The following is a 72,089-nucleotide window of genomic DNA, read 5'->3' as shown; positions in this document are numbered from 1 at the left end:
ATTAAAGCAGTTCAACAAAACTAAACAACCCATCAATGAAGTCTGGCAGTGTATGCAATGTTTCATACCCATAGGCCCCCACCTCTGTGAAAAAGAGAGGAGGGTAACATTTTCTTGCCCCTTTCTGCGGCCAATATCTAAGATTATAATTACACAGCATTGTTTCAGTTTCTCTGTTCTTTCCATTTATATGGGTATAATGTTTTCCTGGATCTGGTCATCTGATATTGCATATAACTCTTCCCAGTTCCCTCAATTATTTTTAAATTAAATTTTCCTTCTTTATTGTGAAATTAACAATTGACAACAAACATGTACATTTTAATTTACCAAAAATAAGAAGGCTTATGTAGGAAACAGAATTTCTGGTATATATGGTTTGGTTTTCAAGAAGTATATGGAAAGCATTCATTCATTAAGTTCTTCCACCACATGCCAAGCGGTGGGCATATCTGGGGATAAGAACATAAGAACAAAGACTGTCAGTTCCTGTCCTGAAAGAGTTGACTTCCTATATGGGGAGACAACCCATAAAGGGGAATATTTCCCAGGAGGGACAATTATAGTAGTCTCAAAGTCATCGGGATGGGGAGTGGGACCTTAGGAGTATAGCTTGACATCACATTCAAGAGTGAGGGCCGAAGATTTGATTTAATTGTGGTTCATGGTTCCAGAACTGGAGAGGATCAGGAAGGGCTTCATGAGTACGATGGTTGTGGAGGAGGATGCTACGGGGAGAAGACTGGAGGGAGTAAAGTGAAGCTAATATGATATGATATAATAATGTAATGTAATATAGTACTGTATGCATATGTCCATATGTATACTTACACATGCACACACATGTGTGTATATATGTATGTGTGTGTGTGTGTGTGTATACTCCTAGAAGCAGCTAGGTAGGAATAGAGAGCTGGGCCTGGAATCAGGAAGATCTGAGTTCAAATCCAGTCTCAGACACTTACTAGCTGCATGACCCTTGGCAAGTTACTTAACCTCTGTTTGCCTTAATCCACTGGAGAAGGAAATGACAAATCACTCCAGTATCTTTGCCAAGAAAACCCCATGGACAATATTGGTGTACTGTGGTCTATGGGGTCATGAAAAATTGGATATGACTGAACAACAACTATATACACATATACACATGTGGAGATACATACATATCGTGTTTCCCCAATAATAAGACCTATCCCGAAAATAAGCCCTCCCCTTACTGTGTAAGATTCCTGTAAAATAAGCCCTCCCCCAAAAATAAGCCCTATTGAGATTGCTACTGTAGTGAAGGTGATCCCCAGCGCTACACACTACATTACGGTACCCTCTGTATGCACCGTCCCCGTGCCCTCCCCCCCCCTGTGAAATGCATGCAGCGCTCTGAGCTGCATCCAATCAGAGCTGCAGCAGTGAGCTGTTCTTCCCCAGTGATTTGCTTGCTGGTGCCATTGAGAGCAGTGCTGCGGAGGAGAGCTGAGGCAGGACAACATAAAAACCCAGTGGGAGTGAGGGGGCATGATGGAGGATAAAAAGGGCATGATGAAGGAAAAAAGAAGAACTCAGGGGGCATGATGGAGTGAAAAGAAGGACTGATGGTCATAATTTTATTATTCTGTCTGTTTTGACCCCCAGACATGAGTACAAAAAGGAAGAGCTATACTGTTGAGTATAAGAAAGCAATTGTAGAGGAGTCACATGGCAAGAATCTTGCAGTTTTCTGTAAAGAAAAACTTTTGGATCTTCGAATGGTCAGAAAATGGAGAGCAGATTATAATAACCTCAGTCAACAGGTAGATGAGGGAAAAAGCGCAGGTCTGGATCAGGTCGGCAGCCCTTATATCCTGTTTATTAAAATTGCCGTCAATGTTCATTAAAATAAGCCTTCCCCTGAAAATAAGCCCTCTGGTGTTTTTCTGTCCAAAAAAATAATAAGACAGTGTCTTATTATCAGGGAAACACAGTATATGTGTATGTATACATATATATGCAAAGTAATATCAAAACTTTTATTTTTGGGGTGGCCAGGTAGCACAGCGAGTAAGAGCACCGGCTCCAGTGTTGAGAAGACCTGGAGATCGAATCCCGGGCTCAGACACTTAGCACCCACCCAGAAACACCTGGCCGTGTAACTTTGAGCAAGTTACTTAATCCCAATTGCTTAGGGGCGGCCAGGTGGCTTAGTGAGTAAGAGCACTGGCTCCAGTGTTGGGATGACCTGGATCAAATCCGGCCTCAGATACTCAACACCACACCCAGAAATAACTGGCCCTGTAAACTTGAGCAAGTTACTTAGCCCCGATTGCTTTATAAAAAAAAAAAAACTTTTATTTTGGGGTCCCCTTTTGCACTATTGTTTTCTTCTATTTAAAATGTTTTATTGATGTTCTTTTGGGGCATATTTATCACTTTCCTGAATTCTTCCTATTCCTCATTTTTTTGAACTCAGTGACATTCCATTACATTCATGCACCACAATTTTTTTAGTCGGTTCCCAGTGGATGGGTATCTACTTTGTTCCAAGTTCTCAGCTACAACAAAAATGCATAGCCATGAATATTTTGACACACATGGGACCTTTCTCTCTGTCTTCAATTTCTTTGGGGTATTTGACTAGCTGTGGGAACTCTAAGTCAAAGGGGCAAAAGATTCTTAATTGAAGCTCCAAGCTGGGTTGGTGATGATTGGGAGTAGGCTGAGGCTTGTGTTCTAGTCCTGGCTCTATCTAGGTAAGTGAGACTTGATAAGTCACTTTTGCTTGGTGTGCCTCAGTTTCCCCATAAGTAAACTGGGTGATTAGACTAGATGACCTCTAATGTCTTTTATAGCTTTGAATCTGTAAACTCTAAACCCCCCACATTTTGTGATCCAGTGGAACAACTCTGTTTTTATTTTTTTAATATTGCTTGTGCCCATAGGCACTGTCCTGTTGACTAATATCTAGGGCAGGGGTGGCTACCCCAGTGGTTTAGAGTGGGGTGGGGCTGGTATTTCCTTTCAGCTGTTATTCCCTATTTGGGTGGAAGTTTATTTATCACCCAGCTGTCACTTTCATCACCTCCTCCATACATCCTTCATGCTCCTGTCCTCTGTTCAGGGATTCATTTTCTGGGCAGTTCCCTAGTCAGAATCCCAGTATGACCTCCCACAGTATCAAGGAGCAGAGAGAATGTTCTTCCTCTCCCATCATGGTCTGGGCCATCTCCTTTCCTACATGAGAGGTACCATGATGCAGTGGAAAAAGGCCTGATAGGCAGCTAGGTAGTGGTAGTATATTGGATAGAGCATCAGCCCAGGAGTCAGGAAGACCTGAGTTCAAATCTACCTCAGGCACTTGACACTTACTGGTTATGTGACCTTGGGCACATCACTTAATCTCAATTACCTCTAAAGTAGAAAAACAAAAAGAGGCCTTGGTGTCTTGGACTTGGTGTCAGAAGATCAGACTTTGAATCCTGGCCTTGACCCTTAGTATCTGAGGGATCTTGGGCAATTCATTACAATTTTCTGAGTCTCAGTTTCCTCATCTAGAAAGAGAAGAGGTTGGTTTAAATCATAGATTTTGATTCAGAAGTGACTTTGGAGATCATCTAATCTACTAGGGTATCTTAACTGTTTTTGTATTGTGATCCTCCTTCATAATCTGATAAAACCTATGGACCCCTTCTCAGAAGAATGCACAAAATAAAATACATAGAATTACAAAGGAAACAAATTATATTGAGATAAGTTATTAAAATTTTAAAAATTAGTTCATGGACCCCAGTTTAAGAATCCTGGATTCTAGATGAGAAACCTAAGCCACAGCGAACAGTGACTTACCCAAAGTCACACCAGTAGTGGGGAGGAGAGCTAGGGTTTGGTCCCAGGTCTTCTGATTCTAACATCTGCCACTTTTCCCAATGCACTCTGAGGTCTCCTTCCCAGTTCTAAATCTGCCATCCTGTGATCTCCTCTACTTGTCAAATGGTTTGGTCACTCCATGCCCCATTTCCTTACTACCCAGTCTGCAATGACCCCTGCTGGCTTACAATGGGCTGGGTCAGCCTGGAAGTAACTGCTGGTTCGATCCTTTTGGGTGTAAATGTGACCTTTCTGCTGCCCCTGCACGTGGCTAGGGACATGGGGCAGGGCTCTGGAGGGAGGAGATGGGGGGCAGGGAAAGGGTCTGGACCTGTATGAAATTCAAACATGGAAATCAAGGACTGGAGCCCTCTCCATATAAACAGGAAGGAGCAGGGGTTGCTGTCCCCTAGTACCCATCAATCTCAGCCTCAGTAGACCTGGTCTGCCACTTGCTGCCATACATATTATTTATATGTGTTCAATTTTAAACTGTTCAGAAATGCCCCATGCCTTGCCTGTCTTTCCACCCCAGAACACAACACCCAACCCCACTCCATTTCCTGCTCTGTTGGATCGGGCTGAATTGGCCCAGCCTGGAAAAACTCCTGACCAGACCCCACCCTTGGCTTCAACTAGAGGGGAGTGGAAAGTGAAGGTGATGTTAGGGGTGGTGGTGGTGAGTGACGCTGAAGGTATGACTATATAAATGTTTTTGTTATTTTAAAAATAGTTTAATTTTATATTTTTAATTTATAAAACTTATACAATAATTTAGAATGTATTACAAATAATATAATAAATTTATAGAAATTATTTATAATTTATATAATATATCAAGTATAAAGTTTATATAATTTCAATAAAATTTTATTTTACATTTTTAAAGTTATTTTCAATTAACAAGCATTTATTTTCTCTCCTTTCTCTCCCTAATTCCCTGAAAGAAATATATATAGTCAAGCAAAACAAATTCCCAATTTGGCTATATCCAAAAATGTGTGCTTCATTCTGTATCTTGAGTGTATCACCCCTCTCTCAGGAGGTGGGTAGCATTCTCCATTGTATGCAACTTTATGTGAGAATGCTGTCTCCCTCCTCATGCCTCCATACTACCTTTCTCTGTCCTCCATAATCTCTCTTGTGCAGAAGCATCTCTAGGGCAGGAGATACTACAATCTTCAGGCAGGAGAGAAGCTGGGGCACCCCCAGTATCCCAGATTAGCTCAGACCTATAGAGTGGGGAAGTGTTGCTGACACTGACCAGAAGCAGATTGGAGGTGGGGAGGACTAGCCCAGTGTCTCATCTGGCAAGTACATGGACTTGGTTGAGAAGTCCCCAATCTGTCTTGGCCCTCTTCCAGCCCCCAACCCCAGACACCCTCCCCCATTACCTCCTCTCACAGGCTAAGGAAACTTTCCCCCTGACATGTTCGTGGACACATTTGTACAGATTTAAATATACTTAGTCACAACGCTGTCACTAACATTGAATCTAGGTCATTCCCATGCCACAGTGAGACTCTACTCAAGTAATATTATTTCATGCACATTATGGGATGTTACGTTCTCTAGAGAATCAAAATTCTGGGTGATCCAAAGGACAATAAAGAGGTGGGTGATAGGTATAAATGGGCTCTTGCCATATTATGGCATGTAAGCAGTGAAATAAAAGATTGTCATTTATTAAACATATGATTGGAAGAGAAGGTGGTCCAGCCCATGTGCCAAACTGTAGTTTGGGTACCTATATCATGGTACCTATAGCATACTAAGAGATTTCCTGGGGTAAGGCTCCCAGGGCCTTGGGCATATTCCTGTGGAGAGGATTGATGGGGATACATGGACAAAAGTTACACAGGTTAAAGGAGCACAGATGAGTTGTGATCTGCACTGCTGGACTGGACCCAGAAGAATGAGATTAGGGAGCTATTAAAACATTAATATTGATGGCTTTATACTTGGATTCAGTTTTATTTTTTTCCTCAAAGTCCTTTACACACATTATTCCATTTTATTCTTTAGGCAACTAGGCATGGCAGTGTCTAGAGTGCTGGGTCTGGAGTCAGAACGACTTGAATAAAAATCTGGGAAAGTCGCATAATCTCAGTCTGCCTCAGTTTCTGCATCTGTAAAATGAGCATAAAAATAGGGTTGTTATGAGAATAAAATGAGATAATATTTGTAAAATGCTTTACAAACCTCAAAGTGCCACATAAATGCTATTATTATTATTAATTATATAACTTATTCCATAATCAACTGTTATGATCCCCATTGCATAGATGCAAGAAAAGAGAACCCCAAGGGAAGAGGTGACCTGACTGAGGAAATACTGTAAAGAAGGGATTGGGGCTAACTGCCTTGTGAGGTTGTTGTAGTACTTGGTAAACCTTAAAGCCAGAGGAATGGGAGGTAGAATTAGAATGGTTTTTGTTAGATAAGAGGGAGGCCCTAGATGATATTATGGGGAATCAGAGTTGTAGAGATAACTGTGAACCAAAGGGTCCAGGAAAAGCTTTGGAAGGAAAATGGAACTGAAGATTATGGAATCAGAGAATTTAGAGTCAGAAAGGACCTTGGGGATTATCCAACTCCCTCATTTTACAGATGGGAAAACTGAGACCCAGAGATTCAATGTAACACTGGTAGTATAAGTGCTGAATTTGAACTCCCAATTACTAAGTATCCCACCATATTTGACAGATGACTAGGATTTGAATATAGTTTTAATTTCATCATAACATCATTGGGCTAAACCCCACTTTGATTTTAAGTACTTCCAACACTTAGCACAGTGCCTGGTACTTAGTAGACACCTAATAAATGCTTATTGATTTGACTTGACTTTTGATGGAATGGTAGAATTTACTAATAATGCTAGAACCTCTAGCTGGGCAAAGACTTCATTTTAAGTTCACAAAAGATTGAGTTCTTGGAAGGAGGAGATGGGGAAGGTGAGGAGTTACGATATCTCCGTGTCCATCTAAATACTGGACATGATTTTGTGGTTCCAGTGCTCAGGTCCCTGTTAGGGAAGGTTGCCCTGGACACAAAAATCCAACTCCAAAGCATAGAAACAAGGAATTTTAGTATCACATAATCTCAGAACTGAAGGGAATTCAGAAGCTGTCTAGTCCAAGAGTGGAGCCACATGTGGCCTCAAGGTCTTCAAACATGGCCCTTTGACTGAAGTTTGGATTCAACTCTGTTAAATGAAATTGAGGAAGGCCCTTAGCAAATTGGATTAATTCCCTTTGACAAACTCATGGGAGGATATGGGTAAGAGTCACCCAGGATAAGTAGGTGTGGTTGGGTTATGATCAACATTATTAGAAAGAATACTGAAATTTTTGAGGTTATAGATCCATTTGAGTATTTTGAGTTTCTAGCCCAGTCTCTTAGCATGAGGAAAAACTGCATTTGGTTGGTCTTAGGAGTTCATCATTAAACTAGACCATGTGGTGAAGTAAGAAAAGTGATTTACTAGTAGATGCAAGTTAGATAATTGAAACTACCTCTCTGGGAACTGGGGTGCTGTATTATTCTCTTTTTCACTAAGGGACCATTCTGGCTGGACCCAAGCATGTAAGATTTGGACCAGGTTCAGTCCTGGGGGAGCCTGGCCTCTAATGAGAGATGTTAGGTCCTTAACTCCCAGACATTGGTGCCGTGAAGTGACTCACCTATGCTTATGTCATGGATCACATCTGAGATTTCCCCAAAAGAAGGTAGTAGAAAGATACATAGTGTACCTTATGTCACTTACGGGACAGACATTTATTTCATTCATGCAAAAGAAATGCTAAACATAAAATCCTGACAATGCACATTAGCAGAACAATTTAAAACAATATTCTGTGAATTAATTGTTGTTATAATATGTTGGGAGATTGATACTGAGACCTTGTTAGAACATAAAGCTGTCTTTAAGATTGTTTTTCCTCTTCCTGTTGTGTCTGTTCTTTCCTGATCTTAGATGAATGCATATCAGAAAGAGAGTGGACCAAACTATGACCTTGTAAGTTTCAAAAGCAGAGGACTGACCCAGCAGCCAAATCACCTTGTCCTACAAGCAAGGGAATGCCTCAACTCTGGGCTAATGCCACACTCAGAAATTTACTTGGTGGAGGGAGTTTCATTTTGAGTCTACTCTCCTCAGGGACCAACGTGGTAAAACAGTGTACTTCTGGTCTGGAATGCTTTTGTACAGTGAGTCTTGTTATATTTTCTCAGTAAATATTTCTTTGTAAAAGCTAATCAATGTTAATTGGTTACTTGATATTGGGAAGAAATCAATTATTCTGTTGATTATGATGTTGAAGTGATATTACCTGGGGAGAACAGGCTAGATGGGGGATTATGAATAATAGGACTAGAAAGGAATCTCTAAGTCTTCAGGGTTACCCCTAGAACTCTAAGGAGAGGGTAGGAATATTTCTCTGATAGCCTACCAGGTGAAGTGTGTATTGAGTGAGCCCAGAGCTTATATGTACTACATAGGTAAAAAATTTAATGTGAAGTCTTTAAAAGTGTCCTATTTATCTTTGATTCTTTCTGGCCTTCTATCTTTGTATTTTATTTTGTTATCCAGAAATTCAAGCATTTAAAAATCTAAATGGCAATCTGAGGAAAGCCCATGCCATGGGGGCAGGGAACTGGAGTTTTTGCTTTTTTTTTTCCTTTTTGCCAGAGTGTACCTTACAGAGGCGGCTTCCTCAAAGAGTAACCTTTGCCCAAGGAGGAGGTGAGCAACTTCGTACATGTGCTGTGGTTTGGATTTAGAGAGACACTTGCTTATGCATTCATCAAATTTAGTTGGTTAGTTGTCATTGTGTTAGGAGTTAGAGAGCTCATCGTTATTCACTCAACTCCTAATTATTCAGAATCATGCAACACCACATTAACCTTAATATGAGAAATTAAATCAGACTAAACTGGTTAAATGTGTGCCTGCAAACTGCTACATGTCTATACTGTGTACCCTTGGGATTTTCCCACTCTGAACTAAAGTAGCTTTTTTGACACTAAATGGTCAAGGGAAAGTATGTTACATGAATGATCCACTATCCAAGAGAGGTGCTGGAAAAAAGCATAGCACGGTTTAGCGTTGATTACCCCAGTTTATAAGTTTTAGCCGACATATATTGATCCCCACTTTCTCAGTGCTACTGATTTATTCTCTTATTATTGTTCATCTCAGATTCAAATGCAAAGGCTATGTTCTGATACATCCTCACAAATTACTAAATAGAAACATCTCTCATTAATTAATCAATTAGTTCTTAACTTCCTGCCACTTTAGTTTGTTGTATATTGTTGTTGAATTGTTTCAGTCATGTCCAACTCTTTGTGACCCCATTTTGGGGTCTTCTTGGAAAAGGTTCTGGAGTGGTTTGCCATTTCCTTCTCTAGCTGATTTTACAGATGAGGAAACTGAGGCAAACAGGGTGAAATGATATGTCCACAGTCACACAGCTAGTAAGTATCTGAAGATGAATTTGAACTCCTGAAGATGAGTCTTCCTCATTCCAAGTCTGTGCCACCTAGCTGCCACTTCTTATATATTACTTATTAAATAAACCAGAAAAAGATCTTTTGGGGGGCAGCTAGGTGGCTCAGTGAATTGAGCACTGGCCCTGGAGTCAGGAGGGTTCAAATCGGACCTCAGACACAACACAAAAAACTGGTTGTGTGACCTTGGGAAAGTCACTTAACCCCAATTGCCCTACCCTCCCCCCTCCAAAAAAAAAAGCAGAAAAAGATCTTTTCCCATAAGATTTTCCCCTCCCTCTCTCCTCCCTTATTTCCCCTCCTTTTTCTCACCCATCCCTCAATCTCATAGGTTTAAATAAACATGAAAGTTATTGGCTATGCAATTTATTAATGATGTAATAAGCAATAAAATAAAGACATAGATTATTATTTACAATGTGTCAGCTATAAGAAAGATCACAGCTACAGTCACCTCTAACCATCATCTGGAAACACAGACCTATCATTTAGCTTTCTTAGGATGGTAGCTGAAGTCTTTTCTCAAGAACTTTCTTCCTAATGTTTCTTGACAAAAGGGTTAAATTCAGTCCCTCTTTTATAGTTAAACCACTCAGTCTCTCTGGAAATAAGTTCTCTTGGTCCTTTCTCTATATCCTCAGTCTTTCTCCAACAATTACAAGTTAAAAGAGACTTCAAAATGACGTTTAGTTGCTGTGTCCTAAGATTCCATTCCCTCTTAAAGTAACAGTATCCAGTAAAGTAACAGTAGGAGATGCTATTGAATCTGGTGTTACAAAAGTGAAAAATGTTAAACCCTGAAATTCTAAGACCATAATATTTGAAGAGGAAACAATGAATCTCTTCGGTTATGACAGTAGAAAGTTACCAGGAAGCCTACTCTTTGGTAGGCAGGGAAGGGGACTTTTTTTTTTCTTATAGTTGAATAAAATGCTGGAACCATTCGTGCTAAAATCTTTAAATACTTCACTTGAAACAGTTTACAGTGGTCTTGGGCTTCAAGAAATAGGGCGTTAAGTTGGGGGAATAGGATAGCAAAGGGATAAAGGAGAAGGGCTAAAAATTCCTTCCCGAGAGCTCCATCCCAGAGGGAAGGAAGAAAGGATTGTGTATCTTCTTCCCTAACAATATTTTATGAAAGTTTTATTGATTCCTTTTTTAAAAAATCATAGTCAGGGGCGGCTAGGTGGCACAGTGAATAGAGCACCAGCCCTGGAGTCAGGAGGACCTGAATTCAAATCCGGCCTCAGACACTTAACACAAAAACTAGCCGTGTGACTTTGGGCAAGTCACTTAACCCCAATTGCCCTCCAAAAAGCCAAAAAAAAATCATAGCCATTTTAGGATGTAAGTCTTCCTGCTAACACACACACACACACACACACACATACAATCTGTCTTATACACACAGAATTAGACCCTACTTAATAACCAAGAAAACCAGTCAAGTAAAAATGATGGATAATAATTGCATTTGCATGCAATATTTTGCATCCAAATCCCCTACCTTTCTGATGAGGAAGACATGAATGCTTCATTATCATCTCATCCCTTAGTGTCTTTCAAAGCTTAGTTTAAGCCCCATCTACTCTTGGGTCTTTTCTGATCTGATCAACTGCTGGTGTCCCTTGCAATCGCAGCCCCATCTCACTCCCCTGGTGTACTTTTCATATATTTTGTATTTATTTAATGAGTATATGTTTTGCTGGTCAAAATGAAAATTCCCTGAGGGCAGAGATTCCTTAACATTTGTCTTTGTATTCCAAGTATCTCATGCAGTGTTTGGCACATAGGTGTTTTAATAAATGCTTGTTGACTGATAATATTATTGTCAACCTGAGACTTCAAGGAAAGAAGGGGTAGTTTAGAGAAGAGGTGTCAAAACATGTGCCTCTGTGACCAGCAACTGTCCTTGTGTGGTAGGACTAGATTAAAATGTAATTGGGAAATATTTAATAAAATAGATAAAAATACAACAGAATGTAGATAATGTTAATATGTGGTTTTCTAAATCAACATATGGCCCATTTGTTATTATTGTTCAGTTGTGTCCGAGGTGATCTTGTATTGGGTTTTCTTGGTAAAGATACTAGAGTGGTTTGCCATTTCCCTCTCCAGATGATTTTACAAGTGAAGAGACAGAGGCAAACAGGGTAAAGTAACTTGCCCAAGGTCACACAGGTAGTAAGTGTCTGGGGTTGGATTTGAACTCAGGTCTTCCTGACTTCAGGCCCAACCCTCTAGCCACTGTACCACCTAGATGCCCACATGTGACCCATAGGGATCTTTAGGAATGGTAGTGCCCCTGTTTTAATTTGAGTTTAATACCATAAGCTTAGAGGGATGTCTATGGGAGGGAAGAAAGATAGAAAAAAAGGGGTCTTGGTTAAAATGAGATATGGTGTTATTATTTCTCATCTGTTCCCTCCCTTTTCCAAATATGGGGCTGTTTAAACAGTTTTATTTTTTCCTTTCTGTTTTCCTGGAAAAAGGGAAGAGAGGATGTGAGAGATGGGGACCAGATGTAGGAGAAGGGGTGAGAGAAAGAGAGAGAGAGAGAGAAAGAGAGAGAGAGAGAGAGAGAGAGAGAGAGAGAGAGAGAGAGAGATGTTCCAATCTTCCAAGCAGAACCTGGTGAAAAATTCAGGTCAAGAGGAAAGTACAAAAAAAAAAAAAAGAGGGGAGAAAGGAAAAGACAGGAAGAGAAAGGTTGAGAGAAAGAAAGAGAAGGAGGGAGAGAGATACAAAGATACAGAATCACAGAAGTTAGGCATTAGAAGGGATCTCAGCAGCCAACTAATAGTCCATCCTATACCCTAAAGTTAGGAGTCAGCACATAACCCCTTACAGGCCAAATTTTGCCCATGATCTGCTTCTGTATAGCTGTGAATTAAGAATAGTATTTATGTTTTTAAATAAAAAATTTCACACAAGGATCCAGCTTTCATTTCTGCCCCTTTGCACTCCTTGACCCCCCCAGTTTGGTATGTTTTCCTTCACATCTTCTGTTTGGTCTCAGAGAGTAGAACCCAGAGTAATTGGTGGAAGTCGCAAAGAGGCATATTTAGGCTTGATGGCAGGAAAAGCTTCCTAAAAGTTCGAGCTGTCCCAAACTGGAATGAGCTGCCTGCAGGAGGCAGTGGTTCTCTAGGCAGAGGCTGGATAATGTCTTGTCAGGTGTGTTATAAGGGACATTCCTTTAGGGTGAGGGTCAGCAAACTAAAACCAGTTAATCCAGGTCCACAGCCACCAGTACAAAAACATCCCAGGAAGTGGTTGTATGTAAGAAACTGTGAATAGGCCTAGATAGCTCAGAGAATTTGGGTAGAATGAGTTGAGAAAAGTAATAGGTAAGAATATTAGAAAAGTAAGATAAGAAGTAAAGAGCTTTGAATGCCAAACAGAGGAGTTTATGGTTGATGTGAGGTAAAAAGAAACCATTGAGGCATATTGAGTAAGGGAGCACTCAAATAGAATAGGCAAATAGAATGAGAACAAAGAAATTGGATATTGGATTAAATCATTAAGACTTTGTTGGTAATCTTGGAAAGAATGGTTTCAGTCTGATTGGAGTGAGCAGAAGCCAGATTGTAAGGGTTTGAAAAATGAGTGGAGGGACCCTAGTCCCCAGGATCACATTGGGAAATCAGTGGCCCTGATGGGATGCACCTTGATGGTACCATCGAGAGTAATTTTTGGATTATGGATTGTGGATTTCTTTGATGATATGATATGAACTGTTTCAGAATCTCTCCTTTGTGGTATACATGGTTTGGAGAAGCCACCTGTCACCCAAAAACATACAATACTTCCTTATACCAAAGGTTATGATGGGATTGCTCAAGCCCACACTGGAACAAGGAATGATGGATAACTTTTGCCATTTCCATTTTGCAACAGATTGAAGTGGATTTAAAGGTCCACAAAGACCCCCAAAAAGGAGTGATGGCACTGGGAAAATCCATGGGTACCTTATGCCATGGCTGCTTTGGAGGAACAAATAAATGTTCAGGCAGAGGTTTAGAAGTTGTAGATAGAAGCTCCCCACATCACTATGGTCACCCCCAGACCATGTCTTTAACCAGTGATTCTATCTCCTAAAGAGAGGCAAACAGGGTTAAGTGACTTGTCTAGGGTCACACGGCTAGTGAGTGTCTAACGCTGGATTTGAACTCAAGTATTCCTGACTCTGGGCCTGGTGCCCTATTCACTATGCCACCTTGATGCCCCTTGAATGGGGTGTTTGGGTGTTCAAGGAAGGTGTTCAAGCACGTCTGGTGTGAGGAGCTTATTGAGCCCTTTTCAGGGCTGTTTATCTTATATTTGGTGTCTACCTGTTACTTTACTCTCATTTGTGGCTCCAAGAAGCTGTAGCATACACAGCAGCCACACCCCAGTAAACCATCTTGGCAGACAGGTGAAACTAATCTGAAGGTAACTGATGGGTCACAAACCCTTTGGTGAATTAGTGGAGTGTCTCTTCCAAACATGTGAAGATTTCCCGTGGTGGAATGGATGAATGAGAACAATTTGTTCCAATGACCTTGAAGCAGGCACTGTAGAGCACTTAGAGCATGGTCAACCAATAAAGATGCCAAGGTCATCCACTGCAACTTGGGTCATCAGCAGTCATCCTGACTTTTGCCTTGCCACTGGACTTTTATGACTCTGGAAAAGATAGTGAGGTTGATGATTTTGTGCAATTCTGCCTCACTAAATCTAATTTATGCAGGAGTCAAGACATAACCCTGTGATGTAATTTTTCTTTGAAAATGAAGGACAAACAATAATGTATCCTAAATATATCAAGATGTTAGTCCTGGATGAAGCTGATGAAATGTTAAACCATAGTTTTAAGGACCAGATCTATTAAATATTCCAGAAACTCAGTGGGCAATACTCAGGTGGTTCTCTTGTTGGCCACCATGTCCTCAGATAGACTGGAAGTGATCCAGAAGTTTATAGGGAATGCTATCAGGAGTCTAGACAAGAAGAAGGAGTTGACATTGAAAGGATCTTGTTAGTTTTACATAAATGTGGATGAAATGCTATTATCCAAGCTATTATTTTCCTCAATTAGTGAACTGGCTGACCAAGAGAATTCATGTCCATTTTACTGGCTATGCAATATAAAGACATTAACCAAAAGAAACATGATGTAATCATGGGGGAAGCTCCAGTTGGATGCTTATTATCATTGACTCACTGTTTAAAGGCACTGATGTATGACAAGTATCTTTGGTTATCAGTCAAGATCTCCCCATCAACTGGGAGAATTATATTCATAGAATTGGTCATGGGGGTGCTTTGGTTTTAGGAGTGTGGCTATCAATGTGGTGACAGAAGACCCTTCAAAGAGAGACCTTCTATAATGCCTCTGTTGAAAAGATGCCTCTCAGTGTGACTGACCTCATTTTACCTAGAGCTCTGCTCTCCTTGGAAAGCTAAGTGGTACAGTGGATGGACCTGGAGTTGGAAAGACTCATCTTCGTGAATTCAAATCCAGACTCAGACTCTTACTAACTGTGTGATCCTGTGCAAGTCACTTCATTTTAATAAAATTTAAATAAAGATATTTTAAATATTTTTAAATAAAGATATTTAATAAAATCTTTATTTTATTCTCACAACAATCCTAGGTGATAGGTACTATTATTATCCCCTTTTACAGATAAGGAAACTGAGGCAAACAGGGCTAAGGAACTTGCCCAGGGTCACACAGTTAGTAAATCTTAGGTCAGATTTTGAACTCAGATCTTCCTGACTCAAGGCAGTGCTCTGTCCTCTGAGCCACCTGGCTGCCTCACAGATTTAGAGTTAGAAGGAAATTTAATAGACTGGGTATTCTGGAGATATTAAAATGCTGCTCACAGGCCACATTCAGGTACTTTTGAAACCATGTTAAAATATAATTCAAAAAATGCAGGTGGCGCAGTGAATAGAGCACCAGCCCTGGAGTCAGGAGGACCTGAGTTTAAATATGGCCTCAGACACTTACCACTTACTAGCCGTGTGACCTTGGGCAAGTCACTTAACCCCAACTGTCCTCCAAAAAGCAAAAAAATACAATAATACATAGATAATATTAATATGTGGTTTTCTAATTCCATATGTGCCTGTAGGTATCCTCATATGCACTTTATTGGCCCCATTTCTATTTGAGTTCGACTGCCACTGATCTGGTGCAATCGTCCCATTTTATAGATGAGAAAAACCAGAAGTGTGGCCAGAGGTGTGAAATTACTTGGCTCTAGCAAAACTGGGACTCAGGGCACATCTTTTGGGTCAAAGTTCAGTGTTTTTTTATGGTACACCATTGTTACTTTATGAAGTATCTTCTTGGCAGAATGCCAACCTGAATTCCCCAAACTGAACTCCTGAAGATTTCAGAAGAACATTGCACAATATTTTTTGTCATTTCCCCTCTCTGGGCCTCATTTTCTGCATCTGTTGAATAAGGGGAGTGGACTAGATGACCTCTGAGGTCCTTCTCAGTCCTATGTCTATGATCCTCTGTTCCTTTCCAATTCTCAGTCCTAAGTGTATGTCTTGGACTAAAACATAATTTCTATCTAATTAGTGCTTCTTCATCTTTCATGTGTCCCCCTTGTGTGGTCTGTTGAAGTCTATGGACCCCTTCTCAGAAGAATGCTTTTAAATTCGCACACAAAAAATCCATAGGAGTACAGAGGAAAGCAATTGTATTGAAATACAGTTATCAAAATATAAAACAAAACAAAACAAGTCACAGACTCCAGGTTAAGAACCCTGAGATAGGATCCACATCCAAGGATAAGGCTGCAGGAAGGAAACAAACATTTATTAAGAGCCTACTAGGTGCCAAGCATTGTGCATCCTTGGGAGGTGGGTGCCATATTTTATTATTATTATGTTTATTATTTTACCATTTTATAGTTGAGGAAAGTGAGGTAGCTAGATGTTAAATGATTTGCCCAGGATTACATAACTAGTAAGTGTCTGAGGCTGGATTTGAATTCATATTTTTCTGACTCTAGGCCTAGCTCTCTATCCACTGTACTACCTAGCTGCCCTTGGAGACAGGAATACATCTTGTTCTTGCATTGGAGAGTTGGGCTGTAGTGTGATCCTTAGAGTATAGAAATGTTGAGTAACATTTTAAATTCACACACAAAAAATCCATAGGAGTACAGAGGAAAGCAATTGTATTGAAATACAGTTATCAAAATATAAAACAAAACAAAACAAGTCACAGACTCCAGGTTAAGAACCCTGAGATAGGATCCACATCCAAGGATAAGGCTACAGGAAGGAAGGCTACACTGTCAGAACTGAAAGGAACTTTTAGCATTTTACAACTGGTGAAACTGAGGCCCAGAGAGGTGAGAGTTTTGTAGAAAAACTATAGGCAATAAGTAGTCATATGTGACTCTTTGTGACGCTATTTAAGGTTTTCTTTTTTTTTTCTTTTTGTAGGGGGGAAGGCAGGGCAATTGGGGTTAAGTGACTTGCCCAAGGTCACACGGCTAGTAAGTGTTAAGTGTCTGAGGCCAGATTTGAACTCAGGTCCTCCTGACTTGAGGGTAGGTGCTCTATTTACTGTGCCATCTAGCCACCCCTGAGGTTTTCTTGATAAAGATACTAGAGTGGTTTGCCATTTCCTTGCCAGCTCATTTTCCAGATGAGGAACTGAGGCAACTAGGGTTAAGTAAGTGACTTGCCCAAGGTCACACAGCCAGATTTGAGCTCATAAACTCATGAAGATAAGTCTTCCTGTTTGCAGGCCTGGAATTCTATCCACTGCACCATCTAGATGCCCTAACAGGCAATGGCATGCCCACGTCAAAGAAAGTACTGTGCTCTGTGAGCAAAGCAGAATTGTAGTAGCTCAAAAGAAATGAGATACGTGCAAATTTAGAGCTGTCTCCACTCCAAAGGTTCACATGGACTATCTGTGCCTGACCTGTGGCAGAGCCTTCTGAACCCCTATTGGTCCGATCAGCCACAGTCAGACACACTGGACCTTGACTCACACATACTGATGTCATTTTGGCCCTCTTCTGAGGATGAAGGACAAAAACCCACCATACACAGACAATTCTGTGATCCTGTCACTATGAGTACTTGCCTATTGGTGTGAATTGTAACCCATCCACTTCATCTTGTGTGACTCTTATCCATGTTCTCCAGAAACTTTTCTTCAGGGGAGCCACTTTGTACCCCGGAGCGAGGGGGCGGGGCTTTTCTCTATCTCTCTTGACATTGACTAGCAAACAGTGACCCGGTAAGGCTCTTCTCCATTAACTATCAATGTTCTTTCCTTTTTGGATCATACCTCTTTCTGATGTTATGTCAACTCCTCCCAGTTGCAGAAGTTTGAGACAATCATTTCAACAAACATTTAGTAAACTCTTCTACTATATGTAAGGCATTGCCTTAGACCAGGGGTGGGGAACCTGTGGCCTCAAGGCCACAGTCAAAGGGCCACACTTGAGGACCTAGAAGGCCACAGTGGCCTCAAGACTGCAAGTTCCCCACCCTTGCCCTAGGCTTACAAAGTCAAAAACGAAACAACCAATCTTTTCAATGTGGTGGTTAGAAGCTAGAAAGAAGAACCCCAGGAAAGAAGGGGGCCAGGTTGTCCTGGCAACTGAACCCCCCACTCCACTCCTTTCTGTGAGGTACCCCTCATTCCTTAATTAGCTCCATACCTCATTTGGGCAGAGGTGGCAGCAGCCTCTGTCCTAGCTACTGTCTGGGCCCACAGTGACACATCACTTATCAGCTGATAACACCCTAAAAAGGACCTATGGGATTTCTAGTGTAGAGCGAGAATGGTAACTTGCATATGCCTGGTGCTGTTTCCTCTATAGTTACTCAACTGACTTTTAAGGAATCTATTTTATGAGGAAGTTAGAGAAGGAAGAACCTACTCTCTGAAGAGAAAGAAGGAAGTGGTTTTCCCCCAGTTCTCCTTTTCTTGACGATTGAATGGCATGGAAGAAGGTAGGCAGCTAGATGGCACAGTGGAGAGAGTGCCTGATGTGGAGTCTGAAAGTTCTGAGCTCCTCACACGCTTGTGGAGCTGAGATCCTAGGCAAATCATTTAATCTCAATGTCAGTTTCCTCATCTGTGAAATGGGAATAGCATCTACCTCAGACCAATACAATCTCGGAAGTCTCTATCACAGGCTGGGCATGGATAGTCCACATGTTTGGAGTGGAGATGTCTCAAAATTTGCACATCTCACATTTCTTTTGAGCTACTACAATTCTGCTTTGCTCACAGAGCACAGCACTTTCTTTGATGTGGGCATGCCATTGCCTGTTAGGGCATTGCCTGTGAGGGGAAAGTGTTTTGCAAACAAACTTTAAAATGCTACATAAATGCTAGTTGTTATTAGTGATGATGATCTGAGTTAGGTAGCTAACTCAGTGGCTAGAGCACTGGGCCTTGAGTCAGGGACATCTTAGTTCAAATACAGCCTCACACACTCACTAGTTTTATGACTCTGGGAAAATCACTCCACCTGCCCACCTCAGTTTCCTCATCTGTAAAATGGAGATAGTAACAAACAGCACCTTTGCCACAGGGCTGTTGTGAAGATGAAATCATATATTTGTAAAGTGTTTAGTACAGTGCCTGGCACATAGTAGGTGTTATATTAAATGCTTATTCCCTTCTCTTCCCCCTCTTGGCCCCTATTAAGAAGAGATTCTGTGCTTGCCACAAGCCTGTGAAAACTTCAAAGGAAGACAAGTTCCCAGGTCCCCATCTTACAAATTATTCTATTCTTTTGCTTGTGATAGTGCCTGGGAATTGCTCTTCCAAGAAGGGGAGTTGAATAATCCAATTACTAATGGCATTAGTCAAAGCTTCCTGAGGACTATAATCTGGAGGGGTCTCTACAGGAAGGGTAAGTTTGTGTTCTGGCAGATGGGTGATTTACAGACTGCTCACAGCGAGTGCCTCGGGGGCCTTTGGGAACTGTTGTTTGGTGACCTTTTTTAAGCATCAGGTATTGGTTACCTTAGTGTCCTTGTTAATAGTCACCTGAAACTCACCAATGTTACTGGGATCCTTACCCTGCTTTCCACACTAGTCTCCCTTTTTTCTTGCCTTCAAAGGCCTCCAAAGCCCGAGGTGCACTCAACACAACTGTCTCAAAGTTGAGCACTCTGAGGCCCATACAGGTTCCTGCTGCAGCAATGGCCAACTCCTGTTTCTGATGTGGATCTGGGGTTCACTCATATAGAGGAATGCTAGGAAGGTGACTCCTTCTCCTGATGTGAAATAGCCCCTGTTCTACTGAGAGGTCAAAGGACTTGTTCAGGGTCAATTGGCTGGTCAACAAGCATTTATTTAGGAGCTTACCACATGGCAGCTACTGTCCAAAGCATGGGGGATACAAAAGGGAAAAGTCCCTGCCCTCAAGGAGCTTACATTCAAATGGGGAGAAGTGTACAACTGTATGCATACACATATATACACAATTATATATGCAAATATTTTATAAATATAGAAATATTATACATATTTATATATATTATATAGTATCTATGTAGATAAGTATGAGATATAAATATAACATAAAAATAATAATAAATAATATATAAATTTATCTCAACCACTAGAAATGGGCCTGGGGGTATTTATCTACATAGATACTACATACATATGTATATGTGTATCTGTAGATATGTTTATTCATATTATATGGGGTATCCCTAAAGTCTGGACACATAGGAAATCTCATTAACTATTTTCAAGAAATGAAATGAATGAAATTTTCAACACTATTTTATTTATTTAGCATAAATTTTAGCCATGACAATTTCATATGGAATAAAAGCTTTCATTAGCTGTTGAGTACTATTTTCCATATTATGAGATTAATTTGATTAAATTAATTAATGAGATTTTCTATGTGTCTCCTATGTTTTCCTATGAAATCTCATTTATGTTAATTAAATAAATTTAATAAAATGTTGTTGAAAATTTCATTTCTTAAAAATAGGCATAGTTAATGAAATTTCCTATGTGTCCAGACTTTAGGGACACCCTATAGTAGATATGGTAGTATTATATCATAGTGGTAGTATGGACTTGTTTGAATTGATGCAGATCAAAATAAGTAAAATCAGGAGAACAATTTATATGATTACCACAATAATGTAAAAGAAAAAAAAATCCTTGAAAGGCTTCAGAACTGACTAATGCAGTGACCAATCATGACTTCAAAAGATTTGATGCTTGTGAAGCCTGCCTCTTGGCACAGAGATTGTGAGGAATGGTACAAGGTATACCTTTTCAGACACAGCAATATATTGATTTCTTTTGCTTGACTACAGTTGTTTTAAGTGAGAGTTCTATATATAGAGAAATGTCATTGGGAAGCTAAAATGATGCAAAAAAAGAAAATTTTTAAAATAGTTAAAAAGCAAAAAAAAAAAAAAAGAAAATGAAGAGGGTCTCAGAGGCAACTTCAGCTTGAGACCCCGACTAGACATTTTCTCTAAATACAGAAGCATCACTATAGGGAAATTATTCTTCTGGGCACAAACCAGAGCTATCAGCTTCATTTGAATGGGGAGAATTGTTCAGATGGATGTGAAGTCTGAGCCTTAGGCTACGCAAGAGGGATTCAGGCCTTTGGCCCTTTTCATTCTACTTTTCTGCTTCTGAGTATATTAATGTAATAAGATAACTTAATCATGGGCTTCTTGCATTATAGATGGGAAGGTTAGGAAAAAGAGAATGGAGCTTTGAGCTTGCTATTAAAAAGCAAAGACCCTTCAATGTCATTCTTTACTTTCAGCTCAGTCTTTCAAATCATCCCTTATCAAGACACCTTGTGCAGATCTAGGAATTAGGAAGAAAGATAGGTGAAGTGTTTGACACCTTTCTCCATTCCCCTACTGCGTTTTAAGACATTTCACTTTTAATTTACCCAAAGAAGTCAGTGTCAGCTTTAGGCCTACAGGCTTAAAACCTGTGATCTTCTTCCTCTGAAGCTCCATTCCAGTTTGTCTAATGGCATATAAAGACCTTGATGCTGAGAACTGTCTTAAGTAACATTTTGTGTCTTAGTATGATGCGTGGAAAAGGCACTTGATAAATGAACTCCTACCAGTATTCATAATAAAATTCCAATACATTTAGCCTATTGTGATAGCCTAATTGCTCTCTGCTTCTGATCTGTGCTTCGTCCAATTCATCTTTTATACAACTGCCCAAAATCCCCTAAAGCACGGATTTGATTCTAGCACTCCAATTCTTGAGACTTTTCAATGATCTCCTATTGCTTCTCCATTAAGATACAAACTCCTCAACAATGGTGTTTGATATCTTTCACAATCCAGCTCAAGTCTACCTTTCCAGTCTTCCCATTACTTTCCTTCAAGCATTCTACATTCTAGTGAAATTAAATAAAATTAAACTCCTTGAAATATCCTGTGCCTTGAATATACTCTCTGCTCACTTATGCCTTAGGAACCCTGGGTTCTTCAAGGCTTTGTTCAAGTATCACTGCCAGTCCTCACATTGTATTTGCTAATTAGTGTAAATGTTATATTCTTCAGTAGAATATATACTTCTTGAAGGCTGGGACTAATTCATTTTGAGGGGGGAAGGCAAGGCAATTGGGGTTAAGTGACTTGCCCAAGGTCACACAGCTAGTGTGTATCAAGTGTCTGAGGTCACATTTGAACTCAGGTTCTCCAGACTCCAGGGTCACTGCACCATCTAGGTGCCCCTGGACTAATTCATTTTGTCTGCCTCCCTAGTTCTTAGAACAATGCCTTGAAAATAGTAAGTAACTAACAAATGCTTATGGAACTGTATTCTCTCTAGACCATATAATGGGATTTTACCCTGAAGAGCTAATGGTTTAGCAATCCAACTTTGCACCTGGTTTCACTCCCCGTGTCTCTCACCATTAAAGAAATGGAGAGGGCAGAGATGGACTTTGCTCATACCCTGCATATCATTAACCTTAAGGCAAACAGAGTTCGTTGCCGGATCTGGATCACTGAACGAGTGTTGGAAGTAAAATCAGAGTCCATCCAGTTCAATCCATTCTTGAAAAAGAATCCCCTCCTCTTATCACCACTCCAAAATTAATTCTTATGTTCATCTAAAAATTCCTATTTCTCCAGTCCAGTCTATTGTTATGGGAATGGGAATTTAAGATCTTCCCTTCCCCTAGGCCCTTTGTGCTTAAGTGCACCTGGAGCCTTCTGGCAAGAGGCTTGGTTTTCAGGAATGCCCACACCTCAGTGCTCTGTGATTGAGCAGTGGGTCAAGAGAGTTGCTATATTCTGAGCCAGGAGGTTATATAAACCCTGATGTGAGGCTTTGTTTTAGGGCTCACTTTGAGAAGTGTTGTGTGATTTGACCAGATGAGACTCTGGGCAGCTGTTGAGCCCTGCCCCCTCCCTTCCCCCCCCCTTGAAAAACCCAGATGTTGATGCTTCCCTCTCTGATCCCTGACTGGATGTAATGGTCAGACAGTTGGAGGCCTATTTCTATGTCTTCTAACTTCTGCTTGTAACCTCTGCATACTCTGAAGTTCGGGGTGCTGACTTTTTCCCCTGAACTAGGTAAATGATATGTTTGATTGAGTAAAGCAAGTTTGTTAACCCATTCTGAGTTGCTTTCCTTTAGAAAAGCAGATCTAGGAGCCTGTATTGGCAGCCACCCTGGGTATGCTAGGGTGCTTGCTGTGACATCTATTATTGGGAAATAATTCATATTAAGGGGTTAGTGACTGATATATTTTACTAAGGATAATCCATAACCTCATACTTATCTACAAAGTACTTTCCTCATAATAACCCTGATGTAGTTATCATTATCACCATTATGATGTTTTCAAGTTGTCTTTTTTTGCATTTTTGTTTTGTTTCCTTATTACCATATTAAACTGTTTATGGTTAAGGTTTTTTTTGTTTGCACGTTTTCCAATCCATTTTTTTTACTTTGGACTTTGTTATTGTTGGCCTCTGTTTACTTTTTAGTGAAGGTAAGGCTTGAACTTCTTTTATGTACTGCTGCTGGCACAGCTTGGTCTGGTTTTAGGGCTCCGAAAAAGTGATGTGATCTAGGGAGAGGTCTGTCCACTGCTCCCCTGGTCTGCACTCTTGACCTGATTTGGGTATGTATGGTTTTTTGTAGACTGTTGCTAGTATTAATCACTGTTAGCCTGCTGAGAGGTTCTGCAGGTACACAATGACTGAACTGCTGGCTCCCCATTGGTTTTGGTCTCCTCATTTATTTCACTGCAGGCTCGTGAACTGAGTCTCGACTTTGCTCATTTATTTCACTGCAGGCTTGTGAACTCAGGTTAGAACTGAGTTTCAACCTTGCTCGAGCTCACAATCACAGCAATGTTTCTGGTACTTGTTCCTAGCTGCTTATGAGGTAGGGATTCCTGTTCCCTCATTACTGTGACCATTCTTATATGCCCTGAAACTACAAATGGACAACAAAGCTGTTAGATGGCACCTGCTCCTGTGCTAGTTCAGGGGTCCCTTGGAAGCTGAGTTGTTTCCTTATTGGGTATTTGGCTGCTTACCACCACTGCCATGCTGCTGGCTACAGTGGCTAGCTCCCACCCCAGAGTCTGCAGACTTCCTATGTTGCTTGAGGCTGGAAAAATGATTCATGACTTTTTTTTGATCAGAGTTCACAATACTTTGCAATAATTTGATTTGGTGCCTCACCTGTGTGTGGTGTTAAGAGCTAGGCAAAAAACACTGACTCCTCCTTCCCTACATTCTATATATGAAATTAAACTAAAGAACTGAGTAGTTGAACGACTTGCCCATGGTCACCTAACAAGTAGTCATTTCATCATTTATTACGTGCCTATTCCGTGCAAAGGATATTGGAAGCCAGGACACAAAACAAATGGGTCTCCTGACTCAAAGTTCACTATACCAGGTTGCCCCATAGTGAAGCTTTTAAAGAAAATTTCCCATAGTGTTGAGGAAGATACTTTTTGGGTGGGGAGATTGTAGGACTGACTGGTGGCAACCCCAATCCATTGAGAATGCCATTAACAAAATGGCTAAAAGAAGGGCAGACACTTGAAAGACCACCTCTCCTTTTCTGGTATATGTAGCTGAGAATATATGGTAATGGACAAAACATACTTTTTTAAGTACAAAAATTATTTTTAATTCAACTACATAGAAAACATAGGAAATATTTACAAATACACTTAGAGAACACCACTCACAATCATATAAACAGATGTAACACTTACATATACAGCAAGCTAAAGGGCTTCTAAAGCTTAAAGAAATTCAAATGGTTAATTCCAAGCATGTCACCAAATTTACCTTACTGAGACACTAACATCCAACTGCCTTCCAAAATAAATGCCCATGCCACCTTGGAACCTTATCCTAGAACAATCTGATACTGAGGCAGCCAATATCTATTTCTATAGGGTTACAATGTGCAAATTTTGGCCAATCAACAGTTTTGTACAAAATATGCTATCTCTATGACCAATCTGTGACTAATTTTTCTTCACTATACTGACTTGTTAGAGGTATGTAGACATATATTCACATAGGTGCTTTGGGGGAAGGAGAATATTTTAGTTAGAAGATTTATAAAATCAAAGGGTTACTTGGTAAAACATTGCCCACTTCTTAAAACTAACAAGATAAAATGAATGAACAAATTATTCCAGTCTCACTAAATCTATACTTTGGAAGCCAAAGTACCTCTTTTTCTCTCATATTGTATAGGTCAGTGATAGGCAAATTTATTACTTTATGACTGGTACTTTTTAGCTGAGCTAAATACTCAATGAACTAATATACCAAGCAAGAGAATTTACATCCAAGGTTCAAAACTATAATCAGATTTAAATAGAGAAAATAAACACAAGGACTCAAAACACAAAGGTGGTGATGAAAGAATGTTGGTGACTACTCAATTATACAGTATTGAGTTCTTAGAAGAAGGAAATGCTAAAAGTCGGGAGTACTTGAGCTTTACCACTACTAAAAAATCTAATGTGGCAAAATATTCCAGTAGCTTTTGATCAAAAATACTCCTAGCTAGACTTATTCTCAGATAAAGAAACTAAAGAGTTTCAGAGAGAAATGACTTCGAAAGCAGTTTTGATATCATTAAGATTAAAAATAATTCCACATTTTTAAAACATATCATCTTCATCTGATTCTTCTAGGTATTTAATAGGCTTCTTTGCTCGGCCAGGTCTTGCCCGTGGTGCCACAGGAGCTGAACTCAAATTTGAGTCAATCTGGAAGTCATCATCCACCTGCTTGGATTTCTAAAAGTAAAGAGTTTACAGAACTTGAAGTTATTGAAGAAATATATTGTATAACTATGATAAGTACATCACAATTTAAAGAGTCTCTAATTTGTTAGAAATTATAACACTGGATTCTTCCAGAGAAAGGCCAGAACCAACATTAAGTGAGCTGGTGGCAAATTAAATATATGCAAATGTTCAAAGTCAAGGGTAGATGAGATTTTAAAGGCAGAATAATATCTCATAGGGTTGTAAGGCTCAAATGAAAGTGATAAATGACCAGAAGCTTTTATTGCTACCCTCCCCTTCTAAACCTCAAGTCACCCAGTACAAGATGAGGGTCCAAGTGAACTTCAAAAGACCCACCTTCCCTGCCTTGGCTGTTGACACGGCTTTTCCAAAATCTGAATCAGAGTCATCAGAGTTAGAAGGCTTCCTTTTGCGAGGTTTCTTGCTTTTGGCTGGCACAACCTTTTCAGAGGCTTCAGAGACGGAGTCTGGAGACACTTTGGAAGCAAGGGCCTTTTTGCTTGTTTTTGGTGCTGCCCTTTTCTTTGTTACGGCAGTAGAAGTGGAAGACTGACCTGAAATAGCCAACACTTCGATTCAGAATTTGAATCTTTGGTGTAGCTCCTCACTCTGTAAACTAGTTTTTGTTTGTCCTATTTTTCCAAGTAATGTAACGACTACTCTTTTTATTCAACCTAGGAAAGGCCATTGCAACAAAGCTAATCATATACTGGAGAATCCATCTATCTTTAATTTTTTTAAACTTATTTTCTCAATTATCACATAATAGTAAACATAATAGTTTACATTAAAGCCCTTATTTGGGCCAGTTTGCTATTCTTGCTCCCTTTACACCACTCAGATATTTAAATGTTGATTCCAACATGTGTCTGTCTCCTAGTAGAAAAAGCACTGGCCCGGTAGTCAAAAGGCCTGGGTTAAAATATTGACTTTACTAGTGGTAAAACCTTGGACAAATTATCTAATCTGTTCCAAACTCAGTTCTTCTATCTGTAAAATGGGCAATAACATTAAGATTGTTTTAAAGATGGGGGTGGCTAGGTGGCCCAGTGAATAGAGCGCCAGCCCTGAGTTCAAATCTGAGCTCAGATACTTAACACTTACTAGCTGTGACCTTGGGCAAGTCACTTTACCCCAATTGCCCTGCCCTCCCACCTCCAAAAAAAAAATTGTTTTAAAGATCAAACAGGATAGTATATATCAAGTCTTTTGGAAATGTCACAGCAATATGTAAATGATTAGAAACACACAATAACAAAAACTTGAAATTTTTGCAGATCTTTAAGGTCTTTACAACTTTTCATGAGATAGGCAGTGTTTGATTTTATAGATAAGAAAACTGGGGCTCAAGTGAAATGACCTGTCAAAGACACTACATCCAGTACTTTTTCCATCATCTGGTTCCTAGTTTAACACACTAAAATTAATCATTTAAGTAACAAATTATTTTTTACATTACGATCAAAAACAATGGTTGCAACTTCTGAAAGATTTAATTCCAGTAGACATCCTATGTGAATTCTGAGCACAATTTTAAAAACTGACTTACAATAGTGGTAGCTAACTTACTAGGTATTCTCAGCAGAGTTATTGAAAATATCTGGACTCACTCTTTGCTGCAGTCTTTTTCCCTGTGGTGCTTTTTTTGGGGGCTGGATCTGGAAGCTCAAGTTCAACTGGAAAATCGAAAGGCGAAGAACTTGAAGAAGCCAGAGCCACATTCTTAGTATTCTCAGGTTCCAGGTCCTCAGCTTCATCTTGAGAAGACAAAAATATTTTATAAGTGAATTGAGAGCTCTTCTATTAATTTTGGTTCTCTAAATATCAGCATAATATACAAAGGCAGAATTATTACCTTTATTATTTATCAAAAGGAATAAAAGCAAATCAGCTAAATTTATGTAGTTTTTTTTTTTTAAGAACAAGGCAAACATTACACACACACACATACTTGATGAAGAAGTTTTTGGTGGCTCCTCTTCTTTGTGAGTAGTTTGTCCTTTAGTTGCTCTAGAATAAAATTGTTTTTAGTAATTAGTAACTCTCTCTAACCTACATATTAAGTAAATGACTATTACTTAACATTATATGTTATGTTCTGTATATTAATAGTAGTTCAGCTAATATTATTTTGATCTGTGAAAATGTGATGCTAAGCAAAATGTTCAGGGGGCAATGGAAGAACTTAATGTGATTAATGAGATGGTAGGCAGAATTAGAGTTTGGAACTAACTCCCCAAATAAACTCTGATGGGGCTGATCACTGACCACTGGATTTGTAGCCCGGGGAATTGGTAAAAAAATGTGTCGGTAGGGTTGATAATAACTGCATGAAGTTGGCTGGGGCAATGTTAAATGGAGTATGTATGTACCAGCCATGATCTTTTCAGAGACATTAACGCAAAGTGTTAGTTCAAATGAGCTCATATACTAACTTTGGTGCACTTTTAACCTGAGATGAACTTCCATCTGATGGGATAAAATCCTCATCTTCATCTTGAAATTCCTCTTTAGAATCTGAAACATCGCTGTCTGAATCTAAATCAACGGTGTATTTGGTATTTGCTGTTATAAAACCGAAATAAAAAGTCAAAATGAGTAACATTTAGACATCAATTCCTTTTTTTTTTGCTTTTTGGAGGGCAATTGGGGTCAAGTGACTTGTCCAAAGTCACACGGCTAGTTTTTAAGTGTCTGAGGCCATATTTGAACTCAGGTCCTCCTGACTCCAGGGCTGGCGCTGTATTCACTACACCACCTAGTCACCCCTAGACATCAGTTCTACAAAGAATGATGATTAAAAAAACTTTTTCTAAGAGCATTAAAAGATCACTAACTTCACTTTTAATGCAATAGAATTTCAACTTCCTCCAGTTTCCTCTTCCAAAATTTTTAGTTATTCCTCTACAACAAAACTATTCCTGGATTTCAGTGCTGCCAACCACAATATATTACCCATCTAAAGCTTTAAGGTCACGAGCACCTTTATTTTTTTGGTAGTTTTTCTTACCTGCTGCTGTCCTTCGTAATTTAGTTTCTCTAGGCGGGACATAAAAGTCACTTTCGTTACAACTCATATCAGATTCTGAATCAGACCAAGGATTTTTCTTATTTTCTTTTTTGATTGGTTTGAATGGTAATTTGGTCTGCTTCTTTTGTTTGATACCTTAAAGAGTAGAAAAATAGAAAAGAATTAATTATCTTTACCCATTCCTTAGAAATACATGAATCATTTTTTCCTTCATTTTCCATATCGTTAGTCCCAAGTTCTGTTGATTCTTCCTCTTGTATACCTTTCTAATTACTACCCACTGTAATTCAAATGCTTATCAACTCAGGAAGAATTACTTCAATAACTTCAGTTAAACATCTTTTTACACCAATCTAGACAGCATATGCTGCTGCCAGGTTAAATTTCCTTTAAAGGTCTTCCTTAATCTGGTTCTAGGGTACCTTTTGAAACTTATTTCTTAATAACTACTCACCAAAACCTAAACACTCAAGACCTTAAATTAACTCATTGTGTTTGCATAGACTGTGCCCAAATTACACTGGTGTATACCCAATGCAAAGTTCAAATTCTACATTTTTCAGTAAGCTTTCTTGAGCCTTTAGTATTTAATGTTTCCCTTTTGTAGAATACTGTAGCACTTATTGTATATGCCACTCAATCTAGCACCTTCTCATAAAGAAGCTTCATACTAACTGTATATATTAATCTTAACTTCCCTGACTGTAAATTTGTTTAGGGTAGAGACAACATGTTAAATTATTTCTTTTGTGTTACCCAAGGTGCCCACTCTATTCTGGGAATTAAGTGCTCGAGAAATAAGAATTTATATTTTTACAGTGCTTTGAAATTTCTAATGCTTATTGACATAATAAAAAAAACTAATCTTTTTTTTTGACAAATAAATTTTGTAAATTTAAAATGCCATATGGTGTGCTATTATTAAAGTCTGTCTATAGCCTCTATCTATAGACTCAACCAAAAAGTCCAAAGTCCTGAATTACCAAAGGATGCCATTTTAAGGTAATTATTGCCCAGGAAGACAGCCCTTGTAGCATCAACTCCAAAAGTTTCAGTACACTTCACTAGGTATAGCCTGGTAGATAACTAATGTAAGACCGTCTTATTTATTTCCTCCAAATTACCTGGTTCTGTCTTAAGTTTTTTGTTCAGTCTTTGTTTCAGAGTTTCTGGTTCTATACTATCATCTTGAGAACTTTCTTCTATGTTTTCAGTCTAAAGACATAAAAAGAAAGAAGTTAAAAGTTCTGCCAACTCCATATAGCTAAGCACTGGCAATATGTAGGTACAGAATGACTTTAGTAAGACTTATTAGCATGACACTGTGGAGGAATCATACTTGTTCATCAATGTAAGATATCCTGAAAATAAATTATTTAATGGAATGGTCTCTATGAATAGGAAGGGATATAATTAGACAAAAGACAAACCCAAGAATATATAATTAGAGAGAAAAACGTCAAAATCCATTCCCATAGCTTGTTCCTAGAGGTCAGGAACGGTACAGGGCAAAGAGCAATAGAACAGGACTCAAAGGATCTAAGGGCAAATCCCAGCTGTGCTCTTCACGTCTGGGTAACTCGGGCAAATCATTTCCCCTCTTGGTCTCATTTCCCTTGTCTGTAAAATGAAAGTTGAACTAGATGGCCTTTAAGCTTCTTTTTGAGTTCTAAACCTATGAACCTACAAAATAAACCCACAATAATTTTGTACATCCTCAAAATCTGGAACAAAATATTAAGAAAGGGAAGTTGCAACTACAAATGGAACATAATGTCTGGGAGCTGCTCTAAATGTATGATCCTACTATAGTGCATGTATTGTATGGAGTAGGCTTACAACAAATGTTTGTTGAAATGGCGTCTTATCTACATTAGCTGATAATCAAAGCAAATTAGGAAGAAATCTTTTGGTAGCTAATGACTTTTAAAAAAGCTTTAAGGAAAATTATCTCCAAAAATTATGTATTCCTATTTTTCAGTTAAGTAAGGATTTTCCTACTAAATGAAAGCCTATTTGGAAAAACTTGTGGCATACCCATACCAAGGTTGCCTGAATCAATGTTGTTTCATAATATTTAAACACATTAATAAACCCCACCATAGTATCACATGCATTCCATATAACATTGTTTTTGTGAAATTAACTTTTTCTGTAATGCTATCTTGCTTAACATGTGCATTCCTGAAACCAATTATCACTTGGTGAAGCATGCCCGTATGAGTCTTTCTTTGGGGATAAAGAATGCTGTAATATTGATCAATTCTTAGCTATCTCCAAAGCAAGTAGTACCATAATTATATTTATTGAGTCTGGAAAAGAAAGTGGCATTTGAAAAGGTATTGACACACACATTTTTGGTGGGGGGGAAGGGAGAAGTGGGGACTATTAGGTATGTGATTTCATTGGGATGGTAAACTCTCTTAGAGAATACCATGTAGCAATGCAGATTGGCACCTTTTCAGCAGCTCAGTCTTCATTGCCTAGGGGCACTGAGAGGGTAAGTTTCCCAAGGGCACATGGCCAAGATATGTCAGAGGAGGAACTTAAACCCAACCTTTCCTTTTTTTTTTTAAAGCAATTGGGGTTAAGTAACTTGCTCAAGGTTACACGGCCAGTTATTATTTCTGGGTGTGGTGCTGAGTTATCTGAGCCCGGATTTGATCCAGGTCATCCCAACACTGGAGCCGGTGCTCTTACTTGCTGAGCCACCTGGCCGCCCCTAAGCAATTGGGGTTAAGTAACTTGCTCAAGGTTACAGGGCCAGGTGTTTCTGGGTGGGTGCTAAGTGTCTGAGCCCGGGATTCGATCTCCAGGTGTTCTCAACACTGGAGCCAGTGCTCTTACTCGCTGTGCTACCTGGCCGCCCCAAACCCAACCTTTTCTAACTTTGAGGTCAGCTCTTATTCCATGCTGCCAATTTTTTTCAACTGTATTGATTACCTTGATTTTCTTTCTTATTTTCTTTTCTGCTTCTGCTTTCATTTCTACAGTCACTCGAGGGACGACTCGTCTGCCAGAAGGAGAAGGCAAAACTTCTGCCAGTTGACCTTTCTTTGCCTTTGGTTTTGCACCAGCTTTACCTTTACCAACAACACCTACTTGTTCATCCCGTTTTTCCTTGGCTTCAACAACCTAAAGAAAGGTTATGAAAAATAATTATTATGTAACAGACATTATCTAATATCTAAAAGATAAAAGATAAGCTTCTCTATTCAGTAGGCCAACTCTTGTAACAAATAAAAAGGGACAAAAGAATCCAATAAAACCAATACCTCAATGGGTCTGACAATGGAGAGAATCACAATGTTAGACTTACACATGTGATTCTTAACCTTTCAAATTTCCTCATCTGAAAAGCAAGGGTTTTGGATTAGTTGATCTCTGAGGTCTCTTTCAGCTGTAAATCTGTGATACTTAGAAGTATCTTAAAGCTCTTTTAAGTTTTTTCCTCCTCTATAAACAGAGGAAATTGGATTGGATCAGCTATTTAAGGTAATTTGCATTTTAAGCCCTCTATCATTAAACATGGAAAGATAATTTTTTTCTTTTGTTTAAGGAAATTTCAGGTCAGCAATTAGTATGTATGATTTTTTTTTTGTGGTGGGATGTGTGTAAAAGGAAGACTAGGGGAAACCCTGAAATTACACAAGAACTAGTTAACCCTATAAGCAAATTTGATTTAATCCTTCTTTGTGGGGTGTGAGTGACTTGCATAGATAAATGAAAAGAGTATAGAGTATAGGTTTCTTTAGGTCCTACAATTTGTCTTGCAAAGGTCCATTGGCAATTAATTCTCTTCATTCCAGACCTTTGTGCTAGCTCCATTTTATGTTTTTGTTGTTCAGTCATTTTAACTGTGTTCGATTTTTCAGGACCCCATTTGGGGTTTTCTTGGCTGAGATACTGGAGAGGTCTGCCATTTCCGTTTCCAGGTCATTTTACAGATGAGGAAACCGAGGCAAACAGGGTTAATTCTTGTTTAGGATCAGAGAGCTATGAATGTGTTTGAGGTCAGATGTGAACTCAGGAAGTTCAGGAAGATGAGTTTTCCTGATTTCAGGCCCAGCACTCTACCCACTGCACCACTTAGCTGTCTTTCCTTCTGTGTAGGCACATGAAACCCCATCACCTCCACACTTTAAATCAAAGTCCTGTCCTGTCTTCCCTCTTGTCCCAAGTATACATTTTATGTTTTCTGGCACATGTGTCCATTCTGAATTATTATTTAATGATTCTTTGCATGGTAGAACTTTATCTGATGTCTTGGGATGTATCTTTATATTTCTTATATTATTTCTACCTCTAGTTATAATACTTGTGAAAATGACACATCTTCTACTTAAAAGGGCCCACACACCCTCACCCAAACCAACCCATATACCTCAAGTTCTTCAACAAAAGCAGCCAGGTCTTCTCTCCATAAATCTGAAGGACTTTTCCGTTTCAAGGTCTCCAATTCTTGTTCCTAAATTACACATCAGATAAAAATCCAAAGATAAGCCAACTTGCATATAGAAAGTGTACTAAAATTCTTGAAGAGTAATTTTAAGCTACTGAAGCTCAAAACTACTAAGACTTTGGGGACACTCTGTATAGGTAATGTATGTTACACCCAAACCCAACATTTAAAGCAAAACAATCTCCCTCACACCTACTTTTTCACTCCTCTGCCTACAGAGTTCATCCTTCTTCTCTTTGGTCAAATACCAGAGAGGCATATCAAGAAGATAATTAAAAGTTGGTCCAGAATCAGTGGCAGAATCACTTTTTTCATTTTCTTTTTCACTTTCTTCATTTTCTTCTTCATTGTCTTCTGGACTCTAAAAAGGGATTTAAAAATAGTAACTTTCACAGGGAATGCCAGCACACAGATATTATGACACTTGAGTTCTTAACAAAAGATACAGGAAGCTGATCAAGAAATTACCTTTTGCTGAGCTTCCTTCCAGGCCTTGACAGGATCTGAATCATATCCCCTCTGGATCAGAACCTTAATTAACTCTTTCTTAGGCTTATTTTCTAGGGAAAAAAATTTGAAAATTATGATACTCCATTATAAGCTTAATTCATTACACAGTCAAAACAAATATTAGGAATAGGATAAATTTTTCCCTATTGTGTAACATAAAACAAAAATTGGAAATCATCTATACTCCAGTGCAGCAGCTGAAGAGTTGACAGAGCTGGCTTCTGCCTCTGCAAGGCACTGCAGCAAATCATATGCTATCTTAGCAGCCCAGGTTGCTCTGTACTGTAGGACTGTCATCAGTAGTAGAGGGAATCTCCTCTTTAGGAGCTCTTTTCATCATTAAAATTATAGGTCAGGACAACCTCCCATCTCCCCTCCAAAAATATTTACTAAAAACAGAAAAAGTTAAGTATGAGTCTTATATAAGCTTGTACAAGAAAAGTCCTTTTCACAAATGCCAGTTGCCACAAGAGGGCAATGAAATCATAACTGAATATCCTATGAATCTTTTATGGAGGCAGGCAAACAGATGATAGGCTGCTACTGTTAGGTCAACTCTAAGAGCCACAAGCCCACTATTAGGTAGATTCTCTTCCAAAGACTTCATTGTATCCCTGCTATTATTAACTCTCCTTTACTACATATAGGGCAAAGCACTTTCATCTTCTTAATGTAAAACTATTTTTTACTTAGTATAGGGAAATCTTGGGGTACACACTATATATAGAATAATTTTTAAGTATAGTAATTTCTACCTTACTCAATTAGCTTGATTTTGGCTTGGAGGATCATTCAAATGTTTTTTATCCTTCCTATACTTCCCTATCCCTTTAGGTCTAATATATTTAGTCTTTAATAACTCTTGGTGATCCTTTTCTCTCTGGTGCCAGAAAGAGCCTCTCCTCAGTCTCTGGTTAGTTACTTGAACCCTGTCCTATGGAAATTTCCATTGAATTACCCTACCCTTTCCTCTGTCCTAGGCGTACAGCCAGTTTCCACCATTTCATGTCTATATATATTTCCATTCATCCTTGTCTATTTTTATTTTTAATTCTTTTCCATTAGGCTAATACTAGCCAATCCACATTTAAATTAGGTGGCATAATGTATAATGACCTTGGGGTCAGAAAGACAGGAATTAAAATTCTGCCTTAAGATATTAGCTTATGATCCTGTGCAAGTCACTCAGTCTCATTTCTCTATTTGTAAAATGGGGATAACAACAGCACCTACCTTAAAAAGTTGTGAAAAAATGAGGATGTATCCTTACAAACAAGTGACTTTCACTTTGAGGTTCAGTTTTTTATCTTTAAAATGGGAATAACAGTTGCACTGTCTAGACCACGGGGATATTCAAGATTAAAAAAGAAAGCATATAAAGTGCTTAACAAACTAAATTATTACACTGATGTGAGCTTAATCAATGCTTCAATTACTTTAGTCCTAGTCATATAGATTAGCAAATCCACATAAAAATTTTAGGATTAAAAAAAAAAAAAAAGAAATAATGAGCAAGTTGAGGGGTGGTTAGGTGGTGCAGTGAGTAAAGTCAGGACTGTCGGTTCCAGCCTCAGACACTTAACACCCACACAAAAAAACTAGCTGTGTAACCTTGGGCAAGTTACTTAACCCCAACTGCCCTCCAAAAGGCTTTAATCAATAACGTAAGCAATATGCTTTCGGTTATTTTTTTTTCCTTTGGAGGGGGCAAGGCAAGGGTTAAGTGACTTACCCAAGATCACACAGCTAGTGTGTCAAGTGTCTGAGGCCAGATTTGAATTCAGGTCCTCTTAACTCCAGGACAAGTGCTCTATTCACTGTGCCACCTAGCTGCCCCAGCACTTTTGGTTATTTCTGTCTAAGCAATACTACGTGAACTATCAAAATGAACACCACAGGAGGATTAAGTTTGGTGCCAAATCCATGATATCTGGCCCATCAGTTCTAGCAACTCTTCTCACAAAAATGTCTAATGGAAACTAACCTTGAATATACAGTACTGTCTTGTATTTTAATATGGTATCTATTATTCCAGTAACATACCAATGACTATTTTCCCCTCTATCTTCTCTAGGATGAACCGAGCCTGGTTGTTCAATCTGGCAGATTCTGCACCAAGCATTCCAGTAAGCCATTCTTTTCTCAGTCCATAATATTTAAGCCTCAGATCAAAGAAGTCTTTTAGGATATCGAGTGCAGTATCATATTTCTTTAGACAGCCAACATGATCAAAAAGCACCTTGAATGGGAAAACAGATTGGAATCAGAATAAAAGAAATAATTTAAAGAAATTGTTATTTATGTAGAATGTGTTTCAATGAGATTTAACCTAAATAAAATATCACAGAAATAATTTATTCCTTTACATATGCTATTATTGCTTTGTTTAACTGCTATCTTTCAAGTACAGAATCCATATAATAAATAGGCTCCCTACAGCTTTCAAAATACTAAGTTATGGAATACTTTTCAGACATACCATGGAATTGCATGTTAGATTAGTCTGAAGTTTGAAGACTTTGTGCAGTCCTGCATGCTCTGCTTGGGCCAGCTTTTCTTCAGTCATCTTTACTATGAACTTCACTGTGGTGTCAGTGTGGTACTCCCTGTAGTCTGTGATGAGAGGGGGTGTCTTGTCAGTGCCATTCAACATGGGCTCCAGAACCTGCTCTTTATATACCTGAAAAAAGAACTCATTCTTAGGTAAGTCAAATGATTTAACAAGTGATAAAGGTCACAAGAATTAACTTATTTTTATCACAACCAAGAAATATAGAATATTTTTACCTGGGTCCAAGTTCTGACTGGAAGCTCAGAGATTTCAATGGTTGTTGAATTTAGAATAGACACTTCACCACTGATAATATATTGATTTGGAGCCAGCTCATCAATTGTACCCTTGAAATTTTTGTAGCTAGGGAGCTAAAGAATAGGGAAAAAAAAAACCCAAATAGGTTGGTTTGTATCTTAAGGGTTTAAAGTCAAAATAAAGACTTTGGAAATGGTTCCAAGTTTTGATAAAAGATTTTATAATCAATTAGCTTATTACTTGTACTAAATGACCAATTAAAATGAATGATAAAGTTTCAATTAGATTCTATAACATGTAGAGTCATTACCATTGGTAAAGGTTCTTCTCCATCCATCAGACGTCTGATATTATTTACAACTTCTCGGACATCAAAGTTGGGGATCTTACAGGACCACCCAGTTCCAATCCCTTCTGCACCGTTTATCAATACCATGGGAATGATAGGAATGTACCATTCTGGCTCTACACGTTGGTTGTCATCATATAAGAATTTCAAAGTCTGATCATCCTTTGCTGGGAAAAGCAACCGAGCCAATGGACTAGGGAGAAAATGGGACAAATGTTGCTATTTTATAAAAGTTCTGATTTTGTTCAGTTGTTGTAAAAAGAAAGTTTTGTCTCATCTCTGGAAGTTATGTTGTAGTATTTTGCTGGTGCTTCTATGCACACCCTTGTTTTAATTTTTATTATGAGGACACACATGTGCACACACACACAAATGATAAGAGACTAGTATGATCAATATTATGACCATTCAGGATTCTAGAATACAGATGATGAAAACCAGCTATCTGTTACAGAGAAATGATGAATTTGGGGTACAGAATCAGATACATATATATTTTTATATGCAGTTATTGAGGGGATTTGTTTGCTTAATTATTAATTTGTTATAGGAAATTTATATTTTTTCAAAGGAATGGGGGTGGGAGATATAGAAAACATATTTCTTCTGCTAAAAACAGGTGGGGATAGGGGTGGCCAGGTGGCTCAGCAAGTAAGAGCACCGGCCCCAGTGTCGGGATAACCTGGGAATCAAATCCAGGCTCAGATACTTAGCACCACACCCAGAAATAACTGGCCGTGTAACCTTGAGCAAGTTACTTAACCCCGATTGCTTTAAAAAAAAAAAACAACAAAAAATAAAACAGGTGGGGAGTGCTATAGATGTAGAATGATGCATGTACTTTCAGAGGAAACCATTGTATTATTTATTAGTTTTACTTAACTGTTTTATTGTTATAAAAGATATCTCATGAAATGGGAGTAATCTGTAAACGTATGTAAACACAAAATACATCAATAAAACTAAAAAAAAAAAAAATAAATCAACTTATTTTAAGTACCTGCCGATTCATGTTAGAGCTATCACGGAAATATAAATGAAACAAACAAACAAAAAAACTAGAATCATGGTTATTTGGTAAGAAGTTCTATAAGACTGACCCTATATAATATAGAAACTGAGCCATCAAAACTGTTTGTCCTTCTTTTCTTGAAGAGGACCATGAGAGATAAGACTTGCAGCTGACTTTGATTTGAGTGAGGGAGGGGCTGTTGTATGGTCACCAGTCTCACTTTCTCCTTCAGAGCCATCTGGTTCTAGTGGCCAGATATTTATCAAGATGCCTGGAGATGGCCCAGGATGCCATGGGAGACCCTGGCCCTTAATTTAAGCTAAGGTCTTTTCAGATTCTCACTCTGAGTGAGATAACACCCATTCAGTGAAATGTGCATCAAGGGATGGCCCCTTTAGTTAAAAACAAACAAACAAAAAAACCCCAATGAAAAACAAAAATCAAAGTGGGAGGGGAAGACCCTCTGAGCTGCTGACCAAAAGAGAAACTGTTACTAATTTACATTCAATCTGAACCAGGAGGGTCCCAAAATAACCATTAAGTAGTGCTTGGTCGGGGACCTACTGCTATCTAATCTATAAGCTCCAGACTAAGTAACTAGCTGTAACAAGGAAGCAGGGGAAAACTGATGAATATACCAGTAAACTAGAGTTTGAGAAGGCGATCATGCCTACAAAAAGAAGTCAAAGTTGTAGAAAAATTCATGGTACTGGGACTCAAATGGTTGAAAATCAGTTTTAAGTTTTTTCTGCTGTTTAGAGAATAACTCTGGTATGTCCAGTTATTTGCAGAGTACCAAACTTTCAAAAAATTCATTTTTGCCATGTTTATTCAAGCATCCGGGTCATAAATGCAAATTTTGATAAAATTTCTGAATTTCCAACCGAGAAAACATGAAGTTACCACTGAAACCAAAAGTAGACTTTACCTGAGCATTGTGAAGATGTATCGAGGGCTAGCAGAGTCCTTGCCACCATGCAGCCTGGTACCAAACTGACCAATGGGCTGCAAGAGGTTGAGATTGTTGCTACCCACAAAATTTTGAGCCAAATTAATAATGGTCATCATTAGTGACATCTGAAATTAAAACAAACTTTTAATTATCAAGTCTTTTTTCTGTAAAAGAAAGGAGCTGTATTAATTAATATTACAGATGGTAAAGCTTTTATAATTCAAAATTTATTGTTGAGTTTCAGATCTTAGCAAATGGGCATAATATTCTATGTACTAGAAGCATTAAACACATGGCCCAGCGGGTCCAAACCAGATTAAAATGGAAATGAGAAAGATTTAGCTAAGTAAAAATACAATAGAACATAGATAATGTTAACATGTGGTTTTCTAAGTCATTATGTGGCATGTATATATCTGAGGTTGACACCACTGCTGTATACTATTGTTTTTCTTGGGAAACTATACTATTTACTCTCATACTATCTATCAAAGTTATCACCATTATGAACAGTATAGTAATGGCACAAAACATCATCACTGGTCATGACACATCTAATGCTGCTGCCTCAGCAAGAGATAATAAGCAATTGATTAAAGTCTAGATGTAGTATTAGACTCTTTCTGGTATGTATTTCCACTGAACACAAGCTAATTTGAAATAAAAATAGTGTTTTATGAGTTTGTTCTTACTTCACCATGATGATAAGAGGACATCTCAGCTACTGAACCAGCTAATTGGGCAACCTTCACTTCTCGCTTGTCATTTCTTTTGAAACATGTGAACAGGACTTTTCTCTGACCTGGTTTCAAACCTTCAAAATGAAAATAATAGTAGATGTCAATATGAACAAGCTATTTCTCTTGTTAACTTAATAGTAAAGCAGATCAACTCACCATCTACCATTGATGGGATGGACCTCTCATTATCAGAGTTTGAGAATAAGATTAGTTCTTTATTTATGAAGTCATTATATGTTAGATGCTTAGTAGCTTTCCCATATAAGTAATCCTGAGGAATCAAAAAGGGGATGATATTCAACCAAGATATTCTATAGGATAACTATTTAGCAAAACAAAACAAAACAAAAACCCAACAACACTTTCCTACTATTTTTGAGCATACTAAATGAAGTGGAAGAGCATAGTTTTGCATTTTCAATGTAACCTATTAGAAAAATTACTATGAGTGAAAAGCCACTCTTTGTGTATGGTATGTATTAAGGACAAAATAATCAACCACACATTGGATAATAATGTGAAGCTGCTTTGCAATCTCTTATTCTCAACCTGGCCATTTCAGTGACCTTCATACATTCAGCTAAATCACAATTGATTTCCCCACATAGAGTAGTGTTTGATCTAACAAACAGCTCAGTGACTCAAAGTTGCTATAATCAACTGATCTGAGATCCATGAAAACGACAAAAATGAAAATGATGAACTTTGCAGGACATGATTAAAGATATTTTACCTCAGGGAGGCCAAGTAACTTCCTCTGTCTTCTATCTTCCATGAAATGAGTTAGCCATTCTTTTCGATCATCAATCTGTTTTTTGCTAAAGGCCTATAAATTAAGAAATAAAAAGATGGAGCTGGTTTGGATGGCCTCTAAGGTCTCTTCCAGTTCTAAATCTATGATCCTATGAATTATAAAGTTTCAGTAACAATTCTGTTTTAATCTTACTCTGAAGCAGATCAGAACCTTATTTCTAGAATTTTAGTTGCTTCTTTCTTGAAGAATGGGAAAAAAAAGGTCCATATAAAAATAAGCACGTAAATGTTTAGATTGACCTAATCTGAAACTTTGGTGATTTTTAGAATTAGAAACCCACTCAATATATCTAACTTACCAGGCTGATTGCAGCATCATCTTCAGGGCCAGAATATTTGAATTGGATTCGATGTCTGGACATATCTGAAAAGTATTCTTTAGCCTCTTTTGATGTACTGGTGCCCAAACCTACAGAACCAACATTGTACTGAATAAACTTTCAGTCTTCTAGAAGAGGATTTATAGGAATGGGGGGAAAATACATGGCACAAAATGTATGTTCTATGGCATATTTTGCTTCAAGTGTAAAATAGGTAACATCTGATAATTTAAAATTAGGATAAATTAACAAGGAGCAAATACAATGCTCTGTATTCTTAGTTTATTGAGCACTACACCAGAGGATTCATCACATACCTTTGTAATACTTGACTTTCCATTTTTTATGATTTTCAGTAGAATTTTTCCATTCTTCAAATTCAGGAAGGCTATAAAATGATAATTCCTGCTTATTTCTTGAAACCTGTGGTGAATATAATATATAGTAAAGACTTTAAAATATCTTGTTGCCGCAAAATTTGTTGTAGTACCTTAGAAACTGGATATACCTTTACAATAGGAGTGATAAATTCCTCCAGAAAACAATGTTTCAGAAGAGAGGGCCAATTGTGATGGATGAAATTAATCAACAAGCCTTTGATGTGGGAACCATCTTGATCCTAAAAAAAAAAAAGTTAAAACATAGATCAAAGATGGTTTGGAACCATTTAAGATAGAATATACTTTATAGTTAATTTTCCAAAAATATTTTGGGATAGTCAACAATTCCAAAGAAATAAAAACATTTAAAATATTTAAACACTAATTCACCAAAAAAAAAAAAAAGTGATGTTTAGAAGCCTAAATTTTTACCACCACATTGTTTTAGTGTATATTTTTAATTTACTTTTTTTTCTTAATTTACTTTTACTGTATTCCCCCTGGATAGAAAATAAGCTCCTTGAGGGCAGAGATTGCTTTGTTTTTGTCTCTGCATCTCCAAATCCTAGCACAATTACCTGGCACGTAGTAGGCAAAGTTTGATTATGGTAAAAAGATTTAAATTATGATTGTCCTACTAAAAACCTCCCTCTCTTGCCATTTTCTAGAACAAAACAATGTGTCTTAATCCATGAGAGGCACTGTAATATAGTGGATGTAAAGTGTCAGTCTGAAAAACATGGAAGATCTAAGTTCAAGTCATACCTCTGGTATACACTGGCAAGTCACTTGAACCTTTCAGTGTTTTTAAAGTTTCAAAGAAAGGGCCAGTTTGTAGTAGAGGGAGATTTCTCATCTGGCAATTCTGTGTGTCACTGAAATCATAGGTTCAATCACTTCTCTTCTAGTCCACACACACATTTATAACAGTGCACATAAGGCACTTTAAGAGTAGAAACACAATGCTTCATCCTATAAACCCTCAATAAAATCTGATTAATCATGATGGTGAGAATGACTTTAGCTAGACATGCAAAAATGAGGCACATTCAGCTTAATCATCTGAAATATTTTTTATTGACTCTAACCTGATCTGTCATAATCATGATTTTTCCATAACGGAGACTCTTCAATGAATCGGAATCTTCATAGTTTTTCTTGTATTGAAGACCCACAATCTTAATGATATTGTTAATTTCAGCATTTTCCATGATCTGGAAAAGATACATATGAGACAAAAAATTTTTTTTTAAATTTTAGTTACAGTTTACTTAGTATAAGTAACACCATGTTTATGTTTCATTGTGTTTTAAAACTTATTTTATCACAGTACTCTTACTTTGGGCTAAAATGTTTCTCAAGTGATCAGTCTGTGCTCAGTTATGACAAAATTTTTCCTCCCTTATGGTGAAAGCAATAGCTAGGACATTAATGTTTTTTTGATACTAATGAACCAGGAGACTATTAAATTGATGTATAACAACTGCAATTTATAACATATTTTGAAATGTCTAAAGCAGAAATATTAAACCAACAATAAATCCTGAATTAAAGTTCCTATATCCTAAAGGTATTTCCACTTACTTGTTTATGTGAGGCTTCTCGTACATTGAGTATTTTTCCTCGAAGGGGGAAAACGCCGTACTTGTCTCTCCCAACCACACCAAGGCCAGAAACAGCTAAAGTTTTGGCTGAGTCTCCCTCAGTCAAGATAAGTGTACAATCTGTAGAGTTCTTACTGCCTACAATGCCAAATTGCACAAGAAATCAATTCCAGCAGCTGACAGCAAGTGTTGCTAACCTTCCTAATCATATGCCTACACATTTGGTATGCTTTACAATTTATAACAGGATATCATAATTAATCAGATAGCTTAGTGTGGGGAGCAGATAATTTTTTAAAACTTTAAAGACAGTTCTACGAAAAGATGGTTATTCACAAAACTAACAATATTCAATGATGAGTTATGGCTTGCTAGCTAAAACAAAAGTCAAGAATCATGCTTACACATCTCATGTGAAAGTTACTTTGAGGTGTGTTTTCTTTTACATTAAAGGATATGAGTTTTTTGTTTTGTGTAACAAATTAATTTTTTATATATATTTTTAACAAATTAATTTTTATGACCATTAGCTAGCATCTGCTGTTGGATATCACATTCCTATATAATCCATATTAATTAACTCTTCATGTTTAGCATTCAACTGTCATTCTTACAAGATTACAATTCTAAGTTAGTGATAGGACATTGACTGCTAAAATAAGATCTACTATCAAGAATCTTTGCTACAATTTACAAGCTGAACTATGAAATCTAAAGTTCCAAAAGATCTAATGTTATCAAATGTATACCTGCATCATTAGCATCATCAAGTTTAGGAATTCCTTTGATTCTATTGTGTTTAATAGCTGAACACTTTTTATTCAACTGGACTTGGGCCTTAAACTTCACCCAATTTAGTATGCTTTCTACAATTCCACAGCCAATTGCCTGAAATAGAAAAGATGCAAAGGAATTTTTAAAACATTGGGCAACACTTAACTTTTTCAATTGAAATATGGTTATTAAAAGGTCTATTATACTCTCTGTAATGGTATCAACTCACAGCTTTGATGAATTTTTCACTCAATTCACATTTCGAACCAAAGCTCTTGGCCTGCAGAGTCATATTTTCCTTAGTCTGGGAGTCAAAGGTTGGGTTTTCAATTAAGGCATTCACAAAAATCCACATGTGGTTTTTTACCTGCAATAAAATTCAATCAATTAAAAATTCACCTATAACTATAGCAATAAAGTACAAAAAGCACATGTTTGGGTTATAAACCAGTTTCTTATCACCATGTGTGCATTGGAAAGAAAACTTAAAAGAGCTTGTCCAGGAGGACCTGAGTTCAAAATCCGATCTCAGACACTTGACACACTACTAGCTGTGTGACCTTGGGCAAGTCACTTAACCCCAATTGCCCCGCCTTTCCCCCTCAAAAAAAGGAAACATTTATAGGGGCGGCCAGGTGGCACAGTAAGAGCTCTGGCCTGAGTTGGGAGACCTGGGATTGGTTCCAGGCTCGGATACTTAACACCCACACAAAAAAATAACTGGCCACATAACCTTGAGCAAATTACTTAACCCCAATTGCGTAGGGGCAGCCAGGTGGCACAGCGAGTAAGAGCGCTGGCCCCAGAGTTGGGAGACCTGGGATTGGTTCTGGCCTTGGATACTTGGCAACTGGCCGTGTAACCTTGAGCAAGTTACTTAACCCTGATTGCTTTAAAAAAAAAAAAAAAGAGCTTGTCCATTGTATATGTATCTGAAACATGCAGGACAAATGGACTCAATGGATCTATAATTAAACTGGAGAAGGAAAGTAGGCTGGATTGTCTTCAGGAAATAGTTAAGTTTCTTTAATGATTCCAACCTTCTCTTAGAGACCAAAGCCCAGCTTTCAAATGACAATATTCTACTGGTGTAGGTTTACAAGATAAGGAGCCCAAGTTTCCAAAGAAGCAACATCTAGTACCACCCAGAAGATGGAGAGGACACAAGGTAGGTTAGTGGGATTGAGAATGAGGAATTTTAAAAACATTAGTAAAAGATGTCAGGACACAAAGACAGAAAGGTGAACAGACTGACTGCTCCACTAATACTGTCATGATGTGAATATTGTCATGAACTGAGAATAAATCTCTTGAACATTAAGTGGACCTCCTTGTGACAAAATTAGTTGAGGACAAGGACAACTCATACAGAATGTGTATGTATGTATTGGTTGGAGTCTATGTGAATATTGAGGATCTTTGTCACTAGCACAATTACACAAGTTTAGGAGAGAAAATTTATTTACACTATTTTCTCATCTGTCCCACAGCAATACGAAGTGTTCATACCTGATGTGCTTTTACTGCAACACCTCCTTTGTTCTTTTTCTTCACAACATCAATAAGTCTACTTACAATTTGATCAGTTACATAATCAACATGTCTGCCACCCTAAGGAGAAAAACAATAAAATGCAGAAGCCAATAGTTTCAGATCATTATCACACTAAAAAACTCTTGGTGGTTGTACTTTTAGCTTAATAAACACTAAAATGTCCACATGTTAACATAAACCAATTTTAAAAATAGATAACAGCAAAAAATACTTTGACAAGAGTTTCATCAATGACCAATTTAAATATAAGAAATTACGGGGCGGCTAGGCAGCACAGTGAATAGAGCACCGGCCCTAGAGTTAGGAGGACCTGGGTTCAAGTGTGGCCTCAGACACTTAACACAAAAACTAGCCATGTGACCTTGGGCAAGTCACTTAACCCCAACTGGCCCGCCCCCCCCCCCCCTTCCCCCATGGGGAAAAAAAATAGAAGAAATTACCTTGGAAGTGGCAATGCTGTTGACAAAGCTAATTTGCTGGAAGCCTTTTTCACTCATAGTTAAACATACTTCCCACCTGTTGTTTACTTCTTCATGGATAATTTTCAGCGTATTGCCAGTTTCATCCAATTTGTCCTTCACATATAAATCCACATAGCTACGGAATCCTTTTACCTGTACCAAGATAATAGCAATCACTTTGTCTCTTCCTATAAAGTATGTGCTAAAATGGGTACAGTGATTACGACGATTCCTTAAAATCCAGTGATACAGGGTGATGGATAAAAAAATGTTCTGGGTGGGGCGGCTAGGTGGCGCAGTAAATAGAGCACCAGCTGTGGAGTCAGGAGGACCTGGGTTCAAATCTGGCCTCAGACACAACACAAAAAACTAGCCATGTGACCTTGGGCAAGTCACTTAACCCTAATTGCCCTACCTTCCCCCCTCCAAAAAAAAAAAAAGTTCTGGGAAAAGCTAATATATATATGAAACTTAAAACACTTATAAGGAGATAATTTAGAGGGTTAGGTAGTGGTGAAGGAAGAGATATTTAAAAACAAAGAAAACTCACAGGCAGTCTATTTCCATTGAGAAAGACTTTGACATCTTTGGTGGAACCAGCAATATCATACGCTCTTCTAGACATCAAGGCAACAATATCCTTGTCTAGATTTGTCATTTTAAATTTAGACAGATCAGGTTGAAAGGTGATACATGTATAGTCTTCTCCACTAAAGGGCTTGAGAGTCATTTCACCTGCTTTTCCCATGTTATCCATCCAGGTCTACAGAAGTTAATAGAAAAAAAAAAAGAAAGTTAGTAAAACGCTTTCAAATCATCTTATAAACAGGGATAAAAAGATGCCAAAATTCACACATTCAATATGTGAGAATCTCAGCACATATTAAATATAAGGAAGCATTTTAATTAATCTAATTTCACACAATCTTAGTAATTGTTTAATGTTTCTGAAGTACATAACATCCATAATAAGAATAATGTAATCTTATGCTGTATATGTCATAAAAATCAGGGCCTAATACATACCTGCTTGAACAGTTTCTTATATTCTTTACAGGCAGTTTCCACTGTAAATTTGGTACTGAATATATTGCATAATTTGGCTCCATATCCATTTCGACCACCTACGTTTTAAAAAGACAAGTAAAGGCATAAATTGTACTTTAACTCCCCTCAAAACTCATTCTTAAACTAAATCACTTCATAGCCAGTGAATAAGTCTATTTTAACTATACAGTTAACTGGTAAATAGTTATCAAAATTACATTTTTAACTAGCTAAAAATCCTTCCCTCCTTAAACCAATCATCCAAAGATTAATAAATGAAAGTTTCAAAGATATTAATTTTTAGCCATAGGTTAGTGGTTTTCAGACATCTTACCTGTGACCTTCTTCTCATCATCATCATAGTTGCTCGAAGTCAAGAGCTGTCCAAAGATAAGAGCTGGCACATAGACCTTCTCAACCTTATGCTCTACAACAGGAATACCTTTCCCATTATTCCAGATACTAATTGTATTGTTTTCCCTGGGGAAAAAGAAATTTAAATTTTTATTTAAAATTATAAAAGGTGGAACATAATTTAAGTTAAAATATTTTATAGGAGTTATTTCCTATATATATTTATATTAATGGATTGAAATTTTTACTAATTTAAATGAACATTCTCATATCCCTCTTAGAATTGGACATCATAATTGCTTTCTTACAAAACCCAGTAAATTATTTAGAAAGAAAAACTGGTGAAACATGAGCATTCTCGATGCTATAGCAGGCAGGAAAATGCACCAAAAAAAACCTCAACTCTTTCCAATCCTGTGCTGACAATGATAATGTTACATAAATATATAACAATGTCATACTTTAGGGTAAACAGGGGAAGGGGATATGGTCTATGCCAAATGGAAAGAAAAAAAGACAAACCTGGAAAAATATTATTTTGTAGCTTTAAAAAGAGGTCACTCTTTTGCATGGATGCATGCATCCTTCCTGCTAGTTTCCCCTTATATCCTCTCTCTGCCTTCCTACTCAAGGACAGCTATTGCGACATAAATAGAATAACTAACCCATTGCCACTTTCCACCAATAATAACATTATATGGAAATTTTTTTGTTGCTTCTATTACATTATTCTAAGCAAAATTTTAAGAGAAGAGAAAATGTATTTTAGTTGCAATTAGATACCTAAATGCTGTTCTGATTATAAATACTGTATATTGTAAGGAATAAAAGAGTATTTCATATAAATTTGTGTAAAGACTATAAGGTAGGATAATTTAAAAGTTCACAATTGGTCAATTTTAGCTCCTTTCTTTACTGGAAAAATACAAGTCTTACCAAAAGTCAGTAGGCTAGTGACCTACCCCTCTGAGGAAAGCCTCTAGAGAGTATCATTTATTAATTTGGGAAACTGGACTATTTATTAATAACACCTGCTGGATCATCAAGAATAGGATGGGAAACTCTGGTCTCAGTATACTAGGGACTTATTCAAAAAGCTAACCAAAAAAGACTTACGGATCTATTGTGACTTTAATACAATTCATTTTTGGGTCCCTTTGCTTGTTGTCTGCGGCATTTACTGAAAGAGTAAAAGAATTATCCTTTTTATTAGACACTCAAGTCTTTTTTCAAAAAGATACTCATTCTCAACTCAATTGAGAAAGCATTGATTATAGGCAACAAAGACTAGCTCTGAAGTCAGAAATCTCCATTTGAACCCCAACTTAGCCACCTTCCTCACTAATCCTATTTATAAAACAGAACTATTACTACTAATACTACTACTGCTTAAACTATCTATTTATGGTCACAGATTGTTGAAAGGCATTAAGAATCAAATATAAAAATAATGAATAAGAAACAAACTATTAGAATAACTGAATTTTTTTATATTTTTTATACGTATTAGGAAGCTTAAAGCAAGGTCAAATACTATACATACTTTTGATTGTATAGACTATTTGTGAGCCATAACCAGAATTTAGAAATCTTTTACTATATAAAAATTTTGGGGAGTGGCTAGGTGGCACAGTGAATAGAGCACAGGCCCTGGAGTCAGGAAGACCTGAGTTCAGATCCAGCCTCAGACACTTACTAACCATGCGACCTTGGGCAAGTTACTTAAGCCCAATTGCCCTGCCTTCTCCCCCTCACTGCCATTTTTTTTTTTAACTTGGAATGGATTTGGGTTATAATATGTTTTATCCTTTACTTGAATTTACTCACCTAAAATTTCATCAAAAATTTTGTATAATCCAGGAACAAAAGTTACATCTCTGTAGTTAAGTCCAACTTCTTCATCATAAACCCACATTTGCTAAAATAAGGTAAAGACATTTTAAAGGTCGGTTTACTATTCTCTAAATTGTGCCCTACAAATAAGTAAAATAAACATCACAGATTTTATAAGTTTTCTAAGTTGAAGACTAACAAAATGTACTTTAATTGAAAGCATTTTATGACTAAAATTCTGAGATCTGGCTAATTATAGTTATACAGGTGAGATGAAGAAAAAAAGCCAGAAAGAATAAAAGCCTAGAAAAACAAATATCAAATAGCACTTGAACAATTTTGTTTACCTGGGTCACAACCTCCACAGATCCAATATAGGTATCAGGGCGGAGCAAAATATGCTCCAACTGGGTTTTCTTTTGATAGATTCTCTCAACAGACAATCTTTTCTTTGTGTCCTCATTTTTCTTTATTTTATTAATTTGTAGATTTTCATTTACAGGCTAGAAATTTTTAAAAAAGACAAGAAAAGTTTTTTTAATAATAAGTCTTGAAAGGATAATAGAAAAATTCAAAGTAAGACTTGAATAGTTAATGGTACAGTTGATAAAGTTGAATACTATTATTAGTACAGATGATCACTGAATCCTACAAGTTAAAAACCTCAGGGGTGTCTAGGTGACGAAGAGAATAGAGCACCTGCCCTGGAGTCAGAAGGACCTGAGTTCAAATCTGCCCTCAGACTTACTTAACACTTACTAGCCCTGTGACCTTGGGCAAGTCACTTAACCTCAATCGCCCTGCCTTCCCCCCTCCAAAAAGCAACAAAACAAAACAACCCTCAAGAAGAGTTTCTAAAGCACCCCAAATATAAGGAGATTGCAAAGACTGTATGTATCTACAATTAATGAGTACTTATGCCCTACATCCATTTTCCTTTGAAAACAGTGATATTCACTTTATAGAAAGGAAAACCTGCAGGGGTATGGGCATTATTATATACATGGAAAGTCCTGCTGTAACACAGAAAACTATTGCATGTTTCAGATATATTCAAACTATGAATCAAATCAAGTCACTGGGAATCACACTGCTATACAGGTAGTCTGGAATAACTGAAACCACTCTATTGTTTATGGTTCATTAGAAAGTTTAAAGCACAAACACATCCAATACTACTCATGCACACATCTGATTGTATGGACTACTTGTTGGGCTTGAAGTCAGGAAGACCTTCTTGCAAACCCTATCTGTCATAGGTTAGAAGTTACTGTACTCTGGACAAGTCACTTAACCCTAATGTGCATCAAGTAGGTTTTGTTTTGCCTTGGTGGAGGTAAGTTCCTGGCCCTGGCAAATGGGTATATAGCTTATAAGAGATAAATACACACAATTTTTTCCTATTTACTTTTTGACACTAGTACATGAGTGCCAAGGGGGCAGAATTTCAGTATTATTTGTTGAGCATTCTTCTTGCTCGAAGAAAAATATAGATATGCCACCAAAGGCCAGGGTTCAAGGTTTCCTGGCCCCTAGTCCTTGATTTAGTTAGAACCAAATTAAAGACTGAATAAAAAAGGTATCAAAATCAGATCATATCAAAGGTTGATGAAGAGCCAGAAAAAGGCCCATTGGGGTGGGTGGACCGGTGTTGTATCAAAGACCCCAGCAGTTCCTCACTGGTTTTAAGCAAAACAGCCCTAGGGCCCGTGAGAAGAAAATGGTGAGATTTGGGTTAAAACAAAACTCAGCTCTTCCTGGTCAGGGCTTTGGGACCAGTCAGTCACTTAACCACTCCAGGACCTAGTCTAGTTGATATGCAAGGGTGATCTCTAAATAATGCCCCAGAGGGAGGCCAAGGAAGGAGGAAGGGGGAGGTCCCAAGCTTACTTACCCTTCTAAGAGGGCCAGGAGCCCCGGGGCCTGGGGACCTGATAGCCGACCACCACAGGGCTAAGCATGGGCACGCTCCTCTCTGGCTTTCCCCTGCTCCCGCCACTGACCTCCCAGCTTGCTCCAAGTCCTAACTAAAAGCCCATCTTTTATGGAAAGCCTTCCCAACCGCTCTTCTCTGTTAATCATTTCCTATTTATCCTATATACAGCTCACTTTGTAGATAGCACGTTGCCTCCCCGTGGGATTGCAAGATCCCGGAGAGTGGGCCAGTCTTTTGCCTCTTTTTGTATTCCCAGTTTGGCGGAAGTGGCCGGCAAGTAGCAGGTGCTGGATAAATGTTTACGGAGTGACTGATCCCATCTCCTCGCCCCCGACATAGACTGGACACTCGTCTCTGTCACGGGGCTCTGGACACCGCAGGGGCAAGGACCCCTGCTCCCCGTTCCCCTTTACACCGACACGACACTTCATCCTTTAAGAGGGGAGGTTTCCGAGATTAGGCGCAACCCGGGGGCCCCAACGAGGGCTGCGGCGACCCCTGACCAAACCGGGGGCCGAGGTCGGGGGTAATTTTCCTGGGATCCCTGTCAGGAACGTGTGGGAGGGTTGCTGGCAATGCCAAGGTCCCGGGGACTAACTAACCCAGCCCGGGCCATGGCCGCCGGAGCCCGAAGCCACGTTCCAGCCTCCCATGCTCACCTGCAGCGGCGACAGATCCTCCATGCCGGGGGCTGTGAGGAGAGGCAGCCAAAGCTACTTCGGAGACTCGACAATGGAGTGCCTGAGGGAAAGCGACCGCGCAACCCGCAGAAGACGACGGTTCGTTACGCGGGCTCCTTTCAAAACTACGCTTTCCCCGCCCGCCCGAGCCAGAGTGACCAATCACTGCCCTGCCCTCGTCACCGGCGGCCACAAGCGACCAATCATTGCGGGAGTCTCAGATAACCCAATGAGCGACTGAGGAATCCTATTCGAATAGGCCAGTCAAGATGGAGAAGGCGGGACCCTGGGGGGGACTTTCAAATACTACCAATTGGAGTCGGGATCGAGAAGACGGGCGGGAGGTTGTACCAATTAGAAGGAAGCAGTGGTTTGCCGGCTAGAAGGCTCAGAGAGACCACTTGGGCGGGCATTTAAAATGAGGGAGAAGGAAACCGGTAAAGAAAAAGAAGAGGTTGGGGGGAAGGCTGGATACGATACGGGGACAAGAGTCGCAAGCTACACAGGTCCCCCAGGGATCCCTAGATCCTGAACCTAATAGCGCTGCCGAGGATCCTGTAGGATTTAGATTTGGAAAGGAATCGCCTGATCCAACCTTCTTGTTGACACATTAGAAAAAAAAAGGTACGGAGAAGTTAAGCGACTTACTCGAGGTCACACAGCAGAGTCAGGGTGCAAATTCAAACACAACTCCACACTCCATGCTCTTTCTAAACGCTCTGTGTGTGTTTTTTTATTATCCTTTTGTTGCTATTTCCACAATGCGTTATGCCCAACAGTTCCGGAGTGAAAAATAAAAATAACTGGCAAGTAATTTTTGCATTAATAATAGCTATAGCTGAGAATACACGAAGATTTTTGCAGCACAGCAGGGTCCTGTTTGAAGGCATTACTCTAAAGAGCTTAATTCCGAACTATTCTAAATTGAAGACATTCCCTTTTTCTGTTAGAATTACAAAAGGAGTTTTGTTGGTATAAAAACATCTGAAATAAAATTTCTAAATATGGTCTAGGATGATAGTATAATTATCCACCTCTGGGCTTGTTGCAAGGATAAAAATAGCATTTACCTCCCAGGATTCCAGAGGATTAAGTGAGATATTATTTTGTAAATTGTTTTTGCTAACCTTAGAGTGCTATATAAGTGTTAGCTGTTGTTATTTATTAAGGGCATCTAGATGGGACAGTGGATTTTGAACCTTGCCTGGAGTCAAGAAGACTACTTCCTGAGTTCAAATCAGGCCTCTGATACTTGCTGTGTGACCCTGGACTAGTCACTTAATCCTGTTTGCCTTATTTTCCTCATCTGTAAAATGAACTAGAGAAGGAAAACTCCAAATGGGGTCATAGAAGACTTGGATACAATAACAAAACTGTTATTTAATGCCTGACTGTATGCCAAGAGTTGGGCACTGAAATAATAAAAGCAAGCAAAGGTAGTCCCTGTCCTCAAGGAGCTTACATTCTAATGAGGAAAGACTACACAAAAATGGGAGTTAGAAGGGAGTAGGGCAGGAGAGGAGATGCATGTTGGATCTGATCTCCTGCTATCTCCAACAAATTTGCCCTCTATCTTCTCCATTCTGTTATTGTTAGTCTTTACCACCTCCTTTCCAAACGACTACAAAACAAGCCTGTCTCACCAAACTTTCTAAAATGTCTCCTCCCTTTCACCATTAAACTTGATGAAACTTGAGAAAGCCCTTTACAGTTGGGTGCTTCCACTTCCTGTCTTCTCATTTCTTTTCTCCTAAATCCTCTATAATCTGACTTCTGACATTATTCTTCATCTGAAAAAGTTTCCTTTAAAATTAACCAATAATCTTGATCTCCCAATTGCCAGATCTAATAAATAGCCTTTTCTCATTCCTTGTCCTTCTTGATTGGTCTCATGGACTATTGATCACTTTTTGTTCCTACACCTGGATTCTCTTTCCTCAGTGGGTTTTGCTTACATTTCTCTCTTCTGAATTTCCCCTCATCTGTCTGGTTATATTCTCCCTTGTATCCCTTTTCCCTCTCCACTCCTAGAGAGCTATCACAAAAAATTATACATTTTTTTTAAGAAAAAAGAAAAAGAAGGAAAAAAAAAGTCAGCAAAGCCAATTGATATGCTGAAAAAAGCTGAAAACATATGCAATGTTTTATACCTTTGACTTCCCATATTTGTTGTGTGGTTGGTTTGTCCTTCATTCTCTAAAAGGAGGATGACTTGCAATTGACTCGGATTTGAGTGAGGAAGAGCTGTGTAAAGTCACCAGCCTCACTTTGTCCTCGAGAGCCATCTGAGTCAAGGGGCCAGATATGGATTGGGATTATGGGAGATGGGCCAGGATGCAGTTGGAGACCTTGGCTCCTTTAAGCTAAGGTCTTGTTGAGTTCTCATTTGGAGTGAGGCCATGGCACTCTAAGAAGTGAGTCAAGAAACTCACTTTATTTAAAAGACCCTCAGGGCTGCTGACCAAAAGAGGAACACTTACTATTTACCTTCCCTTGGAGCCAGGTAGGCCCCCCAAAATAACCATTAAGTGGTGCTTGGGCGTCTGGGACCTATTGTTGTCCAATTCATGAGATCTTGAGTGAAATGGGTTTTGAGGCTTGGTCTTTGAGAAAGAAATCTAGCCAGTAAACCTCAAGGTAATGAGGTAGCTTTTGGCCATCAAAATTTACCTTCTTTGGGGCAGAACTCCCTCAGTTAAAGGAAGGAATGGGGAGAGTGTCTTCTGATACCTATACCAAAAGTAATTTTTAAAAATCATAAATCTGACCCCTCTAGTCAAATTTCAATGGTTCCCTATTATCTCTAAGATCCAATAGAAAGTCAGTTTGACATTTAAAGTTCTTCACAACCTGGGCCTTTCCTACTTTTCTAATCTACCCTTACACTTTGTTCTTCCTTTAGGGAGGTATCTAGGGCCCTGGGCCTGGACTCAGGAAAACCTGAATGAAGATTTGACTTCTTCCTAACTGTGTGACCTTGGAGACAAGTCACTTAACCTTTGTCTGCTTCAGTTTCTTTAACTGTAAAATAGGGATAATACAAATTGCTTACTGTCTTAGGGAGGGGGAGAAGAGGGAGGGAGAAAACCTGTATATAATTTTGCATAAAAAATGAGTGTTAAAAAACAAGAATTTTGAATTAAATAATTTGAGTTTGCATATAAAAAATGGGGACATTTTGCAAAACAAATAAATAAAATGGGGATGATAATAGCACCTATCTCCCAGGATTCTTGTGAGGATCAAATGGAATAAAATTGGTAAAGTGCTTAACAGTGTCTGGTACATAGTAGTTATGGTTGAGTTGTTTCAGTTGTGTCTGAATATTCATGGCCCCATTTGACATTTTCTTGGCAAAGACACTGGAGTGGTTTGCCATTTTCTTCTGCAGCTCATTTTGGAGATGAGGAAACTGAGGCAAACAGGGTTAAGTGACTTGCCCAGGGTCACACAGCTAGTGTCTGAGGCCTTATTTGAACCACTCTAAGCCTGGCATGCTATCTACTGTACCACTTAGCAGCTGGCATTGGTGCACTTGATAGTCCTTAAACAGATGCTCCATCTCTCATCTTTCTTTTTAGCTCTGCTCTCTTCCATTCCCTAGTTTCTTTCAAGACACTTTCTGCAGAAGACCTTTCCTGGTTCCTCTAGCAGCCAGAGCTAGCTATTTCCCCTCAGAAATTGCCTTTCATCTAACTGCATACATCTTGCAAATATCTATTTATATGCTCTCTTTTCCCCATTAGAATGTGAACTCCCTGAGGGCAGAGTTTTTGGTCTTTGTTTTCCAGAGTAAGAACCGAACATATGGTTCATACAGGTTCTTATTAAGTGTTGGTTACTGATCCTGTTGTAAAAACCCAGGCAGAGCTCAGAGGTCTCCAGAAAGCAACCCTTAGAAAAACACACTCACTGAGGGGTTGGGGTGGAGGGAGGGAAGCTTTCTTTTGTGCTGTTTCCTACAATTAGAATGTGAGCCTCTTGAGGTCAGAGATTGTCTCAATTTTTCTATTTTTTTTTCTATTTCTCCAGTCTTTGTGTAGTGCCTGGCATATAGTAAGGGATTAATACAGGCTTCCTCCTCTCATTGGTGAGTATCTTCCTAGAACCTCCATTTGAGGAAGTTCCCAGGGCCAATCACTATTTGCTTCTCAATGAGCTCTACTCCTTCCTCTTGACTTTTCCACCTCTGGGCATGTACCTTCCTGGTACCTTCTCCCATCTTCACCTCTCTCCCAACTTTTCAGCTCCCTTTTTTGTGTTTTTTTTTTAATTATAATGTTAGCTCCTTGAGGATAGGCTATCATATATCATATCATATATCCTGTAGACATCTCAAACTCATCATGTCCTAAAGTGAACTCATTATCTTACCCCCAAATCCTCCCCTCTTCCTAACTTCCCTGTTACTGTTGAGGGAACCACCTTCCTCTCAGTCTTCCAGGCTTGAAATCTAGGTATCTTAATTCCTTACTGTCTCACCTCCACCTTCTTCTCATCTAATCTTAAAAAAAATTTTTTTTAATTGAGGCATTTAAGGTTAAGGGACTTGCCCAGGGTCACAGTGCTAGTAAATGTCTGAGGTCGAATGTGAACTCAAGTCCTCCCAACTCTATCCTATCCACTTCATTCCCTCCCCCCCATCTAATCTGTTGCCAAGGTCCATCAGTTTTACATTTGTGACATTTCTAGTATGTGCCTCCTTCTGTCCTCTGACACTGTCACTACCCTGGAACAGGCACTCATCATCTCATATCTGAACTCTTGAAATAGCTGCTGGTTGATGTCCTTGCCACAAGTCTCTCCCAGCTCTAGTCCATCCTTCAATCATCTGTCAAAGTGATTGCAGGTCTGACCATGTTACCCCCCACCCCCCAACCCTGCTCCCACTCAATAAGCTCTAGCAGCTCTCCTGTTACCTGCAGGGTCAAATATAAAATCTGTGGTTCAAAGCTCTTCATAACCCAATCTACCTCCCTTTACTCTTTCCAGTCTTCTTACTCCTTACACTGGTCCAATGGTACTCATCTTCTTGATGTTCCTTGAACAAAAAATACTCCATCTCCTAACTGGACATTTTCACTGGCTGTCCCCTTTGTTCAGAAAGCTGCTCCTCCTCCTCTCTGCCTCCTAGTTTCCTTCAAGTCCCAGCAAAAATCTTACCTTCTATAGGAAGCCTTTCCTGATCCCTTTTAATTCAAGTACTTTCCTTTGTTCATAATTTCCAATTTGTCCTATATGTATCTTGTCTGTACATGGCTGTTTGCGTTTTGTTTCCCCTAATGAGGGGAAAGAGTGGAAACTTTTTTTTTTAGAGCATTCTTTGTATCCTCAGTGCTTAACACAATGCCTGGCATCTGAGTGCTTAATAAATATTGGCTATCTTAACAAACGCTTTTCTATTTATTCACTCTTATTTTTTTTCTCAGGGGAGATATTTATAAAGGATTGCCCTACACTCATCCTGGTGGGTTTGCAAGGTCCATGAACACTTTTGCTCCCTTCTTATTACCATCCCTCCCTGTATCAGGCAATGTGACATAGTGAAACCTAGAAAGCTAAGAGACCTGGGCTGTTAAGAAACTTTGGATGCTTAAGCCCATTATCACAGATGAAACAGAACCTGAAAGGTTGTGGGAGGGGCTGATTTCAAATACAACTCTCAGAGCTTTCCTAGTATTTTTCAAGAGCAGCTCAACTGTAGGCTACCTGTTTACAGGTGTCACCCTCCTCTCCCATGCTAATTTTTTGTTCAGGATTAAGCAAAACTGAAGGAAACTAGTCTCCAATGTTCCCTTCTCATCATGTGCTGGGAAGGAGAGAAAGACATAATAAATTATTTTTAAAACCAGATTAAAAAAAAAATAAAAACCTGCTACCCCTCCCTTCTATTAAAGCACATTCAAGAAGCAAATATTAAGCACCTAAGATTATGAGAGGTCTTATGCCAAGTTCCTGTGGAGACGCAGCAGAATTCTTGGTTCTTATAGAGTTCACAACCTACTTGGGAAGATGAGACTAACACTCCGAGTCCTTAAGAGACATTTGATCTGATTGAAAAGATAGAGTGGACTTGAACAATCAGAAAGGAGAGGGAAGGACATGAATAAAGCTGCTATTGATCTTCCCAGTCCTTCCACCTCTCCTGGTTTACTACTTTCTGACAATCAGACCCTCAAATGAGAACCTTTAAAAAATTAGTGTTTGAGATATTCACTTGCCTTAACCTTATTAGGATTGGAATTTCTCTTCTGCCAATCACCACAGTTATAGACCATCTCTTCCTTTGAGATGAATGTGAGAAGGGAACTGTGGTATGTCACTTATGAGGCTGTATCTTCTCTGATGTCATAAAGAGGTAGTTGGGGTGAGGGGCAGGGAAAGATCACATAATAACTCTATTCCAGTTTAAAGAAAGTGTAGTACAACAGTTTGGGACTAGTTAACTCCATTTCTTTTCTATAATTAATGACATTAATGATGCTAAGGTATCTTGTGAACACCATTTCCTGTAAGTGGGCCAGTCAATTTCATCATTCATTCATTCATTCTTTTATTCCATAAATATTTACTGAGTATCACAGATTCCAAACATTTTTGACTCCTTTGCTATCCCAGATTCAGTATGGGGTAGTTTGGGTGATGACAGTTTTATAAATATGACAACTATCCAACCAACAGACCAGGCACAAATAATAAATTAGATGACACAGTATTTAATTATGATAAAGTAAAAAGTTAATAAGGGAAAATTAAGTAGTAGAATCATTCTCAGCATGTCAACATGACTCCTCCCTACTAGTCTCCCGTGTCAGCAGGAAAGGTAATATCCTCTGGAAGAAGCATATTCCTAGGATAGGAAAGGTTGTATCTCCTTTACTCTTCCTCCCACACTAATGTTCATTTTCTCTGTGAAGCTACTACTGACATCTGCTGGAACTGTCATCTGCTGCTGCTTCTTCCTGAGAAGAGAGAGGACTCTTATGACGCTCTGGTTTTTTGGAGGGGAGACTTCTCAAGACAACATACCTAAGGGCTAATTAGGACTAACACTCAGTTTGGCTGGTATGTTGAGTACTTGAAAGGGGAGTATATAAAATAATGTAGATTGCAGTCAGATTTTTGAGGGCTATAAATGCCAATCTAAGGAGTTTGTAGTTTTCTTAGAGACAGTAAAACACCACTGAAGATGCTTGGGCAGTTACCTGGTCTGACATGCTTAAGAAATGCTCATTTGGAACTTGTATGAAGAATGGACTGGAGAGGGAAGAAGACTGGAAGATGGGAGAACAATTAGGAAGATATTGCTCTAGGACATGAGAGGTGATGAGAGTTTGAACAAGGTGGAGAGAAGGGGTACTAATTCTAGATATGTTATAGGAGTAGAATCAGCAAGACTTGGCAACTGATTTGGTATGGGGGGAGTGAGGCAAAGGGAAAGAGTCAAGGATAACTTTGACTTTGAAAATCTGGATCATGGGAAGGATGCTGATACCTTCAACAGAAATAGCGATGTTTGGAGGACGAATGGGAATATAATGAGTTTTATTTTGGTAATAATGGTTTTGAGATGTTCAACAGACCATGGGCTATGAAGGACTGGAATTCAGGAGAAGAGATTACAATTGGTTCAAGAATCATCTGCATATGGGAAACTATGACTCTATGGGAACCATTAAGATCACTGAGAGAATGAATACAGAGAAGAGGTCTCAAATAAAAATCTTGTGCTGGTATACACTCATACTCAGTGTGTGTAGGAGTAAAGGAGACTGGGAAGAAGCAGACAGGTAGGGGAATGAAAACAGAATAGAGCAATGACTTGGAAGGTAGAGGAGAGAATATTTATAGAATCACAGAACTTGAAAGTTGAAAGGTACCTAGGTCCCTATCTAGTGCAACATATACATAAAAGAAATCCCCACCATAACACCTCAGAAAACTATTCATCCAGCTTCTTGCTTGATGACCTCCAAGCAGGAGGAACCCATCACTTCTGGAAAGCAGTGCACTTCCTTTTTGGACAGCACGAATTGCTCAAAGTTTTCCCTGATATCCCAGGCTAAATCTTTGCAACTTGCATCCATTTCTTGACCAAACAGAACAAGACAAGATCCTCTACATGACAACTCCTTCAAATACTTGAAGACTTCTATAATGTCAACACTGAGTCTTCTCTTTTCCAGGCTAAACATTCCTAATTCCTTCAACGGATCTTCATGTGACAAATACTGAAGACCCTTCAGCATCTTGACTTCCCTCCACTTGATATTTCCCAACTTATCAATGTCTTTAAATTATAGTGCCCAGAACTGAATATAGTATTCTACATGAAGTCTGACAAAGGGAAGCTAGGTGGTGCACTGGGTCTGGAGTCAGGAATACTCATCTTCTGGAGTTCAAATCTGATCTCAGACACTAGCTGTGTGACCCTGGACAAGTAATTTAATTGTTTTCCTCAGTTTCCTCATCTATAAAATGAGCTGGAAAAGGAAATGGCAAACTATTCTAGTATCTTTGCCAAGAAAACCCCAAGTAGGATCATGAAGAGTTGGACATGACTGAAATGACTGAACAACAACATGAAGCCTGACAAGGGCAGAGTGTAGTGGCACTATCACTTCCCTATTTTCCTGAAAGCTCTGTCCCTGTCAGTGAAGCCTAAGATTGCATTAGCTTTTTAAAAAAAGTCTCCCATATTTCACTGTAGCCTCCTATTGAACTTCTGTCTACTAAAACATCCGGAACCTTTATTTTTTTTTAAAGAACAACTACTATCTTAATAAACATAGCTCCCCCATTTTCCACTTGTGAAGCTGATTTATGATACCCAAATACCAGACTTTACATTTATCCTTATGGAGTTTTTCTTTTGAATTCTGTTTCTGCCATCCATTATATTAACAATCCTTCTTGGCTCTGTACCATCTTCCAATTTAATGAGTGCATCATCAAAAATGTTAAATGACACAACACCAAGCCCAGATCCAGTACCTTTGCCATATCAATATGGAACCATTAGTAATTACTTTTTGAGTCGGGTAATCTAACCAGTTCTGAACAGATCTGATTGTATTATCTTCTAAACCATATTTCTTCACTGCAGTGACATGAATAGCATGAGATACTTGATCATAAGTTTTGCTAAAATCAAGGTAAACTATGTTCACAGCATTCCTCTCACCTATTATTTTAGTAATCCTGTCAAAAAAGGAAATGAAGTTAGTTTGGCATGACCTATTCTAGATAAAGCCATGTTGGCTCTTTATAAGGGGAAGGGAACAAGCTTTTATTTAGTGCCCTACTGTATTTGAGGCATTGTGCTAAGATCTTTACACATATGCCATGTGATCCTCACAATAAGCCTGTAATGTTGCTATTATTACCCTCATTTTACAACTAAGGAACTGAGGCAGACAGTGGTTAAGTGACTTGCCCAGTGTAACACAGCTTGTAAATGTCTGGATTTGAATCCAGACCTTCCTGGCTCCAGGCCCAGTGTTCTAACCACTGCACTATCACCATTTTTTTTTCCTTTTCTAAATGTTTTCCAACCATCTCTTTAATGATTGGTTCTAGAATTTCTCCAGGAATCAAAGTCAAACTCTCTGGCTTATAGACTCTGTATAGTGTCTACTCTGTTCTCTTGTCCTCTTTTAAAAAATCAAGACAATATGTTCTTTCTCTAACCTCTGTCATTTCCCATGACCTTTCAGCTATCAATGACAGTGGCTCCACAATCATACTGGATAGTTCTTCCAGGACTTAAGAATGTAATTTATGTGGGCAGGTGACTTGAATTCCATCTTTTTGCTCTGACAAAAACTTGGATTCATCCAGAAAACTGCTTCCATTCCTCTTGAGTACCGATTTCTTCTTGTGTTTTCCCACTGATATTCCTTTTATTTAAACAATGAGAAGACCCATTAGTTCCAAGAAAAGACATTTAATTAAACATAATAAATTACAAGAAAACTCTCCCCTTCTTTTCCTCCCACATCCACTATACATACATATGTTCACTCTGTTGGATATTATTAACTCTATTGGACATTATAGAGTATATACCCTCTCACAGATTCCATCCTGCTGGTTCCATACCTAAGAGAATACCTGGGAGAGGCTACACATTTTGGGGATATTCAGCGTTGAGGAACAACCAGAATCTCTGGTCTTTGTTTTCTACCATGTCCGTGCTGTCCTTCTAAGCCTGAAAGATCCCTCTGCCCCCTAACCCCTTCCTCTAATTGGTCATTTCCTCCCAGAACCTCCATTGTAAGGAAGGCCTGAGATCTGCCATGTTCCCTCCTTCATTCTTCCCTGGTCTCTCTGCTCCTGACTCTTTAGACTTCTTTCTCCACAATCTGCCTGCTTGGGTACCTTCTCTCCTCTCTTCCAAATTGTCAACTTTCTTTTATGTGTTATCTTCCTCTATTAGAAAGTAAGCTCTGGGGTGGCCAGGTAGCACAGCGAGTAGGAGCACCGGCTCCAGTGTTGAGAAGACCTGGAGATCGAATCCCGGGCTCAGACACTTAGCACCCACCCAGAAACACCTGGTCATGTAACCTTGAGCAAGTTACTTAACCCCGATTGCTTAGGGGCAGCCAAATCCGGGCTCAGATACTCAGCACCACACCCAGAAATAACTGGCCCTGTAACCTTGAGCAAGTTACTTAACCCCGATTGCTTAAAAAAAAAAAAAGTAAGCTATTTGAGGGCAGGAACTGTCTTTATTTTTGCTTTTATTTGTATTACTAGAGTTTAGCACAGTGCCTGGCACATAGTAAATGCTTAATAAACTTGTTGACTGACTCTTTAGGATTGTGTGTGAATACCTCTTTTAATGTTGACACTTGTTTTCCCACAGAACCACTGATGTCATCTGCTATCATCTGGTCTGGTGATACCATCAAGCTGCAAGTCATGCCATAAGATGCTGGTGTCCTCTGCTGGGTTATTTTCTCTGCTGCACTACATTTATAGCATTGCTGTTATCTCTTGGTTCTCCCTTGAATTATAGCTGCTATGTGGCCATTTCCCTGAAGGGGAGTGGTCATAACTCTTTCTGGTTTTTTAGTCCATAACCCCAGGGGTTTTTTCAGTTCTTAAATTTTTTTTTACTATGAACTATAAAATCATCTATAAACATGAACCTTTCCAAATACAAAGAAGACCAAAAAAAGAATATTTTATATGGATCTGTTACATACAGTTTATTTTAAAAATATAAATTAAATTTAATGCAATTGTACCAACATTGCTCTTCTTGTCTATGTCCTCTTATGAACTTCCTTTGGCTCTCTTCTGTGTATTTTAAAAATGTTTCATTAATACTTTTTTCTTTAATCCTTTTTCTGCATTACTATTATTGCACACCCATTTCCCCCTTTCTAAATGAAAGCCTTTTCTTATTAAAAAAAATTATAGCACAGCAAAACAAATTTGTATTGTAATGATCATGTCTGAAAATGTATGTCTATTTCTGTAACTATAACTCATCACCTCTGCACCGAGAAGTGATAACACGCTTTAGTCATCAAACAAACTAGGTAGCGCAGAGATGGACCTAGAATCAGGAAAACCTAAATTCAAATTTTGTCTTCAACACTTACAAACTGTATTACTGAGCAAGTCACTTAACCTCTCATAGCCTCAATTACATTATCTGTAAAATGGAGATAATAGGATCTAATTCACAGGGTTGTTGTGAGGATCAAATGAGATAACATACATAAAATGTTTTTTTAAAAACATTAAAGTGCTATTTAAATGCTAATTATATTATTATAATTCACTCAGTGTTTTGGAGTCATGATTGGTCATTGCACTGATTAGAATTATTAAGTCTTTCTTTTATAATGCTGTGATCATTGTATACATAATTTTTCTGTTTCTGCTCACTTTGCTCTGCATCATTACATCCATCTACCAATTTTTTTCTGAAGCAATGCCTTTTGTAATTTCTTACAGCACAATAATATTATATTGCATCTATGTACCATAATTTATTAATTTATTTTTCAATTGATGGTCACTCACTCTGTTTCTAGTTCTTTGTTACAACAAAAAGTGTTAGTATGAATATTTTTGCTTGTTTGGGTTTTTTCTTTCTTTTTTTTTTTTTACTTTGGGGTATATACCTAGTAGTGGTATCATTGGGTCAAAGGGTTTGTAAAGTTTAGTGACTTTTTGGGTATAGTTCCAAATTGCTTTCCAGATGGCTGGACCAATTCACAGTTCTACCAAGAGTCTATTAATGTGCCTGTCCTTCCACAGGCCTTCCAACAAGCATAATTTCTCTCCCTCTCTTTCTCTCTCTCTTTCTCTCTCTCTCTTTTTAAATCATCTTTGCCAGTCTGATATGAGGTAGAACCTCAGAGTTGTTTTTAATTTGCATAGTTCTAATTTGTGATTTTATATAGATGTTGATAGTTGGTATTTCTTCTTTGGAGAACCATCTGTTCATAACCTTTGACCATTTATCTACTAGTGTATTGTTCTTGTTCTTATGTATTTGTATCAATTCCTCATATAGCTTAGATATCAGACTTTTATTTAGAAATTTTCTCAATAATTTTCTCCCCATTGAACTTTCTCTTCTAACTGTATTGCTTTTGTTTGTGTAGAAATGTTTTAATTTTAAACAGTCAAAATTATCAGTTTTATTTCTTGTGATCCTGTCTATCCCTTGCTTGGTTAAGAACTCTTCCCTTATTCACAGTTGTAAAAAGCATGTCCTTCTCTGTTTCTATAATTTGTTTGTGATATGACTTTTATATGTAGGTCATGTATCCATTTAGAATTTATTATGGTATATGGTCTGAGATGTTGTGATCTAAGCTAATATTCTAGAACTATATCAAGTAATAGGGGTGACAATGAATAGTTTTGTTTTACCCTTGACTTTATTGGAAAGATCTCTAGTGTTTTTCTACTACAGATAGACATTACAATGCTAAATATATATATTATATAATATATGGGATTGATTGGTATTACTTCATTTATAATGTAACACTTGATTATTTTACTTTATAATGTCCTGATCATGTAAAATGTTTGATGTGTGTGTGTGATAAGTGGGAGGTAGAATTATTGAAGTGAGATCTCACTCTCCCCTGCAAAAAAGTTCCCTTCCCTTTCCCCCTAGCCCTCTCCACATATGCTGGATTTGAGTCTGAGACTGCCATGAGGCTAAGCAAGAGGGGTTTTTTTTGCTTTTGCAAGATCTTGCTGTATTTATTACTTGATTACAGAAAAAAAATTGATGCAGTAGTTGAACAATATGTAGCCTTAAAGGCTTTATCCAACTATGTGTCTTTCATACATGTATTTTTATGTTGTTATTTAAAAAAATATTATTTTTAGTTCCAAATTCTCTCCCTTCCTACAGTCCCTCCCCATTATATCTATGAAATCATTCAAAACACATTTCCACATTATATGTGTTGCAAAAAAAAAAGCAAGAAAAAGAAAGTAAAAAAAAATATGCTTCAATCTGCACTCAGAATTCATCAGTTTTCTTCCATCAAATGGATTTTTCATCATGAGTCATTTGGAATTGTGGATCATTGTATTGGTCATAGCTAAGTCTTTCACAGTTGATTATAATTAAAATATTGCTGATACTATGTACAATGTTCTTCTCATTCTGTTCATTTCACTTTGCATCAGTTCATGTAAGTATTCCCAGGTTTTTCTGAAATCATTCCCTTTGTCATTTCTTACAGCACAATAGTATTTCATCACAATCACATACTATGATGTGTTCAGTCATTCCCCATTTGATGGGTATCCCCTCAATTTATAATTCTTTGCCAAAACAAAAAGAACTGCTATAAATATTTTTGTACAAATTGGTCCTTTTCCTTTGATCTCTTTGGGATAAAGACCTAATAGTGGTATTACTGAGTCAAAGATGGTATGCCCATCTTTGGTATGCCATTTATATCCCTTTGGGTATAGTTCTGAATTGTTTTCCAAAATTATTAGATCAGTTCACAGCTCCACCAGCCGTGAATTAGTGCATCTATCTTTGCACATCACCTCCAGCATTTGTCATTTTCTTTTTCTGTGATATTAGCCAATCTAGTATGTCAAAGTTGTTTTAATGTATGTGTATCTAATTATTAGTGATTTAAAACATTTTTCCATATTGATAACTTTGATTTCTTCTTCTGAAAACTGCCTTTTCATATCCTTTGACCATTTGTCAATTGAGGAATGGCTCTTGTTTTTATAAATTTTACTTGGTTCTCTATATATTTGAGAAATGATGCCTTTATCAGAGAAACTTGATGTAAACCAACTTCCCCCTCTAGTTTCCTGATTTCCTTCTAATTTTGGCTGCATTGGTTTTGTTCGTGCAAAAACTTTTTAATTTTATGTAACCCAAATTAATCATTTTACCTCCTGTGATCCTCTTTATATCTTGTTGAATCATAAGCTCTTCTGTATCCATAGATTGGACAAGTGATTTATTTTTTATGCTCTCTTAATTTACTTATGACATCATCCTTTATAGCTAAATCATGTATCAGTTTTGATTTTATCTTGGAATACAAAGTGAGATGTTGGATAAAAGGTGTGTTTTTTCAAATATGATCATATCTCTTTCTTTCATACTGTGTTTGTAGGATATGCCCTGAAAAAGATGCTCTGTCTGACATTTCATGAGAAATTTTCTTCATGCGACTAGGAACAGAGAGGCTGGACACCTTTAGTTGGCTATTTGATGCCTTTTCCTCCATCTAAACATGATGGGAGGAGAGGCTTTTAAAAGACTGGAAATCCACATAGAAGAGCAAGGCTAAAGCCATAGTGGGGCAGAGTGGAGGAAAAGCAGGGACTAATACTAGCTGTGGTGGCTTTAGTGAGTATCTGAAGATGAGGATAGGAGATGAGAATCTAGATTGGATTAGAAAAAAATGATGAGATTGACAACTATTGTGAAACTCTCACAGATGGAGTGAGACCAAGCAGTGGACCATGCAATCTTCAGGCAATTCCTCTCCCTTACCCTTGCCTGGTTTTTCAGAGCTTCTTCAGATAATCTCAGTGAGTTTTGAAACACACAGTCCCTTCTCTTATTATGGAAGACATGTAGAAAGTGCAAAGTGGGTGGAATAGAGGGTAGCCTATATTAATTTATAATTGCCTTATTGCAAGGATTTTTGTGTGTGTCATAGACCCCTTTGGAAGCCTGGTGAAACCTATGGAACTTTTTTCAGAATGATATTCTCAAATACATGAAAAAAATTAATAAATGTTAAAAAATAAAATTTATAAATTTTAAAATGAAAAATAAATGTTAAAAATAAAATAAAGTGTTTCCTATTTTATTGTACCTCAATAAATCATATTGGCATTAAAAATTAAATTGACTAATTCCTGTGAATAATTTACATTTGGCTGAGAACAAGAAGGGATATGGGGACTTAGAAGAGAAGGGAGATTTTCTTGCTTTGGTAAATTTTTTTTGGTTTTTAATTAGTTAATTAATTAATTTACTTTGAGTTTACAACATTCAGTTGCACAAGCTTTTGAGTTCCAAATTTTCTCCCTCTTTAGGTAATTTTTGAGAACATCCTAGGTCATATTCTTAGAACTATACAGAATCTTGATTAGCCGCGTGACTCTTGAGGTCAGATGATCTCTATCAGGTTGACTATATGGGAGAGTAGTTTCTTTCCTGGAATAAAAACACCGTTTTGTGAGCATAGGAAGAAAATGAAGTGTTGAGAAAACTTGCATCATCACACTGACTGATGGAAGCACTGTGCTGATGGTCTGATGACAGCACCCTCTGCTGGCCAAAATATATACTGCACTCCCTTCTTGGTTAATCAATTAATTAATTGACATCCTGTTCGTCTGTAAATTACAGAAAACAGGGCATGCGTTAGGTGTGAATAGGAATAGCTCTGGAAGCTTTACAAAATGTGTACCTACCACATACAATGCCTGTCAGTATTGAGTAGAATAACTAAAAGGGTTTTTAATCCTCAATATTTATCACATACATTTTCTTGCCACTGCATTTGTAACATTAAAATATTTAATTTCACCAACCAAGGACTTCTACTCAGACAGTTATCCTCAATTTTGATTGCTTAGTACCTATTAGCCTACAGTGTTGCCTTAATAATTGTTCAATTGGCAAGCATTTCTATGGAACAGACTGTCAATGAATGGGCATATGTACAAAGATTTAATGGGATTTGCCACTGCCTTTGGGAAGACCATGAGAATTTAACTTCCCAATAGCCCAGCAAAGTCATTTAGCCAGATTGCGCCAGCCACAATGGCCTCTGGCCTTGAGACTCAAAGACTATGAAGCCAGATGCATGCCCAGAGAGAAGGAGAATGGTTCCTAGAGTGGTTTGGCAGGAATCTCAACTGAGCAACCTACAAGAGAGCACCCACAGTACAATTACATATGACTTGTAAATTTCCAATGCCATACGAGCTTTTCAAAGGACATATGGGCAGTAACCTTGTTACTCTGATATAACCTATTCTTGTTTTAAGGGGCAGCTAGGTGGTACAGTGAATAGAGTGCCAGACCTGAAGTCAGGAGGACTCCATTCCATGAGTTCAAATCTGGTCCCAGACACTTACTAGCTGTGTGACCCTGGGAAAGTCACTTCACACTGTTTGTCTCAGTTTCTTCATTTTTAGAATGAGTTGGAGAAGGAAATGGCAAATCCGTCCATTACCTTTGCCAAGAAAACCCCAAATGGGGTCATCAAGAGTTGGACACAACTGAAAAACAAACTCTTTTTTTTTTTTTGACAGGCTTTGGAGCCATGTAAGCAGTACTATTATGTAAATGATATCCTACACCAAGTTCCTAATAACTGTTTTTGGTGACTACTAAATTATTTTAAGATATAAGGATGAATCTATTTCTTACCTTCTATATCAGAAATTTAAATGAGTTCTTCAGTAATGTCCATAGCTACTGGTCTACACAGGAAAAGGCAAGTGAATGGATGAAGAATAAATGTTGCTCAGATAACTTGCAATTGGATGTATAACCCATTAAGAGAGTCTGTCTATATCAGTATCTTAGATGGGAACTATAGATGGACAGAGAATTGAATGGGAAAGATAGAGCAGGGTCTCCAACTTGGGAAATTGCATAGCCCCTTGTGAGATTAAAATCTGGCTCCAGGTGTGAAATCCCCAGTACTTTTCAATAGTAGTTTTCTCTGAGTGATGCTATTATAACTGTGAGTCATGGAATAACAATTTCTGAAGAATCAAAATTTTGGAGGATCTGGGAAAGTTGAAGATGAAGTCAGGGAATGAATTTTTAGGGTTGGTAAATCTTGCCTTCTAAACCCCAAAGCCAGGAGAGAAGTTCTTGAAGAGCCAGCTTCTGTCATCTTTCATTTTTCAGCTCCGTGCCCAATTCCTTCTCCCCAATCTCCACATCTCTCCTCTATGACACCTGCCAGAGTGGATCCTGAAGGATGGGTTGGTCATGAAGGAATATATGGGAGTTTGGGACACATGAATTTGGATTGCATTTTCCTCAAATGGGGAATTATAGGTACTGACCAGCAGCTGAATCTGGGAAAGGGGAATGGGAAGAAAAGGATAATAGGCTAAATAAAGAGGCTTGGGGATCTTATGAGGGTGAAGAGACTATGGTTTACCCATGGGCACTTATGATCATTGCTATTTGACCTTTAATATAGACCCTCTTCTGCAATGGAAAGGGCACAACTCATTGCCATTCTCACCTTTATGCCTTACGATTGTCCAACCATGTATATACTTAGGTACTTTCCCCTCTCCTCTCTACCAATTCTTCCTTGAACACTCAGTTCAAAATTTACCTCTTGGGCACTGACTAGGAATTAGGACTCCAAGCTTTGAGTCCCATTTGAACCACTTTCTATCTGTGTGACATTCAGGCTCACCTCTCTGAGCCTCAGTGTCCTCAGATGGCAGTGTGGTATTGTGGAAAGGATTTGGAATCAAAAGATCCACTTTCAAATCCTACCTTTCTCTTTTACTATCTATGGAAGAGTTATTTAACTTTTTAGGATCTCAGTTCCTCACCTGTAAAATGAGGAGGCTGGACAGGATGGCCCCTGAGGTTCCTTTCTATAGCCCCCCCCCCCTCTCTCTGTCTTCTTTCTCTATTCATGTGTGTGTGTGTGTGTATATATGTATAAAATGTCTGTCTGTTACTCAGTCTTGTCCTACTCTTTGTGACCCCATTTGTTTTCTTGGCAAAGACACTAGAGTGGTTTGCCATTTCCTTTTCGAGCTCATTTTACAGATGAGGAAACTGAGGCAAACAAGGTGAAGTGACTTGCCCAGGGTCACACAGCTAGTAAGTGTCTGAGGCCAGATTTGAACTCAGGAAGCTGAGTCTTCCTGACTCCAGGCCAGCACTCTGTCCACTGCACCACCTCGCTACCATTATATATCACAAATATTATATACCCCCGTGTTTCCCTGATAATAAGACACTGTCTTATTATTTTTTTGGAAAGAAAAACACCAAAGGGCTTATTTTCAGGGGAGGGCTTATGTTGTCCTGCCTCAGCTCTCCTCTGCGGCACTGCTCTCAATGGCGCCAGCAAGCAAATCACTGGGGAAGAACAGGATGACGCGCTCACTGCTGCAGCTCTGATTGGATGCAGCTCGGAGCGTGGCGTGGGTTTCACCCGGGGGGGGGGGGGATGGACGGTGCATTCAGAGGGTACTGTAATGTAGCGTGTAGTGCAGGGGATCACCTTCACTACAGTAGCAATCTCAATAGGGCTTATTTTCGGGGGAGGGCTTATTTTAGAGGAATCTTACACAGTAAGGGGAGGGCTTATTTTTGGGATAGGTCTTATTATCGGGGAAACACGGTATTTTTATATCTTTCTGCATCTATAATTCTATGACCCATAATGCCTTTCTCATAGGCATTGTGATGAAGATCAAATGTCTGTAAAGTACTTTGATAACCATAAAGGGTTATATTAATGGAAATTATTATTATAACCATTGTTGACTCCTACCTATACCAGATTGCTTCTAATGGATGTGTTACAGTCAGTCAACAAACATTTGTTAAGTGCCTACTATATACCATACATTGTAAGTGCTGAGAATACAAAGAAAGGCAAAAGTTGGCCACTGTTTTCAAGAAACTCAGAGTCTAATGGTGGAGACAACATACAAATAATTGTACAAATAGGTTATATACAGGATAAATTGGAGATACTCAGTAGGATAATTATTAGGAATGATTATCTTCACCTGGCTGTTTCATTAAGCCCTCAGCTTTTGTGGATTAAGTTTATACTATTATTTTTATTTATTTTTGCCAATTGCTTTCACAGGAACTGAAACGATTACAAAGAGAGAACAGGCAACTGACAATTTGGAAAATTGGAAAAAATCATAGTTTGATCAAGTTCCAATAAATTGGATCTCGGGGTGGGAATCATGACTTCTCTATTCTTCTGCATCCCTCCACAAACTGGGACCTTTTTGATGGTAAGGAATCATGTCTTCAACATGCTGACAGAAGCAGGATAGTGGCTTTTCTATTGGACTAGAAGCATCCTGAGGGCAAGATTATTTCTTCTCTTTTTCATCTGTATCCTCACCTTCAACCCCCATACTACTTACTAACAGGCAAGGTATAAAGGGTATGTTTGGTCCCTTGTGGTGAAGGAATGAGTACTGGGGGATGGGGCAAATGTGAAAATTTTGGATCCTAGATTTGGATCCCTAGGAGAGAGAATGGTCCCAGCAGGATAGGGGACTTCTTGAAGAACCTGGCCCAAATCCCTTCACCCATGATTACTTGGTGTTTCATTCCCCAGCTCTGTGCCTTGTACCATATTTCCATATTAGCTATTTTGAAAAAAGTGACCTGTACTCTGAGTTCATCAGTTCTTTCTCTGGAGGTGGATAGTATTTTTATGAGTCCTTGGGAATTGTCTTGGATCACTGTATTTATCAGAGTGTCTTTCACAGTTGATTATTGTCAAAATATTGCTGATACTTTGTACAGTATTTTTCTAGTTTTGCTCATTTTATTTTGCATCAGTTCATATAAGTCTTCCCTGGTTTTTCTGAAATCATCTTACTCATTATTTTTTTTTAAAGCAATCTGGGTTAAGTAACTTGCTCAAGGTTGCACGGCCAGGTGTTTCTGGGTGGGTGCTAAGTGTCTGAGCCCGGGATTTGATCTCCAGGTCTTCTCAACACTGGAGCAGGTGCTCTTACTCGCTGTGCTACCTGGCCGCCCCTTAGTCATTATTTCTTATAGCACAATAGTATTCCATCACAGTATATCATAGCTTGTTTAGCCATGCCCCAATTGGTAGGCATCCCCTCAGTGTCCAATTCTTTGCCACCACAAAAAAGATGCTAAATATTTTTGTACATATAAATCCCTTTCCCTTTTCTTATATTTCTTTGGGATACAGACCTAGGAGTGGTATTGCTGGGTCACAGTTTCATAGCCCTTTGGGCATATTTCCAAATTGTTCAGGGAGGACTCTTTCTAAGGACATCCATTAATCTGAATGGCCTTTGAGGTGTCTTCCAAGGCTGAAATTCTGTTATTCTGGTCTGGCAATAGGCTCTGTTTACCTTGAGGTTAATGATGGGCACAGTGTAGTCATTCCTTTTCACCAGGGATTCCAGCCTCTGGCTGAAGGAGGAAAGGAAAGTTTGAAATGTCTCCTAGAGCTCTGCTTCTTCAGATTGCTACCGTGTTTCCCTGATAATAAGACACTGTCTTATTAAATTTTTTGGACAGAAAAACACCAGAGGGCTTATTTTCAGGG

At 38.4% G+C, this 72,089-nt stretch overlaps 1 protein-coding gene, 2 long non-coding RNA genes and 1 pseudogene across 4 annotated transcripts in view; 3 read left to right on the top strand and 1 right to left on the bottom strand.

Annotated features, from left to right (window-relative positions):
- Positions 1 to 8,042, top strand: part of LOC138150782 (uncharacterized) — a 9,239-nt gene extending 1,197 nt beyond the window's left edge. Inside the window, exons 2-3 of the long non-coding RNA XR_011165647.1 lie at positions 4,373 to 4,532; positions 7,817 to 8,042. This is a non-coding gene — a long non-coding RNA (uncharacterized lncRNA). The remainder of the gene's footprint in view (positions 1 to 4,372; positions 4,533 to 7,816) is intronic.
- A 6,098-nt stretch (positions 8,043 to 14,140) lies between these two features.
- Positions 14,141 to 14,799, top strand: LOC138150761 (eukaryotic initiation factor 4A-I-like; annotated as a pseudogene).
- A 9,687-nt stretch (positions 14,800 to 24,486) lies between these two features.
- TOP2A (DNA topoisomerase II alpha) lies at positions 24,487 to 51,432 on the bottom strand. Of its 2 annotated transcripts, XM_069074218.1 has the most exons (35): positions 51,256 to 51,432; positions 49,008 to 49,163; positions 48,655 to 48,745; positions 47,944 to 48,007; positions 46,808 to 46,953; positions 46,453 to 46,550; positions 45,977 to 46,189; positions 45,406 to 45,579; positions 44,921 to 45,022; positions 43,641 to 43,778; positions 43,387 to 43,525; positions 42,618 to 42,775; positions 42,122 to 42,247; positions 41,162 to 41,272; positions 40,971 to 41,076; positions 40,633 to 40,742; positions 40,254 to 40,346; positions 39,677 to 39,791; positions 39,473 to 39,594; positions 38,757 to 38,905; positions 36,778 to 37,009; positions 36,446 to 36,580; positions 36,138 to 36,338; positions 35,702 to 35,897; positions 33,617 to 33,708; positions 33,345 to 33,509; positions 33,071 to 33,154; positions 31,630 to 31,821; positions 29,811 to 29,901; positions 28,666 to 28,821; positions 28,091 to 28,220; positions 27,607 to 27,665; positions 27,266 to 27,412; positions 25,992 to 26,209; positions 24,487 to 25,643 (listed from the first exon to the last, which is right to left on the bottom strand). In XM_069074218.1, the coding sequence occupies exons 1-35, from the start codon at positions 51,277 to 51,279 to the stop codon at positions 25,506 to 25,508; spliced, it is 4,671 nt and encodes a 1,556-aa protein (XP_068930319.1). In that variant the 5' UTR covers positions 51,280 to 51,432; the 3' UTR covers positions 24,487 to 25,505. The 2 variants fall into 2 exon arrangements, with proteins under 2 accessions (XP_068930319.1, XP_068930320.1); XM_069074219.1 differs by lacking the exons at positions 27,266 to 27,412; positions 27,607 to 27,665; positions 28,091 to 28,220.
- Positions 51,433 to 51,663: 231 nt separating this feature from the next.
- On the top strand, positions 51,664 to 62,717 carry LOC138150778 (uncharacterized). The gene is made up of 2 exons (XR_011165646.1): positions 51,664 to 51,900; positions 62,144 to 62,717. It is a non-coding gene; the product is annotated as an uncharacterized lncRNA (long non-coding RNA).
- The last annotated feature ends 9,372 nt before the right edge of the window (positions 62,718 to 72,089 follow it).

This window comes from Petaurus breviceps, unplaced genomic scaffold (genome assembly GCF_028583685.1).
Source record: "Petaurus breviceps papuanus isolate PSGF00001 unplaced genomic scaffold, PetGlider_PUasm1.0 90887, whole genome shotgun sequence".
NCBI lineage: Eukaryota > Metazoa > Chordata > Mammalia > Diprotodontia > Petauridae > Petaurus > Petaurus breviceps.
Note: the sequence above shows the minus strand (reverse complement) of the source record. Positions and strands in the feature narration are given on the sequence as shown.

Coding starts and splice junctions, on each gene's coding strand:
- TOP2A (XM_069074218.1), bottom strand. CDS start 51,279: ATGGAGGATCTGTCGCCGCTGCAG. Junction 45,580..45,976: donor TCAATGGAAATAGACTGCCT/GTGAGTTTTCTT, acceptor ATCTTGGTACAG/GTAAAAGGATTCCGTAGCTA. Junction 39,595..39,676: donor CATCCCATCAATGGTAGATG/GTGAGTTGATCT, acceptor TTCATTTTGAAG/GTTTGAAACCAGGTCAGAGA.